This window comes from Hyperolius riggenbachi, chromosome 2, assembly GCF_040937935.1.
Source record: "Hyperolius riggenbachi isolate aHypRig1 chromosome 2, aHypRig1.pri, whole genome shotgun sequence".
Classification (NCBI taxonomy): Eukaryota; Metazoa; Chordata; class Amphibia; order Anura; family Hyperoliidae; genus Hyperolius; species Hyperolius riggenbachi.
Genome location: NC_090647.1, coordinates 281,692,552 through 281,761,145, shown reverse-complemented (window position 1 = coordinate 281,761,145; position 68,594 = coordinate 281,692,552). Strand labels below are relative to the sequence as shown.

The window sequence follows — 68,594 nt, the reverse complement described above, 5'->3', positions numbered from 1 at the left end:
AGTATAATGTGTTTTGTTTTGTGGTGTATTTTTACACATACCCATGCTGGGTGGTAGAAATATCTCTGTACATGACAATTGTTTGATTTTTTTTACACACAATTGTCCATTTACAGAGAGATTTCTCCCACCCAGCATGGGTATGTGTAAAAATACACCCCAAAACACATTATACTACTTCTCCTGAGTACGGCGATACCACATGTGTGACACTTTTTTTGCAGCCTAGGTGCGCTAAGGGGCCCAACGTCCTATTCACAGGTCATTTTGAGGCATTTGTTTTCTAGACTACTCCTCACGGTTTAGGGCCCCTAAAATGCCAGGGCAGTATAGGAACTCCACAAGTGACCCCATTTTAGAAAGAAGACACCCCAAGGTATTCCATTAGGTGTATGGCGAGGTCATCGAAGATTTTATTTTTAGTCACAAGTTAGTGAAAAATGACACTTTGTGAAAAAAACCCAATAAAAATCAATTTCCGCTAAATTTTGACAAAAAATAAAATCTTCTATGAACTCGTCATACACCTAACAGAATACCTTGGGGTGTCTTTTTTCTAAAATGGGGTCACTTGTGGGGTTCCTATACCGCCCTGGCATTTTACGGGCCCAAAACCGTGAGTAGTCTGGAAACCAAATGTCTCAAAATGACTGTTCAGGGGTATAAGCATCTGCAAATTTTGATGACAGGTGGTCTATGAGGGGCCGAATTTTGTGGAACCGGTCATAAGCAGGGTAGCCTTTTAGATGACAGGTTGTATTGGGCCTGATCTGATGGATAGGAGTGCTAGGGGGGTGACAGGAGGTGATTGATGGGTGTCTCAGGGGGTGATTAGAGGGGAAAATAGATGCACTCAATGCACTGGGGAGGTGATCGGAAGGGGGTCTGAGGGGGATCTGAGGGTTTGGCCGAGTGATCAGGAGCCCACACGGGGCAAATTAGGGCCTGATCTGATGGGTAGGTGTGCTAGGGGGTGACAGGTAGTGACAGGAGGTGATTGATGGGTGTCTCAAGGTGTGATTAGTGGGGGGAATAGATGCAAGTAATGCAATGGCGAGGTGATCAGGGCTGGGGTCTGAGGGTGTGGGCGGGTGATTGGGTGCCCTAGGGGCAGATGGGGGTCTAATCTGATGGGTAGCAGTGACAGGGGGTGATTGATGGGTAATTAGTGGGTGTTTAGAGGAGAGAACAGATGCAATTCACTTGGGAGGTGATCTGACTGCGGGTCTGCAGGCGATCGGATGGTGTGGGTGGGTGATCAGATTGCCCGCAAGGGGCAGGTTAGGGGCTGATTGATGGGTGGCAGTGACAGGGGGTGATTGATGGGTGATAGGTGATTGGCAGGTGATTGACAGGTGATCAGTGGGTTATTACAGGGAAGAACAGATGTAATTAATGCACTGGCGAATTGATAAGGGGGGGTCAGAGGGCAATCTGAGCGTGTTGGCGGGTGATTGGGTGCCCGCAAGGGGCAGATTAGGGTCTGATCTGATAGGTAAAAGTGACAGGTGGTGATAGGGGGTGATTGATGGGTAATTAGTGGGTGTTTAGAGGAGAGAATAGATGTAAACAATGGATTTGGGAGGTGATCTGATGTCGGATCTGCGGGCGATCTATTGGTGTGGGTGGGTGATCAAATTGCCCGCAAGGGGCAGGTTAGGGGCTGATTGATGGGTGGCAGTGACAGGGGGTGACAGGGGGTGATTGATGGGTGATAGGTGATTGGCAGGTGATTGACAGGTAATCAGTGGGTTATTACAGGGAAGAACAGATGTAATTAATGCACTGGCAAATTGATAAGGGGGGGTCAGAGGGCAATCTGAGCGTGTTGGCGGGTGATTGGGTGCCCGCAAGGGGCAGATTAGGGTCTGATCTGATAGGTAAAAGTGACAGGTGGTGATAGGGGGTGATTGATGGGTAATTAGTGGGTGTTTAGAGGAGAGAATAGATGTAAACAATGGATTTGGGAGGTGATCTGATGTCGGATCTGCGGGCGATCTATTGGTGTGGGTGGGTGATCAGATTGCCCGCAAGGGGCAGGTTAGGGGCTGATTGATGGGTGGCAGTGACAGGGGGTGATTGATGGGTGATAAGTGATTGGCAGGTGATTGACAGGTGATCAGTGGGTTATTACAGGGAAGAACAGATGTAATTAATGCACTGGCGAATTGATAAGGGGGGGTCAGAGGGCAATCTCAGCGTGTTGGCGGGTGATTGGGTGCCCGCGAGGGGCAGATTAGGGTCTGATCTGATAGGTAAAAGTGACAGGTGGTGATAGGGGGTGATTGATGGGTGATTGATGGGTAATTAGTGGGTGTTTAAAGGAGAGAATAGATGTAAACAATGGATTTGGGAGGTGATCTGATGTCAGATCTGCGGGCGATCTATTGGTGTGGGTGGGTGATCAGATTGCCCGCAAGGGGCAGGTTAGGGGCTGATTGTTGGGTGGCAGTGACAGGGGGTGATTGATGGGTGATTGACAGGTGATTGACAGGTTATCAGGGGGGATAGATGCATACAGTACACAGGGGGGGGGGTCTGGGGGGGGGGGGGGTCCTGGGGAGAATCTGAGGGGTGGGGGGGTGATCAGGAGGGGGCAGGGGGCAGGGGGGGAGATAAAAAAAAATAGCGTTGATAGATAGTGACAGGGAGTGATTGATGGGTTATTAGGGGGGTGATTGGGTGCAAACAGGGGTCTGGGGGGTGGGCAGGGGGGGGTCTGAGGGGTGCTGTGGGCGATCAGTGGGCGGGGGGGGGCAGATCAGTGTGTTTGGGTGCAGACTAGGGTGGCTGCAGCCTGCCCTGGTGGTCCCTCCGACACTGGGACCACCAGGGCAGGAGGCAGCCTGTATAATACACTTTGTATACATTACAAAGTGTATTATACACTTTGTAGCGGCGATCGCGGGGTTAACATCCCGCCGGCACTTCCGTATGGCCGGCGGGATGTTACGGCGGGTGGGCGGAGCCAGTTGCCGGGGGAAGCGCGCGTCATCAATGACGCGATCGCTCCCCCGGCATAGGAAAAGGACGCAACGCCCTAAGGCGTATTGCGGTCCTTAAAGAGAACCCGAGGTGTGTTTAAAGAATGTTATCTGCATACAGAGGCTGGATCTGCCTATACAGCCCAGCCTCTGTTGCTATCCCAAACCCCACTAAGGTCCCCCAGCACTGTGCAATCCCTCATAAATCACAGTCGTGCTGTGAGGCTCTGTTTACATCTGTAGTGTCAGTCTCAGCTGCTCCCCCGCCTCCTGAATAGCTCCGGTCCCTGCCCCCGTCCCTTCCCTCCAATCAGCAGGGAGGGAAGGGATGCAGGCGGGGACTGGAGTTCTGCAGGAGGCGGGGAGAGCAGCAGACTGACACTAAAGAGATAAACACAGCCAGCTCTGACAAGCTGTTTGTCAGCAGCATGGCTGTGATTTATGAGGGATTGCAGAGTGCAAGAGGTCCTTAGGGGGGTTTGGGATAGCAACAGAGGCTGGGCTGTATAGGCAGATCCAGCCTCTGTATGCAGATAATATTCTTCAAACCCACCTCGGGTTCTCTTTAAGGCATCCACTTTGCCGCCGCCCATGGGCTGTGGGCGGTCGGCAAGTGGTTAAGCTAAGATGAATATAGCTGTATGTACTATTCTTCCTGCGTAATGCTAATTGCAGATGTTATCAGGTGTTATGATATTTTATTGTGATGCCATATGAAAAACTTGGTTATATGAAGTGAACAGGGTGTTATTTTACCACTTAGCAAGTATATTAATATATGTTTGGGCGCCTCCACCAACGTGCTTCACTTGTATACTCCACACCTCCTTGAGGTGTCATCCCTATCCCTGGGCGACATCATCTACCAGGAAACAGGACTAAAGGAGGAGAGCGACCACCCAGATCCAGAGGGTCCGGGATACCGAGCGGAGACGGTTATCTTTCCGCAGGCATTTACGGTGGTTGCAGGACTGCAACCTTCCTTTGTGAGTATATCTTATTCACAAATTTACACCTTTAATTTATACTAACAATACTGCACCATAAGGGCTCCCGTTCTCACCTTTCCTATAGGTCAAGGTTAACCCTCTCCATTGTGAAGGGAGCACCCGAGACCCACACAGATACACTAATCATATGTATGCTGAGGTAGTAGGGCACATCTGGCTACCATACTGTTGTGCATACAATAAAACTGCTTGACTACCTATATTGGTGTGCCAGCCAAACTTGAATTGTTGGCTACCATACTGGTGTGGGCACATTATTTAAAGGGAAGGTTCAGGGAGGGGATTAAAAAAATAAAAATAAATTTCCACTTACCTGGGGCTTCCTCCAGCCCGTGGCAGGCAGGAGGTGCCCTCGCCGCCGCTCCGCAGGCTCCCGGTGGTCTCCGGTGCCCGACCCGACCTGGCCAGGCCGGCGGCCAGGTCGGGCTCTTCTGCGCTCCATTTCCTGGCACTTCTGCGTCCCACGCCGGCGCGCTGACGTCATCGGACGTCCGCCGGGCTGTACTGCGCAGGCGCAGTAGTTCTGCGCATGCGCAGTACAGCCCGGCGGACGTCCGATGACGTCAGCGCGCCGGCGTGGGACGCAGAAGTGCCAGGAAATGGAGCGCAGAAGAGCCCAACCTGGCCGCCGGCCTGGCCAGGTCGGGTCGGGCACCGGAGACCACCGGGAGCCTGCGGAGCGGCGGCGAGGGCACCTCCTGCCTGCCACGGGCTGGAGGAAGCCCCAGGTAAGTGGAAATTTATTTTTATTTTTTTAATCCCCTCCCTGAACCTTCCCTTTAAAGGAGTCATCAGGCAAAAAAAAAGCAGAGAGGAGGTTTTTTGCCTGAATACTCATTTAAGGGGTGGGGGGGCACATTATGTAATGAAGGGGGAGGCCCGGGTTCAAATAATTGTGTAATACCATCATATTTTTAAGACAATTATCATGCCATGAATATTTCATACCGTTGCAATCCTACTGCCCAGGTTCCATGTTGTACTATTCAGCTCAGAAGACAAAAGAGCTGATATAGGACCCAGACTTTTATTCAACAGCTGTCATTTTCCTGTTTAAATCTGAATTTTATCGGCTGCAGCTATTTTACAATTCTTCCTTTGAGAGCTTCATACCTGAGGCATGGAACATAAGAAAAATAAAAGTTGCTGGAATCACCAGCTGTTTGGCCTTTTGTACCATTACTCTTGCAAATGTTATTTTCATTTACAAAATACAGTATAAGCATTATGCAAAAAAAGAAAATGGAGCATAAAATGGAGAAAAGGAAGCTGTAGGGAAGTGTGGTATCACATTCTACTCTCTCCAATGCCTTCTTCCCAAAAGTATCCTCTCATATCCACCACAGCGTACGCCTGTCATATCCCTCCAATTGGTTAGCTGGAAAAAAAACAAAAACACTGGCCATACTCATCACATTCTTTGAGAGGGGATAAGCAGGTTGTTAATCTGCTGTGTAAAATAGTATGAAGAATATTACTGCAACGTAACTCTGTAGCACAGCACTCCAGTTACTGTTTGGTGGTGCTTGCTTAGATCTCCTCTTCCACCGACCTTCAGATACTATATAGGCAACCAGCAATACTTTATTAAAGAGACACCTACAGGCTTCATATGGCAGTGTGATATGCATGCCTGATGCAAGTACCACAAAGTCTTCCTTGCACCTTATATTCATTTGAAATGCATGCTTGTCCTACTAGGCATGCTACTTTCTATTGCAGAGAGAGTTACTAGTATTGTACCTTAACCCTTAGACTGCTGCGGACATCAACAGGTATTCCGTGTTTTCACTACTACTGTAGTTGCAAAACTACTTCTGGCAGGCAGACAAATAATAACGCTCAAGGCTGCAGCTGAAATGAAAACCAACAGAGACATACAGAGCCCCACTGGGGCTAAATATATGCCTTGAATGGAAAACACTTATGTTCAGTATGTACAGCGGGAGACATGGCAGCGCTTTCAGACAGTGGTTGTACCCGAATGATCTATCTGCATGGATGTGCAGAGCTCCAGAAACTGGACAACATTACACAACTAACACTCAAAGCAGGTATACCAAAGGAGGGTGTTAGCTTCAGTAAATAATTTGTGCACAGATTATTCCCTACTGGACTTCCCCACGGCGATGATGGACCCTCATGGAGAAGACCTAGCACTAGTCTAACAATAAAAAACATAATTTTACCTTGTGCTGCTGATCATAAATGGTCTTACCCAGGCTGGAGTCTGCGCCGATCGCTGGATCCAGCCTGGGTAATGTACAAACGGGGGAGCGGCGGGGATCAGGGGGTGCTGGACACTTGAACTAGCTAGCCTAGTGCTAGATAATGGTTTTACAGGAATGAGATCACATTAATTTTACATAGAGACACAAACTGGCAAAACCTCCTGAGCGGCGTAATGCTCAGGAGGTTAAAGTGTGATTCCCTCCAGTTTTCACTTAGTACTAGGGATCGTGTTAGGTTGTTTCCACCAATAATATCGGAACTAATCTCAAGCATGTCTATTTCTTTTCCCCATTTCCGGTATCTAAATTTTGTTTAGCCAGGTGCTCTACCTTCAAGCTTTGAAGGTCTGAGTGGAGTTCTGACAGTGCCTCCCTGTGGCTTTAAAAATCTATCAAAGGCGTTTGGCTCCATTAGGGATTTAATATTTGAAACTTGAGTGTGTACAAATGACTTTAGTTGTGCATAATAGAGAAAATGGTGCTTCTGGACTGTGTATAAGGCTTTAAGTTCCTGGAATGTATACAGTCTATTTCTTTTTGAAGTACCAGAGGTTACCTATTTTGGTGATTCCTCTACGTTCCCATTCCAGAAAGCGTGACCTTCTCCTTTCATGGATCCCAGCTCAGATACGAGCTGCTTTGTTGGTTCCCTCCCATCCTCTTATTCAACCAACGATATCAATTTTAGCTAAAATAATCGAGAAATGGTGGCATCTGGACGGAATATCTCCACTGATATCAATCACAAAAAATCCAGATTTTGGTCCCACTAAAGATAGGGCTTGGTGCAAGGCTAATAATCTTCCCACGGATATGAGACTTATAGACTTAGCGGGTAACAGCGAACTAGCTATTACTCCCTTACTTGATTCCCATAAAATCAACTCTTTTAAAGAGTTATTGGAAGAATGTGGAGAGAAAGGAGGGTATCATTAGAAATGAGAATAATTTTGAAAGATGGTTCCTACTAAAACAAAGGCCACCGGGGACTCTCTCAAATATCTATAAAGTGTTGGATGCCACCCTCCACAGGGTCCTCCCACGATTCTGTGATAGCTGGGAAAAAACTGAAGGAATTAAAATGAATGGAGAATTATGGGCTAGAGTCTTTAAAAAAATCTGGAGTATACCGGACACTTATATTCAGCTTGCCCAATATAAATTAGTAGCCAGATGGTACCTGTCACCAGTTCGTATGTCCAGATATGGCTTAGCTGTTAATGACACCTGCTGGAAGTGCAGACGGGATTCAGGTACCTTCTTGCATATAATGTGGAGTTGCCCTGTAGTGGAGGGTTTCTGGAAAGGGGTGGAGGAATTTTGCTCCGGTTACTTAACCAGCTGAGCGGTCTGGACGAGCTCAGCTCGTCCAACACCGCCAGCGGCTGCCGCTCAGGCCCTGCTGGGCCGATTTTAACGAAATAAAAAGCAGCACACGCAGCCGGCACTTTGCCAGCCGCGTGTGCTGCCTGATCGCCGCCGCTCTGCGGCGATTCGCCGCGAGCAGCGGCGAAAGAGGGCCCCCCTAGCCGCCTGAGCCCAGCGTAGCCGGAACAAAAAGTTCCGGCCAGCGCTAAGGGCTGGATCGGAGGCGGCTGACGTCAGGACGTCGGATGACGTCACTCCGCTCGTCGCTATGGCGACGATATAAGCGAAACAAGGAAGGCCGCTCATTGCGGCCTTCCTTGTTTATTCTGGGCGCCGGAGGCGATCGGAAGATCGCCTCCGGAGCGCCCTCTAGTGGGCTTTCATGCAGCCAACTTTCAGTTGGCTGCATGAAATAGTTTTTTTTTTATTTAAAAAAAACCCTCCCGCAGCCACCCTGACGATTTAATCAGAACGCCAGGGTGGTTAAAGAGACACTGCCGCGAAAAAACAATTATGATAGTATGATTTGTATTTGTAGTACAGCTAAGAAATAAAACATTAAGATCAGATACATCAGTGTAATTGTTTCCAGTACAGGAAGAGTTAAGAAACTCCAGTTGTTATCTCTATGCAAAAAAGCCATTAATCTCTACGACTTTCAAAGTCGTGGAGAGGGCTGTCTTCTGACTTTTATTATCTCAACTGTAAGTGAACAGTTTTCTTTTTATCTGCCAGAGGAGAGGTCATTAGTTCACAGACTGCTCTGAAAGAATCATTTTGAATGCAGAGTGTTGTGTAATCTGCACATATTATAGAATGATGCAATGTTAGAAAAAACACTATATACCTGAAAATAAAAATATGAGAATATTTTCTTTGCTGCTAATCTTCTAGTAATTATTCATAGTACACAACCAATTCATTATATCATATATTTTTTTTTTTGCTTCAGTGTCTCTTTAATCCCTGGGGTGGCATTAGATGTAAACTGGGCAATCTTTGGGATTCAAGATACAAAAGGAATAGAAGGTGGCCCTGAGCAACAATTATTGGTAGATTTGGGGGTTAGCCTAGCTAGGAAACTTATTATTAAAAAATGGAAAAATCTGGAACCATTTTCCCTTGGCGAATGGAAAAAGGATATTACAGCTCTTCTAAATAATAGAGTTTGGGTAGAAGAAGATGATGCGACTGAAAGGTCTGATGCAACTCGTTGGATTGTTATGAAGCGTATTTGGGAGGAGACTATTGATTGATTTTTGTACACCTCCTTTTTTTCTGTAAGGGGGAAGAGTGGTCCTAAAAGTGCCAGAGTTATTGGGGGGAAGTATATGGAGGATGTATGTGGGTATGTATGGTGTATGGTAGGTGGGACGTTTGAGTGAAATAGTAATCTGTTATTATCTTGGTTTATTATATTTCTAACATATATTTATAACATTTTTTAATTTTAATAAGACTACTAAATAAAAGATATGGCAAACCATGATGCAATTATTTACCCAACAAGGGGAAGGTGCTGATGAAGCCAATTTCTGGTTGGGATATGGCGTATCATAGCTGCTGAGGGTTTGCGGGGGGAAAAAAATGACTTTAGTTGTGCATAATAGAGAAAATGGTGCTTGTGGACTGTGTATAAGGCTCTAAGTTCCTGGAATGTATACAGTCTATTATTTTTGAAGTACCAGAGGTTACCTATTTTGGTGATTCCTCTACGTTCCCATTCCAGAAAGCCTCCATGTGCTATGCTAGGTGGGAAAGCCGGGTGGCCCCACAAGGGCATATATTTAGAAATGTGATAAGGCAACCCAAACTTTTTCCTAACCGCTTTCCATGTCGCCCAAGTGTCCATTACCATTTGGCTATCTTTTATTTGTTGTGGGAGGTATTTGAATGGTGAGTGTAATATAACGGAAAATTGTTACTTACCTATCGGTAATTTTCCTTTCCCGATGCTTACATGTCATAACAACTGGGTAGTTGCCCCGCCCTCACTACCCCATAGGACCATGTGATTATAAATTTTAGCAGCCTCCGCCCCCCCCCCAGTCTACGTCAGCCTCGAACTCACCGAAGCTAACCTAGAAGGGAGGGTCGTGTTATGACATGTAAGCATCGGGAAAGGAAAATTACCGATAGGTAAGTAACAATTTTCCGTTTTCCCTATGCTTCCATGTCATAACAACTGGGACTTAACTAGGAAAAAATAATGAAGGGAGGGTATATTGATGCTTAATCACACACTTTAATTATGAGTTTGCAAATAATACAGATTTCCCAAACACAATGGAACTTTGTGATGACAAGTCCACCCTGTAGTGGCGCATAAAGGTGTGTATGCTTGACCAATTTGCGGCCTGGCAGATCTTGTCTGCCGGTACTCTGTTATATGCTGCCCAAGACGTAGCCATGCTACGTGTTGAATGGGCTCTTATCTGTGTTGGTGGCTCCATGTTGAGAGTCCTGTAGGCAGTTTGGATCGTTTTAACCAGCCAGGATGCGATGGTTCTAGCTGTAGCTGCCTCTCCTCTCCTGTATCCTGAGGGTATGACCCATAGTCTCTCAGTCTTTCTAAACTGTGCAGTAACTTCAATGTAGTTTCTCAGGGCCTGTACCACATCTAATGGATGTGATTCCTGTGAATCCTCTATGGTGAAAGAGGGAAGTGTCCAGTCCTGATTCAGGTGAAACGTTGATGTGACCTTTGGAATAAATTCCTGGATTGGTCTTAGTACCACCTTGTCGGCAAAGAAAGAGAGGTATGGTTCCATTGAACCTAAGGCCTGCAGTTCCGACACTCTCCTGGCAGATGAGATGGGTACTAAAAATACAGTCCTCAGGGTTACATGCCACAAAGTACAGTCTTGTGCTGGGTAGAATGGCCTTTTTGTTAGGGACTCCAATACTAGTGGTAAATCCCACTTAGGAAAAACATTTTTTTTCGGAGGTTTTAATCTTAAAACTCCCTTTGTGAACTGTTTAATTAAAGGATGTGCTGCCCATGATATGCCTGTCAGGGCTGTTAAAGCCGATATGTGGCCCTTTATGGTATGATATCCTAGACCCTTTGTGAGTCCCCTCTGTAAAAAGTCTAGTATCATATGTGGTTCCGGTTTTGATGGGTTAAATTTCTTCTCAGTAGCAAACTGGAGAAAAACTTTCCATATTCTTGTATATGTGGCGTTAGTAGTAGGCTTCCTGGAACACAGTAGCGTTCCTATGACCTCCTCTGAACATCCCGCCTGTCTTAGCCTTTTCCCCTCAATGTCCATACCATCAGGTTCAGTCTCTCCGGGTTCTGGTGACGTATCAGTCCCTGAGTTAGTAAGTTCCTGTCGTACGGTATCGGTAGTGGATATTGTGACTTCAGCTCCCACAATAAGGGGAACCAGGGGCGTCTCGGCCAGTATGGAATAACCGCAATTATTGTCACCTTCTCCCGAAAGAGTCTGAGCAGCAACGGACGAATCATTGGTACTGGAGGGTATACATAGGCCAGGGAGAAGTTCCACTGGACGGACAGTGCATCCACTCCCTCCGTCTGTTCGTACCGGTATCTGGAGAAGAATCTCCTGCACTTTGTGTTCTGAGGAGTCGCCATCAAATCTATCTCCGGTTCTCCGCATTGTGTGCAGATCCATTGGAAGGTGCCCTGAGATAGGCTCCATTCGTTGTTGCTCAACTTTTTCCTGCTTAAGTGATCTGCCGTCTGATTCTCTTTCCCCGGTATATAAACCGCTCTGATATTCCATAGGTGTTCCTCTGCAAATTGAAAAATGGATGCAGCCTCCTGTAGTAACGACATGCTCCGTGTACCTCCCTGTCTCCTGATGTAGGACACTGCCGTCTTGTTGTCCATCTTCATCAAGATAGATTTTCCCTGAATGAGATGTTGGAAGTTGAATAAGGCGTGGAGTGCTGCCCGCATCTCCAATATATTTGCTGGAACGTGGATCGTTGACGAGGTCCATCTGCCCTGAGCAAAATGGCCCCTGCAGTGAGCTCCCCATCCTGTCCGACTGGCATCCGTGGTAATTATGGTCTCCACATTCTCCTGAATCAGGTGATATCTTTTGAGATTTTCCTCTATCGTCCACCACCTCAAGCTGTTTTTCATAAGTGATGACACCTGGATTCTCTGATTGAACGATCTCTTGTTCCATTGGCTCAAAAAACCCCATTGGAACGGCCTTATGTGCCAGTGAGCCCATCTTACCATCGGTATCGTAGAGTTCATCAGGCCTAATAGACTTAGGCATTGTCTTGCCTTCATTTCTGGTCTGTCTAATGCATTGTGTATGTTCTGCACTAAGCTCTCTATCTTCTGATCTGGAAGAGTGAGAGAATTCTGAACTGTGTTGAACATGGCTCCTAGAAAGATCATGGACTGTGTAGGCTCCAACTGGCTCTTGAGGTGGTTGATTTTCCATCCGAAGTATACTAGTGTTTTCAGAAGCATCTCCCTGTGGAGCAGTATCGTCTCTTTGTCTGCCGCTAGCAGAAGCAGATCGTCGAGGTAATGGTATAACCTCAATCCCCTCTCTCGTAACAGGGACACCACCGCCAAGAGTGTCTTGGAAAAGGTCCTCGGAGCGGTACATATTCCAAATGGCAGGCAAGTAAACTGGAAGTGCTCTTCCGCAAATGCAAACCTTAGGTATTTCTGGGACCTCGAGTGTACTGGGATATGCAAATAGGCGTCCTCGAGGTCCACCGAAAGCATCCAGTCTGATACTCTTATGGATTGACGGATCGATTCTAGAGACTCCATCTTGAATCCTTTTATGCGTATGTTCTTGTTCAGCCTTCTTAAATCCAGGACTGGACGCCAGTCCCCTGTTTTCTTTAACACTAAGAATAATGGGGAATACACCCCTCTGCCTCTCTGTTCCATCGGTACGGCTACTATAGCCTCCTTCTGCTTCAGTGTTTGGATATATTGTTGTAAGATCAGCCTTTTCCCCGGTTGTGTTGGGATTCTTGTCTCCTGAAAATGATCCCTGGGCGTTGTACGAAAACTCCAACGATGTCCTCGGGATATTGTGCGTACAACCCACCGATTCTTTATATTGTCCGCCCAGACCTGTCTGAAGTGGGTTAGTCTTCCCCCCACCGGGCAAGACTGAGCGGATTGCCCGTCAAAATGGCTTTTGCTGAGAAGGAGTGGATTGAGTCGATCTTTGTTTAGTCAGACGCTGCAGGTTCGATTGTGAACTCTGCCAGGTTCTCTTGAATTCTCTCCCGGGCTTATATGACTTTGCATTTCTGTATCTCGACTGTTGAAAACGGGCAGTCTGCTGTGGGAAAGAGCGCTTATTCTTCCTGTCCTGAGGCAGTAGACCAGACGCTCCTCCAGTCACTCTCTTGATGGCGTCGTCCATTTCCTTACCAAAGAGATTGGCTCCATCGTACGGTATTCTGCACCAATCTTGTTTTGATGCTGGATCCGCTGCCCATGTCTTTAGCCAGAGAGCCCTCTTAGCTACGACTGATGAGGCCATCGCTCTGGAGCTACACCTTATCACATCTACTGCTACTTCCCCGATAAAATCGGCTGTGAGGTTGTAGTCATCTAGTGCTGCTAGAATCGCTTCTTTATCTGTGTCAGCTTTCACCGCTTCCTCAATGTTCATCGTCCAGGCTCTGAGGGCCCTAGATATTGATGTCAGAGCTATTGCCGGTTTAACTGCATTACCCGAAAGTGTATATATCTTCTTTAATTCCGAGTCCAATTTTTTTTCTAGTACGTCTCTAAATGTTGTTGCGTTCTCTCTTGGTAAAGTCATGGGTCTCGCCAGACGTACCACCGAGGCGTCCACTATTGGAGGAGTGTCTAGACTCCTTGTCTGTTCCGTCTTTAGCGGATAGAGCTTTGAAATTCTATTATTTACTGGTGCTCTCTTGTCAAGCTTTTCCCACTCCTCCTTGATGATGTCCGATATTTCTGTCATCAGCGGAAACGTGGTAGTTTTTTTCTTCAAATGTGCAAAGTATTCCTTCTGTTTCGTACCAGTGGAGGATTCTCCTGTCTCATCCTCCTCCCATTCTATGGCCTCTCTGATCGCCTGAATGTATGGTTGGACGAGTGAGAAATCGAAACCAATTGCTAGGTCTTCCGTATCCATGACCGCCTGAGACTGATTTTGTTCCTTGGGTTGTGTCGGAATATTCGGCAGGGATGCTAGATATTCCTTCATGGAATCTTGTACCGCCTGGGTTATCATCTGAGAAACGTCAATTGGTGCTTGATCCTTTTCTCTTCCCAATTCATTAAAGCATTTCCTACACACAGCCTTGTCTGGGAGAGCTTCCCTGTCGCATGCCCAGCATCTTCTATATCGACGTGGTGATCTTGATCTGCTTCTCAGTCTGTAGGTCTGTCTGTAGGTGGGAGATTGGCTTCTTCTCCCGGATCTCGATCTTGACCTTGACCTTGATTTAGTCCTCTTCTTCTTTTTGTGTTTTTTTGGGCTGTAACAGAAGTGGGACAATGTTTCAGTCTCCTTCTACTAGCACCATGTAATGGGTAAGAACCTACCTTATTGCCCATACCTTTCTACCCGGTGCTGGTCTTTTTGGGGTGCAGTGGGAGTAATAGGAGCAGCTGAAGTGGCTGGCGCATGAAATAAAGGAAAAGAGAGTTACCCCCTGAGAAGAAACAACCAATAAACAGACTCACTGTTTCCCTCACTACTTACATTGCTGAGGGATCTCCGCAGGAGCTGGACCCAAAGCGTCTCCTGTCTCCATATTGCCTGCTCGCTGTCCTGTATAGCGTGGCCCGGCGACGCTGCTATGGACGCCGACCACTGCTCTCTGGAGTTTAAATTTCCCCCGAGATCCTGGGCGTCCCGCCCCGTTGTCCTGTTCCTCCAATTGAGGCGCGTAGCGGGGAGTGACAGCTAGAGTGGGTGCCTCCCCACCAATCCCTGAGGCCGAACAGCGCAGGAGGCGGAAGTACGTCATCGGAAGTGACGTCTGCGCTCCATTCCGCAACCCCGGAAGCGCCCGGCGTGCAGTCAGCGAGCTAGTACAGAGAAAAATGAGGTAAGAAGCTCCCACTGCACCATAACAGTCAACCGAAGGTTGACAGACATCTGTAATGGCGGCCATGTAACAGAAAACGAGCCCTTTAGGCTACCTCTGTCACTCCGCCTCCCTCCAAAACCAGCAAACTCGAGGGGGACCTTGCTAATTTATAGCCTATGCGGTCCATGAATACTTACAGGTCACTGTTTAAGCGACCAGGCAGGGCAAAATATATATAAAAAAAAAAAAAAATTGACAGGCAAATCATGCCCCCCTTGCGATGGTCCTACGAGGTGAGGTCGAGGAAAAAAGACTGGGGGGGGGGGCGGAGGCTGCTAAAATTTATAATCACATGGTCCTATGGGGTAGTGAGGGCGGGGCAACTACCCAGTTGTTATGACATGGAAGCATAGGGAAAGGTATTGTTGTCCATGGTTCCATGTAAGCCTCTTCAAGTGAAGCATTGGAATATGTACTCGTATGTGTTATCCAGTTTCTTATATGTCGAAATAGACATGCCAAATTATAGTCGTACGTCTGGGATACCCAATCCTGCCCATGTCTTGGGTAGCTTTAGCTTATTTAAGGCTATCCTTGGTTTTCTGCCTGCTCATGGATAGTTTGTGAATTGTCTATCTAGCTATTGTAAGTCTTTGTGTTTCATTAAGAGAGGTATAGTTTGCAGAGGATATAAAAGTCTACCAAAAACTACTGATTTCAATACAGCCGCTCGTCCCATCAAGTTCAAGGGTAGGTTTTTCCAACACTCAAGTTGCTGTTTGATGTCACCCAGGAGGGGACCATAATTTAAAATATAGAGGGAGTTTGGGTCTTTGCCCAATTTGATACCCAGGTAAGTGACCTGTGATTTAATCTGTATGCCAAAACTTTCTACTTCCCTGATTTAGTCTGTTCTATTCGTTAGATATAGCAGTTCACTCTTATGTTGAAGGTTCAGGGATGATCAAAAATAAAAAAAATTCCACATCCACTTACCTGGGGCTTCCTCCAGCCCGTGGAAGGCAGGAGGTGCCCTCGGCGCCGCTCCGCAGGCTCCCAGTGGTCTCCAGTGGCGCGCCCGACCTGGCCAGGCCGGCGGCTCAGTAGTTCTGAGCCTGCGCAGTACAGCCCGGAGGACGTCCGATGACGTCAGCACGCCCCAGTGAGACGCAGATTGGAGCGCAGAAGAGGCTCGACCTGGCCGCCGGCCTGGCCAGGTCGGGCGCACCACCGGAGACCATCGGGAGCTTGCGGAGCGGCGCCGAGGACACCTCCTGCCTGCCACGGGCTGGAGGAAGCCCCCGGTAAGTGGATGTGGATTTTTTTTATCGTCCCTGAACCTTCCCTTTAAAGCCACTACTCTGTCCTACAGTTTGTAATATACTAAAGCCCTTAGGTATATCTTCTTTTGGGTTAGCTATAAAAAGGAGAATATTGCCTGCGAAAGCAGCTTGGCTTACCACTTCGTTTCCAATTTCAATCCCTTTTATGTCGGTGTGCAAGGTTCTTAGAATTGGCTCCAGGGTGAGATCAAACAGCAACGGAAAAAGCGGGCACCCTTGTCTAGTGCCCTTGAATAATGGGAAGCCAGCCGAAAGAAAGTCTGGTGTGTAGATGTGTGCTGTCGGTTTTCTGTGTGATGCCTGTATGAGATTTAAGATTGCCCCTGTGAAACCTGTTTTTTGTAAGACTCTGGAAAGCCACATCCAATTCACATTATCAAATGCCTTTTCGGCGTTGAGTAGTAAGAGTGCTTGGTGTTCACATGTGATTGGATAAGCATTTGCAGCGTCAAGGACTGTAAGAACGGGGGATCCTGATCACAGCAATTAATAATGTTAAAACGAATTCTACTGAGTGGGAAAAAATTCATAAACTAGCGGTTAAAAATTCTGAAAAACGATATGTTATAAATCCCACGGATGCACATAAAAAAGAATGGCTTGCCACTCAGGATCAGTATCATAAAATGATGCTGAGCAAGGCAAACCATAAGAGATTCTTCATAAAGCAGGCGTTCTTCGACCAGGGGGATCAGACGGGGCATCTACTGGCTACTATTGTGCGGGCACAAAAGGGCTCTAACTTTATTACTTCACTAAAAACTCCTAGTGGTAGGATAGTTTGTCAACCTGATGAGGTTCTGCAGGAGCTAAAAAGATTCTATGCCAATTTGTATCTATCCAAGGCATCATGCACTGATGCTGAGAGAGTTAATTTTGTTGAGGCAATTCCCCTGGCCAGATTGAGTGAGGAAAATGTACAATTACTGGAGGCACCATTGTCTATAGACGAATTGGAGATTGCCATGGCATCTATGGCAAATAATAAAGCCCCAGGCACGGATGGGCTCCCCTCTGAGACATACAGGCATTATTCAGACATTCTACTTCCTAATTTGTTAAAAATGGCGAACAGTGCTCATGAAAAGGGATGTCTACCCCCTTCGCTAAACATGGCAACTATAGTGCTTATCCCCAAAGCAGGCAAGGACCCTTTACTGGCGGAATCTTACCGCCCAATTTCACTGCTGAATGCGGACGTTAAACTGATCGCTAAAGCCTTGGCTAATCGACTCTCTAAAGTAATCCTGTCAATTATCTCACCAGATCAAACAGGCTTTATGCCACAGAAAGCCACTGCCAATAACATCCGTAGGTTATACTTAAATTTACAGGCCCAGGCGGACAATGGGGGAAATAGGGCAATTTTATCCCTAGACATCGCTAAGGCATTTGATAGCGTAGAGTGGGAGTACCTGTACACAGTTTTGGGGTCTATGGGATTTGGGCCATATTTCATAGGGTGGGTAAAAACGTTATACCATTCTCCCTCAGCAGTGATTAGAGCCAACGGCTCGGTATCACCCTTATTTAGGCTTCAGAGAGGTACAAGACAGGGGTGCCCCTTATCCCCTTTACTGTTCGCTATAGCGATAGAACCCCTGGCAGAAAGTATTAGGCAATCCCAATACATTACAGGTTTTAAATACGTCAGTATAGAGGAAAAAGTCTCGCTCTACGCGGACGATACCCTACTATATTTGGCGGACACACAATCATCACTAGATTCCGCTATAAGTTTATTGAATACATTTGAGAGATTTTCGGGGTTATCAATAAACTGGGATAAGTACAGCTTAATGCCATTAGATCCCTTTGTAATACCTCAATCAGTGACAAACCTTGACTTAAAAGTAGTGGATTCCTTTAAATATTTGGGCATAATTATATCAAGGGATCCTCTACAATTCCAACAGTTAAATATTACCCCACTACTGGATAGGTCTAGAGCAAAGATTAAGGCTTGGCTTAAGCTTCCTCTATCAATAGTGGCCAGGGTGAATTTAATAAAAATGGTATTAATGCCTCAGATACTATACTACCTGCATAACTCTCCAGTTTGGTTGCCCCAAAAACTATTTAAAGTAATAGACAAGATGTTTAGAGATTTAATTTGGAATAAAAAGCAACCACGGATTAAATTAGAGCGGCTACAATATCCTAAAGATGAGGGCGGGCTGGCTGTTCCCAACCCATGGATATACTTCTTAGCCTCCCAGTTACAACATTTGGGTGGGTGGGAACAGAATGATTTAAAGGAATCCAGCAGGGATCTACTAAACTACTGGTTGGGTACTAACTCAATCTACGAAGCTTTGGAGGGTGGCAGGGCTAACATCACGGTTCCAAAAATGCCCACTATGGTTCTTATGCATAGGACATGGCATAAGATTCGTTACTTACAAAAGATAGAAGGATATACTAAATTTACACCAATCTGGCGGAATTCAAATCTCCCGGAACTTAACAATTTGGACTTTGGTTATAAGTGGGAGGGGGCAGGTGTAGACAAGCTAAGCCTAATCTTTCCTAACAATAAATTAATATCTTTAAACGCTTTATCGCAGCTAATGCCAAATACTCCTAAGGGAATACTTCAAGGCCTGTACTAAACAGGGTTTAATATCCTTATGCTATGGTATGCTATTAGATGACTTTCTTGGCAAATTTCCACTATTATGTAGAAGGGCCTGGGATAAGGATATTCCAACTTTATCAGATCAGGAATGGTTAGAGACACTACAGGCGGTTCCATTGCTCTCAATTAATGCCACTCAGAAATTAACGCAGCTGCAAATTATTCATAGGACGCACTACACACCTAGCCGTCTGTATCGTTTTGGCATGCTTCCTTCCCCGACCTGTACCAGATGTGCTAGAGACCATGGGGATCTCTTACACATGTTGTGGAACTGTCCCAAACTTAGGAGGTACTGGGGAGGTGTACTGGACGCCATAGATCAAGTATTCCAAACAAAAATCCCGCGCACAGCACTGGTATGTATTTTGGGAGCATATGAGGACGGGAATATATCTGAACATTCTAGAATAGCAGTGTTGAGATCATTATTTATAGCTAGAAAATTGATATTGCAACTTTGGAAGCAAGTTAACCCCCCGTCCCTGAATATGTGGGTTAAACAAGTTAATGACTCTTTAAAACTCGAGGAGATTGTATATGCACGTAGAAATGCTAATGAAAAATTTGAAAAAATATGGTGTAAATGGCTGAATGCGCAGGACTTTGTTGATCCAGAAATAGTGCGAGAACGAATATTGGCTACAATAGGATTATCTAGAAGCTCTGTAAGTAACATGTGATAACGAATCTTTGCCGTACAAAAAGCTCTTTTTTGACTGTCTGATGTATGCTTACTGAAGGATGCAATGTACACACTGTTTTTATTGGTGACCTCAATAAAGCTCTTTTGTTGAACAAAAAAAAAAAAAGGACTGTAAGAACCTTTCTAATGTACATGGTTGCTGATCTTTGTTTTATAAATCCTGACTGTGAGGGGCTGACCAATTTATGCATTAACTGTGACAGTCTATCTGCCATTATTTTATTTAGGATTTTAATATCCTGATTCATTAAGGAGATGGGTTGGTAGGACTCAGGTAATAGGCGATCGTTCCCTGGTTTTGGGAGTAGTTTTATATAGGCTATGTAAGCTGTATCTGGCAATACACTCTTTTTTAGTATGTGATTGTAAAGGATTTAGAGAGTTGGGGCTATAAGGACAAGTAAATCACAATCGATGCAATGGGCCCCCCCAGTACAGGCAATCTCTCACCATCTTAATCAGCAGGACAATAGCATAAATGTAGGCTATATCCAGGTCCTTTGATATGGCATATGCCGTCACATTCCACATGACATGTTTCACAGTACAAAGTCTGCTTCTTCAGCCGACTAAACAGTGTTTAATAAATACTGTATGTAGGGTAAGAATCATATTATTCCTTAAAAATAAATGAACCACAGAACTATAAAGATAAGCCCACACAAACAAATCGTTTAGCTTGGCTTTAAGGCTCATACACACGGGGCACAACTGTCGCCACAAACACGTGGGACACGCATGTTGCGGCGACAGTTACCCCGTGCGTATGAGGCGCGCACCCCGAAATGTCGCCGGACACAGCAGTTGCCGTGCGATTGAAAAGTTTAATCGCCGGCAACTTCTGTCTCCACAACTGTCGCTAGTCCGCCACGCGTACTGCGTGTGTATGTGCGGACTAGCGACAGCTACCCACAGCCAGAAGGGAGCTTTTAGCAGGGGCAGGAAACTTTCAGCGACAGCTTCCGCCGCATCTCTGTCCCTCTGTGCAAGGTGTGTACAGTTGCCGCACAGAAGGACCTGGCGACGAACTGTCGCTGCTTTTTTTTTTTTTGTCTCCAGCATTTGTGCCTTGTGTGTATGAGGCTTATGGCCCATACTCACGGGCTACAATTGTCGCCACAACACGCGGCGACATGTACTTTTACTCAGATTCTGAGCACAGTCTCTTCTTTTGTCTTGTTTCAGCCCGAGGAAACATCGCAAAAATAAGAGTACTCGTTCAAGATCCAGATCTCAGAGACGAAGTCCTTCTCCCCGATATAGAGACAGGGGAAGATCGAGATCTTGACCACGCTATAAGAGATGTTGGGCATGTAGTAGAGAGGCTCTACCAGATAAATCTGTCTGCAAGAAATGCTTCAACTAATTAGCTAAAAACAGTGACCAGACTGAGAAGAGCATGGTAAGCCAGCCTCAACTCTAACACATTCGCTGGAACTCGGTAGGCTGGGTAAGTCCATTTGCCCTGAGCAAACTGGCCCTCGCAGTAGGCCCCCCAACCCTGCTGGCTGGTATCTGTAGTAATGGTGGTCACTATGTTGTCTTGAATTAGATGATGCTTTGTGAGATTGTCCAGTGATGTCCACCATAATAGATTGTTTCTCATTAGTGCAGTTATTTGAATAGTTTGACTGAACGATTTGTTGTTCCATTGGTTTAGGAAACCCCACTGGAATGGTCTTATGTGCCAGTGTGCCCTGCGTAACATGGGGATCGTGGAGGTCATTAGGCCTATCAGGCTGAGGCACTGTCTCGCTCGAATAGTTGACATAGATAATGTCTGCTGAATTTTCTGAATTAGGTTGTGCGACTTCTTTAATGGCAGGCTCAATGAATTCTCCACTGTATGGAAAAGAGCCCCCAAGAATATAGTTGGCTGAGTGGGCTCCAGATGGCTCTTGGAATAGTTGATTTTCCAGCCGAAGTATAACAGTGTCTCTACCAGTATCTTTCTGTATTGTAAAAGTGTCTCTTTGTCTGATGCCAAGAGAAGTAGATCATCTAGATAGGTGTACAATCTTAGCCCCTTCTCCCGAAGTAGAGCCACCACTGCTAACAGTCTTGGTGAACGTTCTTGGAGCTGTGGAAATCCCAAAAGGAAGACAAGTGAACTGGAAGAGTTCTTCCGCAACTGCAAATCTTAGATACTTCTGGAACCTCAAGTGTATTGGGATATTTAATTTGTTTATTTGTTGTATTTATAAAGCGCCAACATATTATGCAGCGCTGGACATTAGTTTAGGTTACATACAATATTTAGGGGTGACATACAGCAATATGACAATACAGGAATACAAGAAAAACCAGATCACGCAGCACAGTATGAGTACAAGGTAATGCTTAGTCAGTCACATAGAGATTAGGCAAGTTAGGTTCACTCAAATGCATAGCATGGATGCACAGTAATGGAGGTGCATGATCAGGTAAGGACACAAAAGGAGGAGGACCCTGCCCAAAGGCTAAATAAGCGTCCTCGAGGTCCACAGAAAGCATCCAATCTGATGTCCTTATTGCTTGACTGATTGACTCCAGAGTCTCAATTTTGAATCTTTTTACTTTGATTTTCCTGTTCAACCTTCTTAGGTCCAAAACTGGGCGGCAGTCTCCTGTTTTCTTTAACACGAAAAACAATGGGGAATATACCCCTTTGCCTCTTTCCTTTGTAGGTACTGTCACTATGGCCTGTTTTTGTTTGAGAGTCTAAATATATTCTTCTAGAATTTGTTTCTTGTCTACTTGTGTCGGAATCTTTGTCACTTGGAAGTAATTTTTTAGGATTGATACAAAACCCCCGAGACACAGTCCGTATTACCTGCTGGTTCTCGATATTCTAGGTTGGGCAACAGCGGTAGGAAAGTTGGTATTTGAAGCTTCAGCCTCCACAGGAGAGGAAACCATGACCTCTTGGCCAATATGGTATCACAGCTATCAATATTGCCTCCTATTTGAGTAGTCTCAACAATAGACAAAGGATTAGCAGTACCGGAGGAAATACGTATGCAATCTTGAATTGCCACTTGGTCGACAGAGTGTCTGTTGCTACCGCATGTGGTGTCCACTGTCTTGAGATACATTTCCTGCATTTTGTATTTTTGTAAGTAGCCATCAAGTCTAATTGAGGATTGCCCATATCTCTGCCTATGGATTGGAAAAACCTCTTGGTGTAATGACCACTCGTCGTTGTTGAGTGTTGATCTGCTGAGATAATCTTCCTTCGTTTTCTCTACACCTGGAATGTATATCGCGGTCAGGCTGTGGAAGTTGTTCTCCGCTAGATTGAATATTGGCGATACTTCCTGTAACTGTCTGTTTGATTTGGTTCCTGTAACGATTGGTGTCAGCTAAACAGATTTTCTGATTATTGGTAATCTGCAGTATCACCAATAATACAGATGCTATACCTGGTTATGTGGTGATCTGCAGAATCACCAATAATGCTAGTATAGCCAGACACAGGACTACCAATGTGAGATAGTGTTTGGTGCAACAGTAATGAGGAATATGAAGTCTCCCGAGGAGCGGGTGATTCAGACAATACTGCAGCCTCTGATCACCTGAGGAGCAGGCGAGTCAGGCTGTACTGTAGTCAGTGGACACCTGTGGAGCAGGTATCACAAACTGAGCTACAGAGAATGATCACCTGAGGAGCGGGTGATTAAGACTATACTGCAGCCAGTGGACACCTGAGGAGCAGGTGTTACAGACAGTGCTGCAAAGGATATTCACCTGAGGAGCAGGTGATTAAGACTATACTGCAGCCAGTGGGCACCTGAGGAACAGGTATTACAAACAGTGCTGCAAAGGGTATTCACCTGAGGAGCAGGTGATTAAGACTACACTGCAGCCAAGGGACACCTGAGGAGCAGGTGTTTACAGACAGTGCTGCAGTTGAGCTTCACCTGAGGAGCAGGTGCAAAGCCACAGATCCCTCGCCAGTGGCTAGGCCCACTGGTGAGGCAAGAAGGTCAGACAACCAGAGTAGGCAACGTACGGGCAGATAAGGTACAAAGACAGAAGACTGATTCAGTGTTATGTTCAGGCAGGGTCGGCAACATGAATCAGATGAGCAGAGGTACAGACTGAGTCAGTAAGCAGGAGAATAGTCAACGGAAGAAGAGGGTCATAACAGATAATACAATAAACTAGTACTTTAATCTATCAACAGAATCTGGCTAAGTGTGGATCCCCAGCTCCGGCTGGTTCTAGCACACTTTGGGATCTGACTAGGTCTGAGCGCTCACACGTTAGCATTCGCAACAGCAGACACGGGACAACTGACAGACTACCACTATATATACATAGCAGCTCCGCCCCAGTCACTCAGCCAATCCGAGATAGTGTTTGGAGTCAGCTGACCTGGCAGATCAGCTGACTCCCCTTCTATTGGCATAAAGGTCTTGTCGCCTGCTTGTAGCCCTCAATCTATGTGCAATAGAAGGACCAGGCAGAGCACCAGCATGTAACTGCGCGGATACGCGGAGATAGCCGCCATGCCGCTTGTCTCCGCGGCGGCATCTCCGCTATCCATTACAGTTCCTCCCTGCTTGTTGATATAGGCCAGTGTTTCTCAACATTTTATTGGTATGCACCCCTTTTAAAATCCTGTACTTACCAAGTACCCCCAGCATAGTAAACATTATCACAAACACCCCTTGACAAATGTATATTTAATCGTAGTACATGATAATTGGTTCTAAACACTGTACAAGCACTTACTATTCCTTTTAATGAGCTAAAACACTAATTTGGTGTTGTTTAAATAAGATTTATCATTTTCTAAAACTCTAAATTTGTTGTTATTGGTTAAAGAGAGTCTGAAGCGAGAATAAATCTCGCTTCAGACCTCATAAATAGCAGGGGCATGTGTGCCCCTGCTAAACCGCCGCTTTCCCGCGGCTTAACGGGGGTCCCTGATCCCCCAAATCCCCTCGGTGCAGCGGGGGAGCGCTTCCTGATTGAGGCAGGGCTAACCGCCGCAGCCCTGCCCCACGCGCATCTGTCAGCGCATATCTCCGCCTCTCCCCCGCCCCTCTTAGTCTTCCTTCACCAAGAGGGGCGGGGTAGAGGCGGCGATGCGCCGCTGATAGACGCGACTGGAGGCAGGGCTGCGGCGGTTAGCCCTGCCTCCAGGAGCGACCAAGTCTGCGACCAAGTGTTGCAGTGGGGCGTTTGGGGATGAAGGGACCCCCGTTTAGCGGCGCGATAGCGGCGGTTTAGCAGGGGCACACGTGCCCCTGCTAACTTTGAGCTCTAAAGCGAGATTTATTCTAGTTTCAGAGTCTCTTTAAGTATATCAAGCCCGAGTACCCCGTGAGACAATCAGAAGTACCCCCTGAAGTACGCCTACCACACGTTGAGAACCTAGGATATAGGCTACCGCCGTACGGTTGTCTATCTGCAGGAGGATATCTTTTCCCAGCAACTCCTTTTTGAATCTGTTGAGGGCTAGATATGCAGCTCTGATTTCTAAAGTGTTTGCTGGTGTCTGTTTCTGTGACAATTTCCATGTAGGAGAGACATCGAAGCTATATTTGTTGCAAACTCAGACCATACGGAAAACTGAAAGATTATTCGTTGTTCCATCAGGCTATAGAAAGGGCCAGGCGGCCTCTTCAAGAACTATCACAAATTGGCAAGTTAAAGTAATTCAGGAAGCATATAAGATAAATAGTCTTATTCCACCAGAGCAAGTGAATGCTCACTCAACAAGAGGAATGGCAGCATCATGGGCCGCCTTTACTAAAGTGTCTCCAGAAAAGATATGCCAGGCGGCCAACTGGTCATCTATGAACACGTTTATGAGACATTATAGAGTAGACCCGGCAGCAAACTCAACACTACAGTTTGGTACTAATGTGCTAACAGTTAATATGATGTAAGTGTAAATAAATTGTTTGCCAGCATTGCACCTCATCCCTCCCTGTTTTGTTATTACTACTTAACTCCCGATCGTGCTGCCATGGAGACATGGAATACGGAAAATTGAAATACTTACCTGACGGTAATTTTCCTTTCCAGATGTATCCATGGCAGCACGAGGCTCCCTCCCTAGATTTGGTGATTACGAGAAGATTAGACTATGGGGGGGGAGTTACCGGGAGAAATGTATAAGTTTCAGGTCCTATGGGGGTTAAAGGGGCGAGGCTTAACCTGATCGTGCTGCCATGGATACATCTGGAAAGGAAAATTACCGTCAGGTAACTATTTCAATTTTCCGTATTCCTGATCAACAGGAAACTGTCCTCAAGCCAGCCGTAACTGCAGAAACCATTAGTTCCGCCTTCAAGACCGCCATCCCTCCAGTAACGAGCAGAAGATTCAAGGCGGAAGTGCGTCTACCGGAAGTGACGTCTGCGCTTCAACAGCCTGAAGAAGGAAGTATGGAGAGTGCCAGCGAAAGAAGAAGATAGGTAATAAACTCACCACTGCGCCAAACAAAGTCAGCATATTTAATGCTGCAACACGCATTAGGCTAAAAGCGGAGTGCAACGAGTCCTTTAGACTACAGCCACTCCAAAGCCTACCTCCGAGACCAGCAGATATGACGGGACCTTTACTAATTTATAGTTTACACGGTCAATGATAGGTAAAATAAGCTACTCTAAGCAGCCAGGTAGGGCATCAAAAATAAGTAAAAAATTGATAGGCAAATCGTGCCCCCAAAAGTGATGGTCCCACGAGGTGAGTTAGAGGACAAAAGACGGGGGCGGGAGCAACTAGAATTTATTACAAGGTCCTGTGGGGTAGAGTGGGCGGGGCATCTACCCAAGTGTTTTTTTGACATGGAAGCATAGGGGAATGGATGTGTTCATTATCAGCACAGTAGCAATGAAACGCCTTAAAGCAGTAGGATTAGCCATACTATGCCAGGGGAAAAAAAAAAACATACATAAGTAGATAAATATGTGATTGATCTACTTACATAACAGGTGTATTGCACTGTCCACATTTTTATTTCAGTGAATGTTATATAGTAAATGGAGAATTGTTCCTGTGGGAACCATGTCTTTTGCTCACAGTTTAGGCCAGTGATGGCTAACCTTAGCACTCCAGCTGTGGTGGAACTACAAGTCCCATGAGGCATTGCAGTACTCTGACAGCTCTAAGCATAACTCTGGGAGGCAGAGGCATGATGGGATTTGTAGTTTTGTCACAGCTGGAGTGCCAAGGTTAGCCATCACTGGTTTAGGCTAAATCCTGATGTCATTTCTGCCCTTTACTTTTTTCTTTTCTCCTCCAATCGCTGAGTCACCTCAGCCTTGCTTGTAAACATAAGTGAGCAAGGGATCATATTTCAGATAAGCAGCTGAGCAGGGAAATACATGGAGGAGGAGGAATATATAAAAAGAACCCCCAGCATGCAACTGTTTGACACTGACTACTAAAGGACCAGTGTTCAACTGTGATAACTCCAAATAACAGCAGAAAAAGTTTTGAAAGCTGTGAATGCAGGATTAGCATCTTAATCACCCAATACACAGACCAGTCGCTGTTGAAATTTGATTTTTATGGTGACAATCCTGCTTTAAGATAGCCATCATCTAGCAATGATGGGCAGATTTGACCAAGAGACATATCTAATTGTACCTGGTAAGAGAGATCTGTCAGCTGCCCATACTCCACAGGCCTATTCCCGATCAAATGTAGCATGAAATGGATGCGGAATTGGCCTTGTGACGCCACATTTGTCCACCTCGCTGCCCCTAATGATAAATATTCCCCCAGCGTACATTACCTGTCCGTGGTCTCCCCTTGTCCCCCTCCGCTTCTGGGATTCCTCTTGCATACATGCACGCCCCACGCGGTTTCCTAGCAAGGGCATGTGCGACATCTATGCACACTCTTACTAGGAAACCACATGAGGGACGCATGTATGGCGCAAACAGTACACCCACAGCCAGCAGAGGCCGCAGGCAGGTAATATATACCTTGCATGGGCCACAGCGTTGGGGGTTTTGTCACAATATTGCACACCCGATCAAGCAAGTCGGCCCAACATATTGCAGCATGCATGATAGACATTGCGACCAATTTTCATCCCAAAATTGGTCGCATTGTCAGTCAGGCATGCAATTGGTGGCACAATTTTCATCCAATTTGATAATCGGTCGATCTCCAATTCACCTGATTTATGGCCACCTTAAGATGGATGAAAGAGGGCCCCTAGTGAGCCACTGTGGTTCAGAGGCCCCATTGCAGTCAACATCTGCATCCCCTATTGCTATGCCACTGACTGCAGCAATATTGCAGTGATTCTAATGCAAGACAACGGAGGAGTTTTTTTTTTTCAAAATTTAGATGCAGCACAGATGGTTTGCAAGGATTCTCATATAGAACAGTTTTTCTGTGTCATAAGAGTTGAAATGTATTATAATCAGTTCATAACTGTAAGAAGTGTGAAGTTTTACATTTTTCCCCATGCTGAGAATTACATATGAGAAATATGCTTGCCAATATTTTTCAGCTAACTGGCAAGTGTATCCTAGTATGACTCAAAGTGAAACTGAAAGCAAATTCCAAAGGCAAACATTGGTGATTTAATTTGCTGTGAGACCTTAGTACTCCTTTTACACCAGTGCTCGCACCTGTGTACGGTGAAGCTGCATTTGTAATTAACCTCCCTGGCAGTCAATTAGAACCACTAGGGGTCAGCACAGCACTATTTTTTTTTTTTAAATCATGTAGCTAGCTACATGTTAGCCGCTGAGCAGCAACCTTCCCCCCCCCCCCCCCCCAATCAGCAGAAGCAGGAAATCCCATCCAGAACAGGATTTCCTGCTGGGCTTCCCCGGTAGCCATCAGGAGTCCCGATCCACCCCTTGTCTGCATGTTTTATTTATGTCAAACTGGGGTATGCTGAACCAAATATAGGCAAGCTTACAGTGGTTTCATAACACATGTAATTAATGTGGAGAAGATAGATATGCTGGCAAGCCTTAAGGGAAATGTTTTAAAGCATTTCTATACCGGATATACTACTGTGTTTCCCAATAAAGACACAGCAGAAATTCAGCAAGTCACGCTTAATACAAAGCCTGGATACAGTAGAGCAGCATTATAATGTGAGTTCTATATTCCTGTATGTGTCAGGCAATTTGTGTTTGTTGGAGCCATCCCCCTGATCTGCCGTAATAAGCATCAGCAACTCTTCGCCTTTCCATGGTACACAGCTTATCCCATCATAGCTCTGGGGCGCTTGACAAATCTCTGCCTGCAAGAACTAGACTGTTACCCAAATCAGCAGCAGAATCAGTTTCTTATAAGTGAGAACCAATATCTGCAAATCACAGGCTCTGTGCATGCTGCTTGTGTTTCAGCATGGCATGCAGTATATACATTTTGTATATGAAAACTTCCAGTGTTTCCCCCAAAACAAGACATCCTCTGAAAATAAGCCCTAGCACATCTTTTGGAGCAAAAATAAATACTCTTATTTTGGGGAAACCCTGTATTAAGTTTGTCATCTTAGGACTCATCTTTAAGAACCAGGCCAAATATTTCACCAAAATGTTACTGTCTTGTTCCTTTTGCCCAATTTTTCTAATGCAGTTTATAATAGTCTTGAGGAAGTGACTGGTTACAAGGCATGTAAAATTTCATCCCAAGAAAAACCATCAGTTCCAAGCTAGGTTATGGCATACACTGTATAGATCTTGAAGAATGCATCAAGTAGAGCCCTAAAAATCAAACTCATAGCCATGTTTAGAGTACATTATACAGTGATGGGAAAACCATTTGCCCCCCTCCTGATTTCTTATTCTTTTGCATGTTTGTCACACTTAATGTTTCGGCTCATCAAAACAAACTGTTAACTATTAGTTAAAGATAACATAATTGAACACAAAATGCAGTTTTAAATGTTTATTATTTAGTGAGAAAAAAAAAAAAAAAAACTCAACCTACATGGCCCTGTGTCAAAAGAAATTGCCCCCTGAACCTAATAACTGGTTGGGCCACCCTTAGCAGCAATAACTGCAATCAAGCATTTGCGATAACTTGCAACGAGTCTTTTACACTTTACAGCACTCGAGGAATTTTGGCCCACTTATCTTTGCAGAATTGTTATAATTCAGCTTTGAGGGTTTTCTAGCATGAACTGCCTTTTTAAGGTCATGCCACAACATCTCAATAGGATTCAGGTCAGGACTTTGACTAGGCCACTCCAAAGTCTTCATTTTGTTTTTCTTCAGCCATTCAGAGGTGGATTTGCTGGTGTGTTTTGGGTCATTGTCCTGCTGCAGCACCCAAGATCGCTTCAGCTTGAGTTGACGAACAGATGGCCGGACATTCTCCTTCAGGATTTTTTGGTAGACAGTAGAATTCATGGTTCCATCTATCACAGCAAGCCTTCCAGGTCCTGAAGCAGCAAAACCACAGACACACCATATTTTACTGTTGGTATGATCTTTTGCTGAAATGCTGTGTTACTTCTACGCTAGATGTAACGGGACACGCACCTTCCAAAAAGTTCAACTTTTGTCTCGTCGGTCTACAAGGTATTTTCCCAAAAGTCTTGGCAATCATTGAGATTTAGCAAAATTGAGACGAGCATTAATGTTCTTTTTCCTTAGAAGAAGTTTGCGCCTTGGATATCTGCCATGCAGACAGTTTTTGCCCAGTCTCCTATGTTGGAGTCGTGAACACTGACCTTAATTGAGGCAAGTGAGGCCTGCAGTTCTTTAGATGTTGTCCTGGGGTCTTTTGTGGCCTCGAATGAGTTCTCTGTGCTCTTGGGTTAATTTTGGTCGGCTGGCCACTCCTGGGAAGGTTCACCACTGTTCATGTTTTTGCCATTTTTTGATAATGGCTCTCACTGTGGTTCGCTGGAGTCCCAAAGCTTTAAAAATGGCTTTATAACCTTTACCAGACTGATAGATCTCAATTACTTTTGTTCCTGAATTTTTGAATCTTGGCATGATTTCTAGCTTTCGAGGTGCTTTTGGTCTACTTGTGTCAGATAGCTCCTATTTAAGTTATTTGATTGAAACAGGTGTAGCAGTAATCAGGCCTGGGGGGTGACTACAGAAATTAAACTCAGGTGTGATAAACCACAGTTAAGTTATTTTTTAACAAGGGGCAATCACTTTCACACAGGGACATGCAGATTGAGTTCTCCCTTCACTAAATAAAAATCATAATTTAAAACTGCATTTTGTGTTCAATTGTGTTCGACTTATAGTTAACGGTTTTTGATGAGCAGAAACATTTAAGTGACAAACATGCAAAAGAAAAATCAGGAAGGTGCAAATAGATTCACATCACTGTAGCTCTATACTCTGCATACACTAATCAAATTATCCACTTCTAATCAGTATTTGGTACCTGTCTGACTCCTTTGCACCAAGCAGATCGATAGCATAGCAATAGGGGGTGTGGATGTAACTGCACCAGGATCCTCCCTCACAGTATTAGCTCTGTATTGGTCCTGTGCTGGTAATGATCACTTCTATAGATTTTTAATAGTAGTGATCATTAACTGTTCCCCATCCCCTTCTTGCACCTCTGACACCATGGCTGTTCTTAGCAGGTTTGGTGCACATCAATTATGCTATAGAGTGCATGAGGGACCCAAATGTAAGACTTGTACTGGTGCCCACAGCTCTTAAGCTACACCACTGAAGCAGATGCCTGCTAGAGCTTGGCTAGTGGATTGCAGCCAGGAGGCCATACACTTCTAGATTTGATCAGATAGATTTCAGATATCTGATTTGTGCCACACTAGGAACATATTTCATTCTAAAAAATCTATTGGAAATGTATCTAAAAGCATTGGACCATCAGATCCAATGCAATTGTATGGGCCAGCGATTGCCCTAGATTTTTCATCCTTTCAGATCAAATTGGCCACAAAAAAAATAAAAATAAAAAATAATTTGATCAATTCCATAGAATTGCTGAAATTGACGAGTGTATGGGCCCCTTAAATGTATAGATCAGTGCAATAGGTGGTATAAAGTCATGCCGTAGCCGTTCTATATTGTTTGGAGGGGAAAGCCACCATAAATGTGCCCTCAAAGCCCACCAACAGCCAGTTTTGCAGAAAACTGCACCCAGTCACTGCCTTGATAGCAATGTTAACCAATCCTGGTCTTGTCAGGTGGGTTGTACCTAGGCTGTGCAGAGATCAAGGTATGATATGGATGAAGGTGGTGACAAGAAATTCAATGAGGTGGCATACATTGCAACTTAAATGCAGGTTGGAAGTGGTTCAGTCAAAAATGTAAACAATTGACTGACACCATTCCAAGCCATAGAGAGTTTATTACAAACAAGGCATTCTGACACCACCTACATGCTTTATTCTCTGGACTTCACAGCACTGTTTTCAACCTCTTAGCAGCATTGGACTGATATCCACACCAGAAAACAAAAGTAAGCTTGCCAAAAATGTCCATTCCCCTAATCACAACTGGTTAGCCACTAAAGATTACCAGAAGATCACCACGTCTACAAACGCCAAACTATAAACTACAGAGACTTAGACAAGGCCACCACATAACATTCTGCTTGTTTATTGAACAGTATACAATACAATAGAATAACTTATAATCTTGGGAATGATTTGAAGATCACTTCTTGCCAGCTTTTAAGGCAGATTTTGTTACTTTGCCAGCAGCTGCCGCCTTCTTGTCCACAGCTTTAATGACACCAACAGCCACCGTCTGCCTCATGTCACGGACTGCAAATCGACCTGTAAGACCAAGGTTAACGTGCTTGTTAGATAATCCAGAACAATACCGTATTTTTCGGAATATAAGATGCACCTAGGTTTAGAGGAAAAAAAAAAAAAAAAAAAAAAAAAAAGGTATACAGTATATACTAAACCTGGTGTGTCCATATTCCAGGAGCGTATTGTACAGTACATGTTCTCCCCATTGTCCTCTTGTGTCCCTTTCTGTCCCCGTGTGTGGCATCCCTTCCATCCACCTTGTGTGAGCCTCTTGCCCCATGTGTCCTCATGTCCTGTGTGTCTCCTCCAGCCCCCTCTGTGGTCCTCCAGGCCCCTTGTGTCCACTCCTGTCCCCCTGTGTGTCTGTCCCCCTTGTGTGTTTGTCCCCTTCACCCCCCCCCCCCCCCGTGTGGTCCTCCAGTCCCTGTATCCCCCTCACCCCCCCTGTGTGGTCCTCCAGTCCCTGTGTCCCCCTCCTGTCCTGTGTGTACCCCCTCCTGTGCATGTCCATGTGTGTGCCCCCAGTCCCTATCCTGTCCTGCCTCTCCCCCCTCCCCCCCCCATGTCAAGCTCTCCCCAGGTAACAATAACTGCAGAGCAACTCACCTTTCTATGGATTCCAGCGCTGTGTAGTCTGCTGTGTGGTCCTCTGCCTCCAGCATGTCAGCTACACCTGTAAATGAAAAGTTAGCGCAGAGACGCTCACCTACTCAGCGGCAGCAGCACGATCTGCAGACATCTAGTCCCGGGAGGCTTTCCCTAGTGACGGCTCCTGCTAATGACTCATTGAGTCATGGGGAATGACTCATTGAATCATTCACAGGAGTCGTCTAGGGGAAGCTGCGATTATTCAATGAGTCATTCCCCATGACTCAATGAGTCATTAGCAGGAGCCGTCACTAGGGGAAGCCTCCCGGGACCGAGATGTCTGCAGATCGTGCTGCCACTGCCGTGTAGGTGAGCGCCTCTGCGCTAACTTTTCATTTACAGGTGTAGCTGACATGCTGGAAGCAGAGGACCACACAGCAGACTACACAGCGCTGGAATCCATAGAAAGGTGAGTTGCTCTGCAGTTATTGTTACCAGGGGAGGGGGACCGGCAGACCACACAGGGGGACAAGGCAGGGAGTCCGACAATGCGGCGGTTGGCAACGGCAGGCGGTTCTGAAGTCGGGATTCCCTGCCTTTGGAATATAAGACGCAGGCACTTTTTCTTCCTATTTTTGGGGGGAGAAAAAGTGCGTCTTATTTTGCGAAAAATACGGTACACCTTTTACACATGACCAATGAATCTAGAACAATTGCAGTTCCGGCAAGTCATGGGCCAGTCAAGTCTGCTATTGAAAACACTACACACCTATTCAGGGATATGAATGTCATATTTTGACTAGAACTGTCAATGACACTTGATTAGTCCAGTTTATGAAGCTGCATGCAAAATACAATCCACTTGTTTCTATAGCATATAAACGCAAGCCTCCACTTTGCTGCAGAGAAAAACCATGGGAGAGCATGTATATATAAAAAAAAAAAAAAAAAAAAAAAAAAAAAGGCTGTAGGTTCATTTCTCAAGCAATAGCTTTGTCTTACATTTGTTTTAGAGTCAAGCAAGAGTCTGTCCACTGGAGAGCAATGTTTGACAGTCACATGGAACACCCTTCGCTACCTCTAAAGGAACTGGACACAAATTACTCACCTAGTGGAGGGTATTCTTGGAATGATTCTACACACATTGGCTTCCCAGGAATCATTTCAATAATGGCAGCATCTCCAGACTTCAGGCTTTTGGGATTGTCTTCCAGCTTCTTTCCTGACCTACGGTCAATCTTTTCTTTCAGCTCTGCAAACTTACAGGCTATGTGAGCTGTATGGCAATCCAACACTGGGGCATAACCAGGATTGATTGTTCCAGGGTGGTTGAGTATGATAACCTGAAAGTACAAAGATTGTTTGTGGTAAACCAATCTTCACATTAAAGCATTGCTGCGACAGAAAATTAACTCCCAAGTACATTTAACAGTAGGGCTAGGCAGGAGCATACCTAGAAATCACTTCCTCCCCAGTATAGCCATGTATGGTGCCCCACAATATAACCAGTTAGGTGGCCCAGGGGTGCATTGTATGAGGGGAGTGTAATAGCCACAGAGCAGCCTGGGGCACTCCTGCTGCGCCCCCCCCCCCCCCCCAGAGTCCCCTTCAGTGCCCTCCCCTCCAGCATTAAGCAGCAAGCAGGCAACAGTGAGTGTGGACATACCTCTTCCACACAGGTCTGGTCTCTGGGTCTCTGTAAGAGCACCTCACTACTGCCTGAAACAGAAAGTAGCATCAGACACTACAGACGACATCTCGTGTGGAACAAGGAAGATGTATGTCCATGTTCAACGCCCACTTGCTGCTCAATGCTGGAGGGGCGGATTAAAGCACTGAAGGTGTGCCTGAGGTGAGCAGGAGGTGTGGGCCTCTCCCTGCCACTGTAGTGCACATTATGCAGAGATTAAAGATGTAATGGGGCTCTAGGCAAGGTAGTAGATTTGGGCCCGTGGTCTTGGTAAACTGAAGTGGAGAGAGTTCAAAGAAGGTGGGCCCCTTGACACCAAGCACCTGCCTAGGTTGCCTGGTGGATGATCCTGCTGACATTATGGGTGCATACAGGTCAAAGTATACATCACTGTTCCATACTGCAACCCTATATAACAATGCTACTGCCACACTGAATGTCCCAAAGTGTAGTGTTACACCACTGAATGGGGCTAAGGCTCCATTCACTGTGCCCGAGTTGCATTGCACAATTCTGCAAGTTAACTGCCCTACAATTGTATGGGGTGGTTAACATCTCTGCATTGTATCAGCCATTCTTCTAACTCAATGCATGCAGGCTTTGAACATCTATGTTCAGTCTCCTGCAGTTCATACATTATGCAATGCACACATTGTTTTAATTGCCATAGTTTATTGCATGCAATGTTCCACAATTATCAGATTAAACCAGAGCATTATGTTTCCATTGCCAGTTAGAATTTAGTCACCACACACGGATAAAAGTTAGAGAAAAATTTTGTAAAAATACTGAAAGTTGCATGGAGTGTGGCATGGTTGGCATCAGGGCCTGTCTCCACTAGTCAGCTTTTCTGCACTAGGTGACGGTTTTGCATTACTGCGTGATTGTTTTTCTGCATGTGAAACTGCATTCAAGTGTTAGAGCACGCCAGTGAATATATGAAAGCGCTTCATTTTTACAATAAAATTGTTCCTCTCCCCGATTTACATTCTGACATTTATCACATGACATTTTTACTGCTGGCAGGTGATGTCAGTGGAAGGCGATTTTTTTTGGAAAAAAGTGTAAACAGCCATTTCCCACAATGCAGTGAGGTACAGACAGGAAACTGTCAGGACATCACTGTGGGAGGGGTTTCACCACAATATTAGCCATACTGAACCCCTGACCCATTTGAGAAAAGGAATATATTTCTCATGGTAAAAAGGGGGCATCAGCCACTGATTGGGATGAAGTTCAATTCTTGGTGTATGTTTCTCTTTAACTAGCCAATTAACATTGGTTGCAGTTTTCCTGTGCAGAAACCGCACAGAAAAATGCATGGAGACAGGCCCTTATTCACAAACAGCTGCACAGGCTAGTGATGCCCACCACAGTTCCCTTGTTTTAGGCACCTGTCATCTATGGTTTGTACAGAAGCATGGTTGTCAAATTTCAAGTTACCTGAGCAGTGAAAGAGCCAGCTTCCATTGGTGGGTCACTCTTGCTGTCTCCAGCCACATTGCCTCTTCTGATGTCTTTCACAGAGATATTCTTTACATTAAATCCTACATTGTCCCCTGGAAAAGCCTCTGTCAGAGCTTCATGATGCATTTCCACAGACTTCACTTCTGTAGATATATTGCCAGGAGCAAAGGTCACCACCATTCCAGGTTTCAGCAACCCAGTTTCTACTCTTCCAACTGGAACTGTGCCAATACCTGCAAAGGACACATGTTAGATACATAAAACAAAGATTTTTGTATGCGTATCTAAAAGTAGACAAACCCTATTCTCACTAGAACAAAAAAAGCCAAAGAAAGACGTTTCCTAGATGTGTGTCTGCTCATACAGAAGGTTTGAACAGCTAAGCAGGCACCTACCTCCAATTTTGTATACGTCTTGCAGAGGAAGGCGCAGTGGTTTGTCTGTGGGTCGTTGTGGGGGATTAATTGAATCCAAAGCCTCAAGTAAAGTAACTCCAGTAGCATTTCCCTCCTTCCTGGCAATCTTCCATCCTTTAAACCAAGGCATCTAAATATAAAATTAGACAGGGTCACTTGAGAAATCCAGTTTTGCTGCATAAAAACAGCTGTGGAGTCAAAAGTTATCCAACTCCTTTATGAAACCTCCCAACTCAAGGTACATAATTGCTCCAACTCCACAACCCTGTATCTAGTAGTCTACAGTGCAGCTATGTTTTCAGGAGACCTCTGCAATTCTGCATGGCGTTTAAACTACCTGCACAACACATGCATACTGAAATCAAGGACTACTGTAAAATGTGTGCATTAAAACACCCTAAAATTTACAAATGTGCAGCAAAATGCTTGCAGGGAATCTGCGATTACTGGAGATGCAAGTGTGATTCCTTTAACTCCACTAGCGTGGAAACCAGGCCGAATCAGAGTTTCCCCCACAGGCAAATTACTCGGGGAAACTGCCATAGGAAATAAGGCACCGCTGCCTGAATCGCTTGCCCTAGTGATTCGGCTGATATTGCCACAAGTTTGTGCAGGAGGCAGAGAATCCCATAGCTGTGCATGGCATCTGGGATTAGTCTGCATACCCGCAGACCTGGAAGTGCCACTGCGCATCTTGCAGCCGTGCACAGTAGCTAGTGGAAACGGGCCCTAAGACATTTGTTCCTTTTATAAGACAAAGACATTCTAGATCTTTCTACTTCAGCAGAAACTAAACTCCACATGTTCTATAAGTGACCCACAAGAGGCAGTGGAGGCACCAAGGGATTACAGAATAAGCCACCTAGGAGGATCAAGGAGATCCAAATGTCTAGCATACAAGTTATATGCAGATTGAAATTGGATCAAAATAACTTTTTGCCCATTTTTATTAGTCAATGGTTCTCTCACCCCCCCCCCCCCCCCCCCCCCCCCCTTACCCAGGGCTTCATCCAGCCCCTTGAAGCTGACATGTCCCACACTGTGCAGCTCTGCTTGCAGCCACCAGTGCAGAGGGGTACCTTGAGGTAGTCTACCGTGCCACTGTCAATCAAGCCCACATTTTTTGGTCTACTGCATTTGTATAGTACACCATGGACAATAGACTTTGACAGCAGCGCTCCCGCACTGCAGGTTGGCCTCTGCACTGGTGGAGACCCTGATGACTCCTTTAATTCCAAGGGGGGGGGGGGGGGGGGGGGGGGGGGGGAGGGTGAGGTTAAAGGATACAATCAGTCTAAATAAAAATCCACTTACCTGGGGCTTCCCCCACAGCCCCTGGCAGCCATCCTGTGCCCACCACAGCTCCTGGTCTCCACTGCAGAAGCAGATCTCACCAGGTTGGCTTATTCTGCACTCCAACATGCTACTTGTGTGGTTGCACTGTCAACAGGACTGTACTGCATAGTACTGTCCTGATGTTAGTTCGACCGCATGAGCTGCATGTTGGAGCGCAGAAGTGGACACAGAAGCCAACCTGGCGAGGTCGGCTTCTGCAGCAGAGAAGACAGGGAGCCACCGGAGCTGCGGCGAGGGCAAGGACAACTGCCAGAGGCTTGAGGAAGCCCCAGGTAAGTGGATTTTTATTTAGCCTGGACGTATCCTTTAAAGAGTAACTGTCAGGCTGCAGAAGCTAATTTAAACCTCTATTCTCCTGTGTTAAACAGTTAGAAGGAAGCTCAAAAGCCATTAGTGAAGATAAACATTTCAGTTACCTTTGATGTGTGCTTATCTTAACCTCTGTTATAGACCCATAAAGACGCAAGCCGCAGCTAAACTGCAAAGCATTCTGGGGCCCTCCCCTCGGCTGCTAATGAGACGGTACAGCAGCTTGTGTAATCAGTCCAGAGCGTAGCACTGATAAATCTCTGGGCAGACTACACTGCAGGAGTCAGCTATTGTTCCTAGCCACATGGCTCATTAATATTCACTGCACACCGTGTTGTTCAAGAACGAGTGTATCTGTGATCAGAAGCAGGCAGGACATGACGACACATTTGGCTTCACAAACATGGAGCCTGCCATGAGCTGTCAGGAGCATCTATCTCTGCATATACTATATACAAATTCTGTGAAATCCAAACGTGGACAGTGAAATGCATATGTAATGTAAGTACAGCCAATCTTTAGCTACTGATATATGTGTTTATTTTCTCTGAGACCCTATACCTAACAGCTCCTCTTTAACTTTAAGACTCAGTTCAGTGTTACGGATGGAACAAGCAAGACTGATCTGTGCATCAATTTTTAAATTCAGTTTTTTCATCTGATGCATTCCATTCTTGCAGTCAATGCAAGCATCAGTCGATCCAGAAAAGTTACTGCAGATCCAAACTTGTGGAATCATGCTGAATCGATCTGTTCAAACAGATCAGTGTGAATGGATCCATTAGCATCTTTTACAATCCACTAACAGACTTCAGTGGAAGTGTGGCCTGGGACTTACTGCACTACACCCACAAACCCTGCAATACACTCCAAAATATACTTGCCTTGCTGCTAGCCTCTAGCATGTTGTCTCCATGCCAGCCAGAAATTGGAACAAATGCCACTGTTGCTGGATTGTAGCCAATTTTCTTGATATAGGAGCTAACTTCTTTCGTTATTTCTTCAAACCTCTTCTGGCTGTAAGGTGGCTCTGTGGAGTCCATCTTGTTCACACCAATAATTAGTTGTTTGACTCCAACGTGAATGCTAGGAGAGCGTGCTCTCTGGTCTGTCCATTCTTTGAGATACCAGCTTCAAATTCACCAACACCCGCAGCCACAATAAGGACAGCACAATCAGCCTGGAGGATAGAGAAACAGTTAAACAGATTTTGTTAATGCGAGTTTTTTTTTTTTTAAAATGCATACAGCATTGGAACAAAAAAAAAAAAAAAAAACAAGGAAAAGACAGTGCACACCAAGAGTGCTTTAAAATGTGCTTAGCTAATGTCTGTATGGGATGGATCACACCAGAGCATTGTGATTTTTTTCAGCAAATTCAGGTCCTGCAGCATTGGAGGCAATTCAGTCTCAAAGTATAGGGGGGGGGGGGGGGGGGAATAAAAAAAAAAATGTATTTTTGAAAAAGCTGTTCACTTCCAGCTCAGACTACAAAAGACCACCACTAGGCTGGATTTTTTTGGTGTGCGCCGACTCAATCTCAGGCCTAAGACAGTGGAGGGAGTGTGATGTCTAGGCCTTGTTTCCATCTGTGCACTTCTGTCTGCTTTTCAGAAACATTTATCTCTAACATGGATGTGCTGATAAAAAGCAGACAAGTGCACAGGCATGCATGGCTGCCAGTGGCACAAAATGTTTGATACGACAGGACAGAAGCAGATGAATTCTGAAGTGCTAAGACTGTCTGCTCAAATTGATTGCTCAGTATTTCATGATACAATACCCAAAACATACAGCCAAAGAAACCCAGGTGTTAAAGCAAAGTTAAAAAAATTCTTGAATGGCCAAGTCAGTCACCTGATCTTAACAGGGTCGAGTGGGGCGTGTACGCGGGTGGACAACATCCACCTGCTTTTTTCAGAGGGTGGACACTGTCCACCCTGGTATGTGTGGAGGGGAGCAGCGCAGTGGAAGGAGAGTGGTGTGCAGCGTGAAGGGAGGGGGGGGGATGTCTCTCCCCCCCCCCCCCTGGGGCTCTCGATCCCTCTAGAACTAAAATGTGCGGTGGCTGGCAGGACTTACTGCTTCCTCAATCCAGGCACTGGGTAAGATCTGTGTGCCGCTGCTCAGCAGTGGAGTGCTCCCTTCACACCACTCCTTCCACTGCGCTGCTCCCCTCCTGCAGGGGGAACACACCCGACTACATATACCCCTGGCTACATATACTGGGGACTACATAAACTAGTTAACTATACCTCTGGCTACCTATACTGGGGATTACTATACTCATGCCTTATACTGGGGACACCTATAGACCTGGCTACCTATGCTGGGGGTACCCATTTTGGGGGAACTGCTGTCAGATTATCTACATTTTTGTGAAACCGCTGTTAACAGACTAAGGCCATCATTCATATATAAAAAAAAAAAAAAAAAAAAGTGTTTGGTAAAGATCAGTGCAGGAAAACACTGCATTCGGTATTTTAGACTTCTGTGTGCTCATTCATAAGAATGTACAGTTGCGATAGTGCAGTGATTTCCCGAACTAGGCTGGCATAACAGGAGAAGCTGCCCGAGTCCCTCCGTGCGCTGCTCTCACTGGTGCTGCTTGGGAGGTCTGTCTCCATTAACTTATTGCTACTTCCAAGGGAGCAATAATCCCTGCCCTCATACCGCTTGCTCTAATCTTTATGAATTGACAATTAACATTTGTTAAGATAATCACTGCACAAGGCGGTAATTTAGCGCTCTGCTTGGGAATGTCAGCTTTTTGTGCTGAAACAGCCTTTATGAATACACATTTTGCCATGTGCTCAGTAAAGTCAGCCGGCTTCAGCATTTCCACATGCAGGAATGCTTTATGAATGATAGCCTATGCGTATTTTGGGGGAACAGCTGCTAGATTATGGGCTCTACTCATAAAACATTTGCAGTAAAAAAAAAAAAAAAAAAAAATCTTTGAGGGAAAACACTGCATTGGTATTTTAGACTTGTGTGCCAATTCATAAAAATTTTTACACTTGCGATAATAGGTCAGGGAATTCCCGCGCTAAAGGTGCTGCTGAGTTACATTTTCTCCTGCAGAGACAGCTTTCGTATAAAAGGAGGCAGCCCCAGCATCCCTTTCCATGTGCATTTTTCTGCCTCTCCTGAATCTGTCTATTAGTCTTCCTAATCAATCTAATTGCTGCAGCTTATAAGAAGTTCCAGAAATGTTACACATGCAGGCTTTCTGATGTGAAATTTGAAAACAGGTACCCAAGAGGTTAACAGCTTTGGTATTCCGGAATGCCTTGTCTGCTCTCCTCTCACTGCAGCTGCCTGGGAGGTCTGTCTCTCCATTAGCTTGCCTGTTATGCTGGCTTATTGCCTTGCCTTATCTAAACAGCTGGGTTTCTCCCACATTTCGCCTGCTCTAATCTTTATGAATTAAGTGACACGTGTTGTGATAATCTCCACACAAGGTGGTAATTTCCCGCACTGCACAGGAATGGCAGATTTTCATGCAGAAACAGTCTTTATGAATGCCCACTTTACTAAATGGTCGGGAAAGTCAGCTGTTTTGAGCTGAAAACTTGCGGTAAAGTTTTATGAATAGAGCCCTTTGTGTATGTTAGGGGGAACGGCTGCTGTGAGATTATGTGCATTTTGGGGGACCTGCTGCCAGATTGTGTAGGTTTGGGGGACCACTGCTGCCAGATTATATGTATGAAAATGAAAGCCGCTGCAGTGAAGGCCTGGCAGAGCATTAAAGCTAATGGAAGTTGTATTAAGGGGAGGAAGGGGACAAAAGTGGCCACCAACGATCCAATTTCTAGCAAAAAAAAAAATCGTTCGATTAGAAATTCTGATCGGACAAAAAAAAAAAAAAAAAAAAAAAAAAAGTTCACTACACCATCAACTAACCAATCATTGCTTCCTAGCTATCACGACCACCAAGTAAATACAAATTTTCGTCGATGAAAATTCATGTCGGGCGACATTTTTCACTCGTTCATAATCGATTGTGTCCACCAATGGAGATTTACAACCAATCCGATCAGAATTTCTGATCGCTTGAACGATTTTTCTCTAGAAATTGGACCATTAGTGGCCAGCTTTAGTCAAATACTGCTCCTGGGGACAGCACTGCACCAAAGGCACTGGGAGGGGAGCAGGAAGGCTCTATAGGACCCAGAGCCTTCCCTCTCCATAGGAAAGTATCTGCCTTGTTTTATATAAACAGCTAGTGCAAGATAGATAGCAGTGCAGGCTATATACAGCCAGCTATGGTCAATGAAATACAAATAATTGAGCCGATGCAGTGCAACATAATTATGTATGCAGCTTGAAAATGGTCCATTTGAATTCTGCCACCATATAATTCAAACAGAGCATACATGCATAATTTGCATTAGATTACATCAACTCAGAATGTGCAGCTCATTAATCATCCAGTCCTGATTGATAACATACATATCTGATCACAATTAATCTCCCTGAAAACCTCTCAACCATAACTAGGTTGAACACCGGATCAACGAATTCTAAAGAGTCTGCACACCAATTCTAAAGAGAAAATTGCTAGCCAGCACCTGTGTAGTCAGAAGTTACACAGACAGCATACATGATTCACCAATATCTCCTGCTCAGGATGCAAAAAGTACAGCACCGGTAAGCTCTACAATAATTAGGCGATTTAGAAGGATAAGGTCCAAACAAAAATAAAACTTGGCAATGCAGACAAGACTTTTTATAGCTTTCAAATAAAACATCCCTGCCTCAGTTACGAGCAGAAAGTAGAGAAAGAAAGTTTGTTAAACTAAAAAGGTACCGGGACGGGAGTTTTACCTGAGAGGTGCCAGTGATCATGTTCTTGATAAAGTCACGATGGCCAGGAGCATCAATAATGGTGATGTAGTATTTCGCAGACTCGAACTTCCACAGAGATATGTCTATGGTGATTCCTCTTTCGCGCTCTGCTTTCAGCTTGTCCAACACCCAGGCGTACTTGAAGGAACCCTTGCCCATCTGAGACAGGAGAAAAGCAGAGATTCATCCACGGAAGGGGTAAAATCGAGGTCACATCAGCTGCGCACCACGGCTCGCACCACGCATTGCACACTTACCTCCGCCGCTTCTTTCTCAAACTTCTCGATGGTTCGCTTGTCAATGCCGCCGCATTTGTAGATCAGATGACCGGTGGTGGTGGATTTCCCGGAGTCGACATGGCCAATGACCACAATGTTAATGTGAATCTTTTCTTTTCCCATAATTCCAATTCACTGCACTAAAGCCACGAAGAGCGCTAAGAGCTTCCCAACGACAGAGGATGAAACAAATGCCTGACACGCAATTTAAATGCCCGTGGTGGGCGGGTAACAACTAGCAGCGAATCAGAAGTGGCGCATTCATAACGACTTCCAAATCAAATCAGTGTATAGATCCACTCCTGTCCAGTGTCCAGAGACTTTCAATTCCTCACAGTTTGTTGTCCTCAATAGGTGGGTTTCCTCCAGGTGCTCCAGCTTCCTCTCACAACCCAAAACATGGAAGGTTAAAGGGAACCTAAACTGAGAAGGATATGGATTTTTCTTTTTAAGATAATACCAGTTGCCTGGCTCTCCTGCTAATCCTGTGTCTCTAATACTTTCAGCCACAGCCCCTGAACAAGCATGCAGATCAGGTGCTCTGACTGAAGTTAGACTGGATTAGCTGCATGCTTCGTTCAGGTGTGTGATACAGTCACTACTGCAACCACAGAGATCAGCAGGACTGCCAGGCAACTGGTATTGTTTAAAAGGTTCCCTTTAAATGGTTATCTCTAAAAATTGTTTTTTTTTTCCCTGTGTAATAATAAGCTTCATAGAAACAGAACATTTTACATTTTTACACAGATATAACAGACTGTAAAACAAACCTCTTACATACAGGAAAAAGGTTACTGAAAACTCCACAGTTTTATCCATTATGCTGGATACACACCATGCGTTTCCGCGTCGAATGCGTCCGTCGATACGCGTCGATTCGATAATTTCCGAGCATTTCCGAACGCATTTCGATGATTTTTAGGTCGATTGCCATGTAAAGTATGGCAAATCGACCTAACGATCCATCGAAGCTTGAATCGGACATGTCGGAAATAATCGTATCGATGCGTATCGACGGACGCATCGAACGCGGAAATGCATGGTGTGTATCCAGCATAAGACGGGCCCTCAGCATGTAGGCCTGGCAGGTGCCATAATGGAAAATCCAGTATCAGATCCTTTGAACATACAGTAGATCCAGCAGCATGGGCATCCACACATAGGGGCAAAATGCCCCCCCCCCCCCCCCAGCAGTCAGGGCCCCCCTTCCCCCAGCAGCCAGTGTTAGACCTCAGAAACAGCCGACAACCAGTGAGTGCGGGCGCTAGGACCTCGCGGACACCGCACTGATATGCGGAAGTGACATCACTTCCGCAGCAGCCCCGTTTTCAGGGGTGTGCAGACCATGCGACTGCCCTGAGGAAGGGGCGGCGCGCCGTGATAGAGGGGGGAGCCACAGCTGCAGGGAGGGCGACCCAACGTCTCCCTCCCTTCCTCTCGCCGGGGCCACCCTCCATGCTCCCTCCTCCACTACAGAGTTAGCGCAGCGGGAAGCCTTGTATAGAGCAATTCACCTCCCTGCCATTCCAATTGGCGATCACTTGCCGCTGGTCTCTTTTGCATAACCGCTTATACACGCTCTACATCCTGCTAATCAGATAGTAAAGCATGTATAAGCGGCTATGCAGAGGAGACCAGCGGCAAGTGATCGGCGATTGGAACGGCAGCGAGGTGAGTTGCTCTATACAAGGCTTCCCGCTGCGCTAACTCTGCAGTAGAGGGAGGAGCACGGAGGGTGGCCCAAGGGAGAAAAAGGGAGGGAGAAGTCAGGCCGACCTCCCCGCGGCTGACTCCCCCCTCCATTATCGGGGGGCACCTATCTATATAAACTATATTGTGGGCACCTACCTATCTAACCTATACTGGGGCACCTACCTGTCTAACCTATACTCGGGGCACTTACCTATGTAACCTATACTGGGGGCTCCAACCTATCTATCCTAAACTGGGGGCACCTACCTATCTCATTTATACTGTGGGCACCTACCTATCTAACCTATACTGCGGGCACCTACCTATCTAATCTATACTAGGGACACCTATCTATCTAACCTATACTGGTGGCACCTACCTATCTAACTTATACTGTGGGCCCCTACCTATCTAACATACTGTGGGCACCTACCTATCTAACTTATATTGTGGGCACCTACCTATCTAACCTATACTGGGGGCACCTACCTATCTAACCTATACTGCGGGCACTTACCTAGCTAACTTATACTGGGGATGCCTACCTATCTAACCTATACTGGTGGTAACTATACGGGCTACCTATATTGGAGGCACCTACACAGCTAACCTATACTGGGGGCAGTTATACTGGCTACCTATACTGGGGCACCTATGCCTGGCTACCTTTACTGGGGGGGGACCTATTGCTGGGGCATCTATGCCTGGATACCTATACTGGGGGGATCTATAGCTGGCTACCTATACTGGGTGCAACTAGACCTGGCTAACCTATACTGCGGGCACCTATACCTGGCTCCACGGGGTGCAATTTAGCCTAAAAACTGCCCTGTCCAGCGCGGTGTCCACGGGGGTACCGTGCGCCCGCTCTCACTGGTTGCCGGCTGATTCTAAAGTCTGACACTAGCTCCTGGGATTCAGCAGGGATGGCCAGGTGGGGAAGACGACTTATGTTTTTTTTTAAGATTCTTTTTATTTAACATTTTTAACATGGACAACTGAAAAACATACCTGACGCACGCAGGTGAGTGACAAGAACAACAAAAAGAGAACGTATACATACACATGAATGTACATTGCTTCTACCCTTTCCCCCCGTCCTCCCCCCACCAACCCAAGACCCCCCCCCCCCCCCACACACACACACACACACACACACACACCGCCAAATTGATTCAAACTTTTGCAGTATTAACAAAGATTTCTTTAGTACAGTTTACATATTATAATTCACACAACATAATAATTCACACAACATGAATTGCCTTTATAATAGGACTCAGTAGCACTTATTTCCAGGGTCTTTTAAATTTTAACGAGTTTTTTTATGGTTGGTCGTGGGGAAGACGACTGACGGTGAGTGGGGTCCCTGTCACTAAACATGGGGGGGGGGGGGGGTCACCTGTCACAACTTAAACTGGGGGTCACCTGTCACTACCTAAACTGGGGGTCACTTGTCACTACCTAAACTAGGAAGCACCTGTCACTACATAAACTGGGGGCACCTGTCACTACCTACAGTGGGGGGCACCTGTCACTACCTAAACTGGGGGGGGATCTGTCACTGCCTACACTGGGGGACAGCTGTCACTACGTAAACTAGGGGGAACCTGTCACTACCTAAAGTGGGGGGCACCTGTCACTACCTAACTCGTGTGTTCACCTGTCACCACCTAAATGGGGGGGGGTCCCTGACACTGAACATGGGGGGGTCACTGTCACTAACTAAAACTGGGGCAACTGTCATCACCTAAGCTAGGGGGGTCCCTGTCACTAAACATGGGGGGTCCCTGTCACTACACATGGGGGATCCCTGTCACTACCTAAACTGGGGGGCACCTGTGTCAGAGGCGCTCCCAATCTAATCCCTATCACAGTCCTAGTCTAATGTCCCACCATTACTAAGTTCAAGTAAATTTGGCTCCACCCTTGACCACACCCATATCCTTGTCCACGGTCATGCCCATTTTTGGGGGTGGCTCGCGTTTCCCCCCCATTTTTCGCTGCATGGCTTGCCCCCTCCTGGAAAATTTTCTGCGGACGCCCATGTCCAACAGACAGGCCTCCAATGTGCAGGCCTAGCAGGTATCATATTAGATCATCCGAACATCCAGTAAACCCAACTGATAAATCATCAGCATGCAGGTCTGGCAGGTGCATAATGTGTCATAATGTGGAATCTAGTATCAGATCCTCTGAACATTCAGTATATCCAACGGATAGATCATCAGCATTCAGACCTGGCAGGTGCAATGACAACATCTGGAATAAGGAACGAATGTCTCAGCTCGTCACACCTTCTTGGGGATGTTGGTGATGATGGGCTTTGGCCTTGTCTTTAAGATGATCTTTTTCTTAATGAGGGCAGTCACGGTGTACTTTATCCCTGCCTCCTTGGGGGTGTGCTCTGGATCCTTGGGGGTGTACATAGTCTCCTCCTGGGAGACATTGATGTTCATCATAAGAACAGCGAAGGGCTTCTCTAGGCGTGAAATCTTCCCATACAGGATGTGATGTTCAATGATAAGGAGAGGGACTCCCTTTTTAGTATATTGATAATCTCCCACTCCATTGTTTGCCCCGGCCATCTCCGCACACCGTGAACTGCACCCTGAAAATTGGTCTTAAGTTGGCCACTAACAATACAATTTGCTGAATAATCGTTTAGGAACGATTTTTTGTAGGAACAATTGGGAATGTTCATTTGGGATCACTAATGGACAGAAATCTCCTAACCAATCCAATCAGATTGATGTGATCGATCTGAAAATCTGATCAATTTCATTAATCTGATCAGATTGGTTAGGACCCTTTTTCCATTAGTGGTCACAAACTATCATTTCTGATCATTCATATTAGGAATTGTTTGTAAACGATCATTCGGCAAATTGTATTGTTAGTGGCCACCTTTAGACTATATTAGCGATATAAGATTGACTACAGTAATGATGGTGAGCTCCTCTGAGGGACAGTTAGTTTTGCGGCTGGATAATGGATAATGTAGTGGCTGGATAGTGTACTGGTTAAAATAAATCTGAGATGGGCTTGAGAGAAAAAATTATACATCCTCCAGCCCCATCCAGGTTGATCGCTCCCTCGCTTTCCTGCTGCACATCTGGATTCTCCGCAATTCGTCCCGTAAAGTCCTCCAGTCTGGGGTATACTGCGCATGCGCAGCCCAGCCACGCACGTGCCACCATCTCCAAAAGCATTCTGCACCCACCGGGAGAGCGCGTGGCAGGACTGCGCCTGCGCTGACTGGCCCTGACTAGAGGACTTTCCAGGGCAAATTGTGGAAAATCCAGACAGCGCAGCAGGACGGCGAGGAAGCAATCAGCCTCGAGGGGGCTGGAGGAAGCACCAGGCATGTATAATTTTTTTCTCTTCAACCCATCTCAGGTACACATTAAGGGCTCTGCCTCTGACACAGGCGACCTGGGTGACAATCTTGGCTCTTTCTGTTCAATAAGCCAGTACCTATTCAGTAAGGAGTCCTTGGGTTAGACTCCCTAACACTGCTACTGCTTTCTGAGAGTGCCCTAGTGTCTGCAGCTAAGCATTGATTCTGCCAGGAGAAAATTGCAATATAAATGTTATCTGTCTTGTGACATAATAATGGACCACTATATAAATACATGACAATAACAGTAGTTCCCTCAGCTTATCAGAGACTCTAGCAATCTAACAGCCAACATTCATCTAGTAGCAGCTAGTTATTTCTGAGGCCCCATTTCCCCCCCCTCCCCCCCCCCCTTACAAAAAAAAATGGACACGTTCAAGAATCCTGTGTTATTTATATGATCCGTTCACGCTTGAATCGTTGGATCCATGGAGGTGGTTTACAGTATCAAATGACAAGGAAAGGTCAGGAGGAGCAGAATGGAATAACTGCCTTTGGCTCTGGCAAGGGTGAGGTCGCTGACCATCTTGAAGAAAGCTGTTTCTGTTGAGTGTGCAGATCAGAATCCAGACTGAAGAGGGTCAATGCAGTGGATCAGAAAAGCGGCTCTGCGCTTGTGGCCATTATGCTTCGCCTCAACACACCAATGTGAGCGTATCCTGGCTATAAGTAAGGCTTTTAGGTGGATTTGATGCTGTCTTCTAGAACAACTGCCTGTTCGACAGATGAATCGCATTTCCCATGATCCTCAGTCCCGGGCCCAGTAGAGCACTTCCTGCAGTGCTTTCTGCATTCTAAGAATCATCAGTGACTTTGAAATAACTGGAACAATACAAGGCTATAGTGGTAATTCTACAGGAGAGACTGTGATTTGGCAAAATGTCAGTTGTGGTGCCTGCAGCATTTTGGAGCGATTTCATTCAAGGAGCCCAAAATCGCATTTCTTGACATCGCTCTGGAAAGCACTAGTTGTTTAGTGTTAAAATCACCTTAAAAAGGATGTGATTTTTGGAGCAATTTGGGACTTGAAGTGGGCCCCAGCCCTTTAGGCTCGATTCTGTTTTGTAATGCGGCTTGCCACACTGCAATGCGCGACCTACAGCGGTGGGTGCAGTATAATGACATGGTAATGCACTGCATGCAGTGGATTACCACAAAACAAGTGCGGTAACAGTGACTGTGAAACATACTTTTTATTGGCAGATGTGCTGACAGTAATTCCTGAGATAGGTCTTGTGTAGCACTTCTTATGCTTCTCTACTGCATGGTGTTCAGTGAGATTGTTAAGACCCACTATTATTATTATTATTATTGATTTATAAAGCGCCAACATATTCCGTGGCGCTATGTTATTTGGTTGTATTTGGGCTCTTCTCTGTTGCCTTGGTCCTCATGTATATAATGGATCTTTTACAAAGTTGGTGAGAAATGAATGCCCTGTACAATATGTGAGTGAGTACGTCTGTCTGCATAACAAAAAGCACCGCAACCTATTCATTTGGAAAACACCTTGTACAAAATGTTCATTAGCATGTATTGGATTCAAAGTTTGTAGTCAAATGAAATGAGTACCAGTATGTTTTACATTTGAATTACCTCATTCATTTTGTGCACAGTATCTTTTTGTATTTCCTTTTTATATTTGTGTCAAAATGTGTAAGCTGAGTATTTGCTCACCCAAGTAACATATCTTTAGAAGATCCAACCATTGCACAGTTGTTTTTTGTAACTATTGTGGAAAAAAGTATGCTTACTTGTACTTGCTGATTGCCTTCAATTTTGATTGGCCAATTACTGACTAAATTTGGAGCATGAAATGCTCACCTACCACCAATTTTCCTTTCCTGGCACAAACGCATGGCGGCATACTAATGGGTGAAATCACCTGACCTCTGATTGGACAGCTAACTTTTAAATATGAATCCTGAAACATGCCCCTCCATTCTTTTTTTGTATACTTACCTCAAATGGAAGAGCAAGGGTGGTGCATATGCCGCCTTGTTTTGTGCCAGGAAAATGCTTTTTGAAAGTGTTTGCTGTAGACCAGCCTGCTGCCCTGCATATTTTGTCAATTGGCACTTTGGAGAACATTGCCCAGATGCAGCTGTTCTTTAGGTGGAATGTGCCATGTTCTGTAGAGGCAGCAGGCAACTGAGGATTGTGGGACATGCAGTCCTAGAGCCCTGTGGGACGCCTCAAGGCTCTTTCACACTGGGGCAGTTTTACTGCACCCCACTGCAGGGCAATGAAAGTCTATGGGATAGTTTATACCGACGCGGTGCAGCGTAATGTGACTCACGTTTTCTCCACACTCCCGACGGGCAAATCTGCACATCAGCGCTTCAGCCACAGGAAGTGAACGTCATTTCCTGCTTGGCCGGCTGCCAGACAGGGATTACCGCGTACTAATGCGGTAATCCCCAAAGGCCTGTTTTTGGCGGCACAGCCCATCCGCAGTTTGAAACCAGCCTAAACAGTTGCTGTTGATGGCAAGCATTTAGCTTTGTATAATAACGGCCAAAGAGACCAGCAGAGAGGCCACTGCCAGGAACTCTGTATTTAACAGAGATGTGGCAGTCTCCAAAAAATGGAGGGGCATGGTTCAGGATTCATATTTAAAAGGTAGCTGTCCAATCAGAGGTCAGGGGATTTAACCCATTAGTATGCCCCCATGCTTATGCCAGGAAATGAGCATTTCCCTACACAATCTGCTTTTAGTTTTCAAAATCTGTGGACCCTCATACTACATGGAGGCTGTAATATTGGCATGTCATTGGCCCATCACAACTGAAGGTGTAAAAGGCTTAAAGGACAACTGAAGTTATAAGAATATGTAGGCTGCCATATTTACTTCCTTTTAAACAATACCAGATACCTGGCATCCCTGCTGATCCATTTAGCTCAGTAGTGTCTGAATAACACCAGAAACAAACATGCAGCTAATCTTGTGAGATCTGACAATCATGTCAGGATCAGGAAAATTGTATACTCACCTTTGGTAATTTTCCTTTCCTGATGTTTCTCCATGTAAGCATACTAATAGGCAAAGGGCTCCGCCTCCTTTGCCCCAGTAGGATGTCCAAAGATGTTAAAAGGTCATCCCTACCCCATACTGCCATTCTAGTAACAAGTACGAGCTGACAGTACAGGGTGGGAAACGTATGCTGACATGGAGAAACACCAGGAAAGGAAAATTACCGAAGGTGAGTATACAATTTTCCTGATTCCCTGGTGTCTCCATGTCAGCATACTAATAGGCCATTAACTAGGCAAAACACGGGTGGGAGATGCAATAAAGTAAATTTTAATAAACAAAAATAAGATTAAACAAAATATTCCAACAAATCATATTGCAGAGCTAACAGTGGAGGAAATTACTTTTTCCCAAATTCCACATAAGACAAAATTGCTGGATCTACCTTATAATGTTTCAAAAATGTGTGGCCAGAAGCCCAGTTAGCAGCTCTGCATACTGTGGTCAACTCGACCTTTCCCAGTGAAGCCCAGGAAGTAGACAAACTTCTAGTTGAATGGGCTAATATTTCCTGCGGGAGCACAAGACCATTGGTTTTGTAAGCCTTTTGGATTAATTTGACAATCCATCTTGCTATCGTTCTTGACGTAGCAGGATTACCTTTTCTGTAACCATTTGGTATAATAAATAGACAATCCGATTTTCGAATTGAATTGGCTGCTTCTAGGCAGTGGCGTTCCTACCATAGGGCGGCATGGGGCGCCCCGCACCGGGTGTCGGGCGCCCCAGGGGGTGTCATCAAGGCCCCCCACAGAGGCCTGTGCCGGCCGGACAGGAGGGGGAAAGCAACCCGGAAAGGAGGGGTGGCGGGGAAAGCGGCGGGGAGGGGGGCCGGACCCCCCACCTCCCTCACCTGGGTCCCCTCCTTCTGGCGCTTCACCCTCCTAATTAGCAGCAGCTTGATGAGCGGGCAGGAGCGGGCGGAGAAGACTTACTCACCTACTTCCTGCGTTCCAGGCGATGGCAAATAGCGTCATCGTCACCTGACGCTGGTCTCCACCTTCTCCACCGCCCACTGTGCTTCCTGATTTGCGGACCAGCGTCACGTGAGGATGACGTTATGCGCCATCGCCTGGAGCAGGTGAGTAAGTCCTCCCCGCCCGCTTCGCTAAGCTGCTGGCTGCTGCTAATTAGGAGGGGGAAGCGCCGGAAGGAGGGGACCCCGCCACCCCACCTTCCAAGCTTCCCTCATACCGGGGGCCACTATGCTACACTGGGGGCCACTATGCTACACTGGGGGCCACTATGCTACACTGGGGGCACCTATGCTACACTGGGGGCCACTATGCTACACTGGGGGCCACTATGCTACACTGGGGGCCACTATGCTACACTGGGGGCCACTATGCTACACTGGGGGCACCTATGCTACACTGGGGGCCACTATGCTACACTGGGGGCACCTATGCTACACTGGGGGCACCTATGCTACACTGGGGGCACCTATGCTACACTGGGGGCCACTATGCTACACTGGGGGCCCCTATGCTACACTGGGGGCCCCTATGCTACACTGGGGGCCACTATGCTACACTGGGGGCACCTATGCTACACTGGGGGCACCTATGCTACACTGGGGGCACCTATGCTACACTGGGGGCCACTATGCTACACTGGGGGCCACTATGCTACACTGGGGGCACCTATGCTACACTGGGGGCCACTATGCTACACTGGGGGCCACTATGCTACACTGGGGGCCACTATGCTACACTGGGGGCCACTATGCTACACTGGGGGCCACTATGCTACACTGGGGGCCACTATGCTACACTGGGGGCCACTATGCTACACTGGGGGCCACTATGCTACACTGGGGGCCACTATGCTACACTGGGGGCCACTATGCTACACTGGGGGCCACTATGCTACACTGGGGGCCACTATGCTACACTGGGGGCACCTATGCTACACTGGCGGCCACTATGCTACACTGGGGGCCACTATGCTACACTGGGGGCCACTATGCTACACTGGGGGCCACTATGCTACACTGGGGGCACCTATGCTACACTGGGACCACTATGCTACACTATGCTACACTGGGGCCACTATGCTACACTAAACTATACTGGGGCCACTATGCTATACTGGGGCAACTATACTAGCTATACTGGGGCAGTGGCGGTGCCAGGGGGGTGGTTTGGGTGCTGAAGCACCCCCTAATATTGTCCAAGCACCCCCAGCGTGAACTGATTTTCGGCGTCTAATAGACGCTGTGTCAGTTCACTGACAGCAGCAGCCCGCAGCTCCAACAGCGGCAGAGCAGGGCTACAGTAAAATGGCGTCCGAAGCCCTGCTCTGGAGACTGAGTCTGCAATGCAGGGCTTCGGGCGCCATTTTCCCGTAGCCCTGCTCTCAGCGCGGGAGTTTCAGTTGCTGGCTGCAGAGGATCGTGAGAGCTGCGCGCCGGACGGAGGCCGGGACAGGAGGTCTGCTGCTGCTTCAGGTGAGTAAATTTTTATTTAATTTATATTAGCAGGTGTATCGACTGTTCTGGCCAGGTCTGCTACATGATTGAAGTGTTTTCTGGCCAGGTTGCCACATGATTGCATATATTTTCTGGGCAAATCTGCCGACATGATTGCATATATTTTCTGGGCAAATCTGCCGACATGATTGCATGTATTTTCTGGGCAAATCTGCCGACATGATTGCATGTATTTTCTGGGCAAATCTGCCGACATGATTGCATGTATTTTCTGGGCAAATCTGCCGACATGATTGCATGTATTTTCTGGGCAAATCTGCCGACATGATTGCATGTATTTTCTGGGCAAATCTGCCGACATGATTGCATGTATTTTCTGGGCAAATCTGCCGACATGATTGCATGTATTTTCTGGGCAAATCTGCCGACATGATTACATGTATTTTCTGGGCAAATCTGCCGACATGATTGAACGTGTTTTTTGGGCAAATCTGCCGACATGATTGAACGTGTTTTTTGGGCAAATCTGCCGACATGATTGAACTATTTTCTGGTCAAATCTGTTCACATTACGTGTATTTTCTTGAGAAAACCTGAACAATTATGTGAATTTTCTGGGGAAAGGCCCACTGTCTTTGTGTTGCACTTTTAAGGGGAACCCGAGGTGAGAATAATATTGGGCTGCAATATTTATCTCCTTTTAAGCAATACCAGCTGCCTGGCTGCTGTGCTGGTCCTCTGCATCTAATTCTTTAAACCATAGACCCTGAATAAGCAAGCAGCAGGTCAGGGGCTTCTGACAATATTGTCAGAACTGACAAGATTAGCTGCATGCTTGTTTCTGGTGTAATTCAGTTCACTACTGCAGCCAAATAGATCAGCAGGGCTGCCTATTGTTTAAAAGAAAATGAATATGGCAGCCTCCATATCACTCTTATCCCGGGTTCACTTTAAATTAGTTAGCTCTGCCCTCATCCGGTCATGGCCACGCCCATTTTTCGCCGCGGCGCGCAATGCGCGCCGCATGTTATAACCGCACCCATTTTTTGTTAGCTATACTGGTGCCACTATACTATACTAAGGACAACTTTAGGGGGGGGAGCGAGCCTACACCTGGCATTACCCGCCGTGTCACGTTTAGCATGCCACATTTGCTGTTTTTTTTTTTTTTAATGGGGGGGGGGGGGTGTCTTTTTAATACCCAGCACCGGGTGTCAAATGCCCTAGGTACGCCACTGCTTCTAGGTATCATTTGACTGTGGAAGGAAGGTCCAGCGGATGAGGTTTTGATAAATCATCTTGAGATCTGAAACTTGGAAGTGTCCACTCTTGATTAAGATGAAACACTGATATGAATTTTGTCAAGAACGCTTGAACAGGATGAAGTACCAACCTATTGTCAGGGCTGTGGGTCTCACCGGCGCTGCAGCGGCCAGCAGCGTGTCAACGTCTTCCGGGTCTGGGCAGGATGACGTCAGCTGCGCTCCGGCTGGGCTTCCTAGGCTTGGAGTGAAAGAGGGCGGACGCACACGCTGTCAGCGTCGCTCCTCTTATTCACTCAGGAAGTGTGTCAGCTAACAGCCGGTCAGCTGACACGCAGGGATCCACCTCTCCATTCTGATTGCAGGGCATGTGGGGGCGTGCCTATCTGTCACCCCGGGCTTCTTAAGGCCTTCTCTGTCAGTGTCAGTACCACATTGTCTGTTCTAGCTAACACTTCGCAGTGAAGGCTTCAGACCTTAGTCAGATACGTGTGTGCTTGAACCGGCAGGACCCTGGGGATTTGCACTAGCTTAGGAATATATTATTACTGTTTATTATTATACTGTGTTTGACCTTCTGCCTTGCTCTTACTACTCTTTTGCCAAACGATTCTGTACCTTTGCCTATCTGATCTGTTGCCGACCTCTGCCTGAATATTCACTCTGATTTTGCCTAACGATTCCGTACCTCTGCCTATCTGATCTGTTGCCGACCTCTGCCTGAATAAATACTCTGATCTTGCCTGCCGATTTTGTACCTTATATGTCAGATCTGTTACCGACCCTGCCTGTTGACCATTCTTAATTAGTGATGGGCCGAACCTCCGATTTTAGGTTCGCAGAAAAGTTTGCGAACCGCAATAGACTGCAATGGGGAGGCGAACTTTGAAAAATAGAAAAAATTATGCTGGCCACAAAAGTGATGGAAAAGATGTTTCAAGGGGTCTAACACCTGGAGGGGGGCATGGCGGAGTGGTATACACGCCAAAAGTCCCGGGGAAAAATCTGGATGTGACGCAAAACAGCGTTTTAAGGGCAGAAATCACATTGAATGCTAAATTGCAGGCCTAACGTGCTTTAAAACATCTTGCATGTGTATACATCAATCAGGTAGTGTAATTAGAGTACTGCTTCACACTGACGCACCAAACTAACTGTGTAACGCACTGCAAGTTACCAGCTAATTGTGTAGTGACGGCCATGCTGGACTACTGCGCAACATGGCGAGATTGCTCTTCCTCACTCAGTGATGTCAGGTAATGTGTGACTGCCTTCTCAACTTTCCATGGCATTGTTAAAAATCTTACGTTTTGTTTTTAAATTACATTTTCTACTTGCTGTGTACTTGTTCAGTACCGCTACAATGAGAATCCTATAGAGGCGGGTGAGTCTGGCATTGTGACCCCGGGTAATGGCCGGGGAATGAGGGATGGAATCCGGTGTGGAGCCTGAGCAACGGCTACCACTACACATTCAAGGAGGGCAGCAGGCAGGCATGCACGCCAGCCCCGAGGTAGTGACCAAAAATAACAATACAGGAGGAGGACTTTCGAGGCCCTGCTGTGTATTTGAATGAATGTACTTTAAATCCTTTAACGAGAACCAGTTATGGTGGGCAAAGATGACACCACATTCCTTTCAAGAGAATCATATGAAGGCGGGCAAGTCTGCCATTTGTGACCCCGGGTATTAGCCGGGGAATGAGGGGTGGAATCCGCTGTGGAGCCTGAGCAACGGCTACCACTACACAGGCAAGCAGGCAGCAGGCAGGCATGCACGCCCGCCCCGAGGTAGTGACCAAAAATAACAATACAGGACTCAGGAGGACTTTTGAGGCCCTAATTGTAATGAATCAACTTTAAATCCTTTAACGGGAATCCGTTATGGAGGGCAAGTCTGCCATTGTCACCACGGGTAATGGGCGGGGAATGAAGGTTGGATTCCGGCCCGAAGTGGGAGCCTGCTGAGACCCATGCTGTAGCTGCCCTGACCGTGCTTTGCAGACCAGGCATCTGTGGTCAGATGGACCCTTGACCCAGCGGAAGACAAACCAAGTCGAAAGCATTTGCCAAGAATGTTTTACGGAGGGCAAGTTTTTTGCCATTTTTTTCAATTGTTTGAAACTGTAGATGGTTGTATTTTTCAATTGTTTGAAACTGTAGATGGTTGTATTTTTAAATTGTTTGAAACTGTAGATGGTTGTATTTTTAAATTGTTTTAAAATGTAGATGGTTGTATTTTTAAATTGCTTGAAACTGTAGATGGCTGTATTGCGTTCCGGAGTTGGAGCCTAAGAAACGGCTACCACCACACATCCAGGCAAGGAGGGCAGCAGGCAGGCATGCACGCCCACCCCGAGGTAGTGACCAAAAATAACAATACAGGACTCAGGAGGACTTTTTAAGGCCCTAATTGTAATGAATCAACTTTGAATCCTTTAACGGGAATCCGTTATGGAGGGCAAGTCTGCCATCCATTGAAGTGCAAGTTCTGCACTGACTGCCAGATATAATACAATGTGCAGTCACAGATGCAGTGAAAGGTATGCAGTGACTGCAAACAGCCGTTTGTGTAGTGACGGCCATGCTGGACTGGTGCGCACCATGACAAGAGTGCAGGTAATGGTGGCTTTTCAGCCCATATGGTCGCCCGGCTGATGTAGCTGAATGACAGAACAGTGACTGTCCAGCTGATCAAATTTGGTCTGACCACAATGAAACAACGACCTTATTATCTTTGGTGTGCCACCCCCACCCGAGACACTCACATAGCCGGCGGTCATTGCTTCATTGTGATACGCAAGCCCCTTCACCGCGGCAAGGTAATGATCACGAAGGGGGATGGGCACATGTACATGCCTTTTGTTTTTTTGTTGCAGCCGCCTGCAGTTCAGCCAGAAAAATTAGGCAGGCATGTGCACGCCCCAGAAAAATTAGTATAGCGGCCGCTGCTAGCAGCGGCCTTAAAAATTCTGGAATCCGCCTAGAGTCCTGGACCCTGGTGGTGGTGGCGGAGAAGGCAGTCAAGCGGCCTGCAGGCAGAGATGCTGTGTGTGGGGAATGACTTAGTCTTCGGTCGTGCAATAGCCCTCAGGGATCCATGCCTCATTCATTTTGATAAAGGTCAGGTACTGAACACTGTCATGACTTAGGCGACTTCTCTTCTCAGTGACAATGCCTCCAGCTGCACTTAAGGTCCTTTCTGACAGGACGCTTGCGGCAGGGCAAGAGAGAAGTTGTATGGCAAATTGGTACAGCTCTGGCCACAGGTCAAGCATGCGCAACCAGTAGAGCAAGGGTTCATCCTCGCTGTTCGCAGTCGCAGTGTGTACATCCACACTTAAGGCCAGGTAGTCGGCTACCTGCCGTTCCAGGCGTTGGTGGAGGGTGAATCCCGAAGGGCTACTGCGAGGTGTTGGACTAAAGAATGTCCGCATGTCCGACATCACCCCCGAGATCGCTGGAGCGCCCTGTCCTTGCCTGTGTGGACTGGTGAGGAGGAGGAGGATTACTGCCAGTGGTACCTTTATTGCGTTGTACTGTCACATTACCCTTAAATGCATTGTAAAGCATCATTGACAGCTTGTTCTGCAAGTGCTGCATCCTTTCCGCCTTGTGTTGAGTTGGTAACAGGTCTGCCACTTTGTGCCTGTACCGAGGGTCTAGTAGCGTGGCCACCCAGTACAGGTCATTCCCCTTGAGTTTTTTTGATACGGGGGTCCCTCAACAGGCTGGACAACATAAAAAAGGCCATCTGCACAAAGTCAGATCCAGACGTACTCTCCATCTCCTCTTGCTCTTCCACAGTGACGTCACGCAACTCCTCTTCCTTACCCCAGCCACGAACAATACCAAGGGAACGTGGAGCAGCAGAAGCCCCCTGTGATGGCTGCTGCGGTTGTTCTTCTGCTGCCGCCGCCGCCTCTTCCTCCTCCACAGAAACACCTTCCTCATAATCGTCATCCGAGTCTGACTCCTCTCCTTCCCCACACGACTCCTCTTCTTCCTCCTCCTCCCCCCTCTGTGGTGCCGCAGGTGTCGAGGAAACATGTGGTTCGGGTGTAAATCGCTCCCACGAATCCTCCTGCCGTAGCTGTTCCTGTTCCCGCTCCTCCACAGCTTCATCCACCACTCTACGCACGGCACGCTCCAGGAAGTAAGCGTAGGGGATCAAGTCGCTGATGGTGCCTTCAGCGCGACTCACCAGGTTGGTCACCTCCTCAAATGGCCGCATGGTCCTGCATGCATTTCGCATCAATGTCCAGCTGTTGGGCCACAACATCCCCATCTTCCCAGATTGTGTCCTTCTACTGTAGTTGTACAGGTACTGGGGTGACGGCTTTCTCCTGGTCTAGCAGGCGAGAGAACATGAGCAGGGTGGAATTCCAGCGAGTTGGGCTATCGCATATCAAGCGTCTCACCGGCAAGTTGTTTTTCCGCTGAATGTCCGCAAAGCGTGCCATGGCCGTATAAGACCGCCTGAAATGCCCACACAACTTCCTGGTCTGCTTCAGGACGTCCTCTAAGCCTGGGTACTTTGAGACAAATCTTTGCACGACCAGATTCAGCACATGTGCCATGCAGGGTACATGTGCCAGCTTTCCCAAATTCAAAGCGGAAAGGAGATTGCTGCCGTTGTCACACACCACGTTGCCGATCTCCAGCTGGTGCGGGGTCAGCCATTGCTCCATCTGTTTGTTAAGAGCAGCCAGGAGAGCTGCTCCAGTGTGACTCTCCGCTTTGAGGCAAGACATGTCTAAAATTGCGTGACACCATCGTACCTGGCATGCAGCGTAGGCTCTGGGGAGATGGGGCTGTGTTGCTGGAGAGGAAGAGGAGATGGCAGCACCGCTAGAGTTCAACTGCCACTCAGCCAAGGAGGAGGAGGAGGTTGACAGCGAAGAGGATGTAGCTGGAGGAGAAGGAGAGGAGGTGGCAGGAGGCCTGCCTGCAAGCCTTGGAGGTGTGACAAGTCGGTCCGCTGCGTAGCCACATACTCCCTGCTTGCTGCCATCGGTCACCAGGTTGACCCAATGGGCTGTGTACGTAATGTAGCGGCCCTGCCCGTGCTTGGCAGACCAGGCATCCGTGGTCAGGTGGACCCTTGACCCAACGCTCTTCGCAATAGATGACACCACTTGCCTCTGAACTGCACGGTACAGTTTGGGTATGGCCTTTTGTGAAAAATAAGTGCGGCCTGGTATCTTCAACTGCGGTGTCCCAATGGCCACAAATTTATGGAAAGCCTCTGACTCCACCAGCTTGTATGGTAATAGCTGGCGAGCTAATAGTTCCGCCACACCAGCTGTCAGACGCCGGGCAAGAGGGTTACTGGCCGAAATTGGCTTCTTCCGCTCAAAGACTTCCTTCACGGACACCTGGCTACTGCTGTGGGCAGAGGAGCAGGAACCGCTCAAGGGCAGAGGCGGTGTGAAGGAGGGTGGCTGTGAAGGTTCAAGGGAGAAAGCGGATGAAGACGATGCACCTGATGGAGGAAGAGGAGAAGGAGGGTGGCTTGTCTTTTGAGGGGTGCTGCTTTTCCTCAGGTGTTCTTCCCATAGCTGTTTGTGCCTTTTCTCCAGGTGCCTTAGTAAGGCACTTGTCCCTACGTGAGTGTTGGCCTTTCCACGGCTCAATTTTTGGAGGCAGAGAGAACAGATGGCTTTGCTCCTATCTGAGGCACACACGTTAAAATATTTCCAAACTGCTGAGCCCCCCTGGGGTGATGGCACTACGGTGGCATCAACAGCTGACCTTGAAGGGCATGTTGGCTGGCTGGCCATAGCTGGCGATACATGGCGCCGGACACTGCCCCCAGCTGTTTCTGAGGACAAGCTCCCTCTGCTTCTATCATGGAGTCGTCTCCTTCTACTCCTCTCTGGCTCCCCCTCTGAACTGTCCCCCTGGTCATCTCCTCTATTGGGAACATATGTGACATCCGTATAATCGTCATCATAATCCTCCTGCCCAGCTTCGCTTTCCTCAGACAACTCCACAACTGCACCAACTTCAGGTTGTTCATCATGCCCCTCCTCACACGTTACGTCCATACTATGGCCACCTAACTCAGAGGTATGAGGTGGTGTACCTGCGCCTTCTTCTTGTTGTTGCAGTAGTGGCTGTGAATCAGTGATTTCACCACCACCACCAAATAACTCCTGCGAAGTGTCAAATGCAGCATATGTGGTGCTTGTTGTAGCGCTGGTGGCTGCAGGAGATGAGGTGTTCTGTGTTAAATACTCAAGCACGTCCTCACAATTTTGGGAAGTGATGGCACGTGCCTTCTTCTGAGCACTGTACTTTGGGCCAGGTCCGCACGAAATCACAGCAACACCACCTCGCACAGACCTGCCAGTGCCAGGTGGCCTTCCTCTGGGTCTGCCTCTACCTCTTCCTCTACCTGGTTTGTCCATTTTGTCCATCTCGGGGGGAAGCTAGGTATATGCAGTGAGGTGAGTTCCCTCAGCAGAAAAGGTAGATATGCAGTGAGGTGAGTTCACCCAACCCAAAGGTAGTTATATATGCAGTGAGGTGAGTTCACTGAACACAAAAGGTAGCTATGTGCAGTGAGGTGAGTTCACTCAACCCAAAGCCTAAGGTAGTTATATATGCAGTGAGGTGAGTTCACTGAACACAACAGGTAGTTAGATGCAGTCAGCTGAGTTCACTCAACACAAAGGTAGTTATATGCAGTGAGGTGAGTTCACTCTACAGAAAAGGTAGATATGCAGTGAGGTGAGTGCACTCAACTTAAAAGGTAATTATATGCAGTGAGGCAAGTTCACTCAACACAAAAGGTAGTTATGTGCAGCGAGGTGGGTTCACTCAACACAAACGTAGGTGTATGCAGTGATGAGGTGGGTTAACTAAACACAACAGGTACTAGTAGTAGGTAAATGCAGTATTGGGTGGGTAGTACAATGTGCAGCTCCCTGTCACACACACAAGTAGTCACTGAATGTGCTGCTGAATGCTGGTGGGCTGCTGGCAGTGGGACACACACATTATGAATTAGCAATGCCGTCTAAGCAACACAAGTGTCTCACACACACAGGTAGTCACTGAATGTGCTGCTGCTGCTGCTGGCAGTGGGACACACAGTATGAATTAGCAATGCTGTCTAAACAACACAAGTGTCAGTTTCAAACACAGCAGGATGAGCTCTGAAAAGAGCTGTTTTTGGGCGCTATTATAGCAATAAGATTCAGCTAGGAGCAAGCTAAGAAGGCAGGAGCCTGACTAATCTGTCCCTAGGAGAACAAGTCTGCAGCAGCTGTCCCTAGTCTGTCTCTAGCAGGCACACCAGTGAGGCTAATGGCCGCCGGAGCCTGCCTTATATAAAGGGGGGGTGGGGCTCCAGGGCTTAGTATAGCCGGATTGGCTACAATGCGCCTGCTGACTGTGATGCAGAGGGTCAAAGTTGACCCTCATAGAGCATTATGGGGCGAATCGAACTTCCTGGAAAGTTCGCCTTCGCCGGCGAACCACCCGAGGTTCGCCTGGAACCGTTCGCCAGCGAACCTTTCGGCCCACCTCTATTCTTAATATCTTTATCAGTGACAGTATTGCCTTCTACTGTCACTGTTTGTAAGACATCTCCCCTGTTGGGATTGTCTGATAACTGTCTGTCTGCTAGTGCCCTCATACACTCATACTCATACAAATTAAATAGGGCTCAGAGTGTCCCAGAGCCTGCAGTTCTGAAACGGTTATTAAAGTCCGATCATAAAGGCTCAGTTCCGTTTGCAAAGATAGTGTTCTTTCAATGTACTCTAGAACTAAGGGAAGATCCCATTTAGGGTATCTTGGCTTTAAAGGTGGCCTGAGTTTTATTGTTGTCTTGAAGAATTGTTTTATGAGCGAATTGGAAGACCAAGAGACTCCAGATATCAAGGATATGGCCGAGACATGTCTTTTTAGTGTGAAGTAGGCCAAACCCATATTTAGACCTTCTTGAAGAAAAGCTAACAGATTAGCCACCGTAAAGTCCTTCGTAGTAAATCCAGATTTACATGCAAAGGCTCCAAAGGCCTTCCAAACCCTATTATAAGACAGTATTGTGTTTGGTTTTCTTGCCTGAACCAAAGTCTCTGCTACCTCTTCCGAACAGCCTATATCTAATAGCCTAAGCCTTTTAAATTCCAGGCCATTAATCGAAGACGTTGGGAATTTTGATGAGACACTGATCCCTGTACAAGTAGGTTCGGCAAGTTCGGCAGAGAAAGAGGCTCCTGAGTGCTCAACTCTACAAGTAGGGGAAACCATGGCCTCCTTGGCCAATATGGCAATACTGCCAGAACTGTCAATTTCTGAGTCATCAGTTTTCTGAGAAACCTGAAGATGAGCGTAATCGGCGGAAAGGCATATGCCAGGCCGAAATTCCAGGCTTTGAAGACAGCATCCATCGCTAGAGCTTTGGGATCCTTGTATCTCAATAAGTACTTCTTCACTTCAGTGGCGTTCCTACTGTAGTGCGCAGGGGAGCGGGGCGCACCGGGTGACAGACACCCAGGGGGGTGTCGCCACGGCCCCCCACAGCACAGAGCAGGAGGGGGAAGCAGCGCTAGAAGGAGGGGCAGTGGGGGCAGCGGTGGGGAGGGGGGAAATATCCCCCCCTCCCTCACCTGGGACCCCTCCTTCTGCCTCTCTCCCCCTCCATTCAGCGTGGCAAGTGCGGGCTTGACGGCGGGGAGATGTGCGGAGAATTACTCACCAGTTCCGCGTTCCAAGCGCCGGCAGCGTCATGTCGTCACAGATCTCCGCCTTCATTAAAGGCGGAGATCTGTGACGAAATGACGCTGCCGGCGCTTGGAACGTGGACGTGGTGAGTAATTCTGCGCATGTGCCCCCGCCGCCGAGCCCGCACGCACTTGCCACGCTGAATGGAGGGGGAGAGAGGCAGAAGGAGGGGTCCCAGGTGAGGGAGGGGGGGGATATTTCCCCCCTCCCCACCGCTGCCCCCACTGCCCCTCCTTCTAGCGCTGCTTCCCCCCTCCAGGGACATCTATACTGGGGGCAACTATACCAGCTATACTGGGGGCAGCTATACTGGGGGCAACTATTCTAGCTATACTGGGGGCATCTATACTGGGGGGCAACTAAACTAGCTATACTGGGGGCAACTATACTAGCTATACTGGGGGCAACTATACTAGCTATACTGGGGGCAACTATACTAGCTATACTGGGGGCAACTATACTAGCTATACTGGGGGGCAACTATACCAGCTATACTGGGGGCAACTATACCAGCTATACTGGGGGCAGCTATACTGGGGGCAGCTATACTAGCTATACTGGGGGCAGCTATACTAGCTATACTGGGGGCAACTATACCAGCTATACTGGGGGCAACTATACCAGCTATACTGGGGGCAACTATACCAGCTATACTGGGGGCAGCTATACTAGCTACACTGGGGGCAGCTATACTAGCTATACTGGGGGCAGCTATACTAGCTATACTGGGGGCAGCTATACTAGCTATACTGGGGGCAGCTATACTGGGGGCAACTAAACTAGCTATACTGGGGGGCAGCTATACTGGGGGCAGCTCTACTAGCTATACTGGGGGCAACTATACCAGCTATACTGGGGGCAACTATACTAGCTATACTGGGGGCAGCTATACTAGCTATACTGGGGGCAACTATACCAGCTATACTGGGGGCAACTATACCAGCTATACTGGGGGCAACTATACTAGCTATACTGGGGCAACTATACTAGCTATATACTGGGGGCAACTAAACTAGCTATACTGGGGGTAACTATACTAACTTCATTGGGGGCAACTATACTAGCTACACTGGGGGCAGCTATTCTGGGGGAAACTACTAGCTATACTGGGGCAACTATACTAGCTAATATTTTAAATTACAGTTAGCTCCGCCCTCATCCAGTCATGACCACGCCAATTTTTGCCACGAAGCACGCCGCAGGTTGTGGTCACGCCCATTTTTTTTAGGGGGGGGGGGGTCTTTCAATACCCAGCACCGGGTGCCAAATGCCCTAGGTACGCCACTGTTTCACTTTGTAGTTGGAATGGGAGGCAAAGAGATCGATCTCTGGCCAACCCTACTTCTTGATCACTGTCCAAAATGCCATAGGATGGAGCGACCACTCGTTGTTGCTGAGAACATTCCTCGACAAATAGTCCGCTGTTATATTTAGAGTCCCCGGAATATATAGAGCAGATAGATTCAACAGATTTTCCTAAGCTAACTGCATTATCGGGCAGATTTCCTTCATTAATGATCTGCTGTGTGTCCCGCCCTGATTTTTTATGTACGAGACTGCTGAAACATTGTCGACTCTGCTGAATTCCTTAAGACTGGAAGAAAATGATGCAGGGCTCGGAGGACAGCTCTTATCTCTAAGACGTTTGAAACTAAGTCTTGCGTTGGAAACTCCCAACTGCCTTGAGCCACCTGGTTCTGGAATACTGCCCCCCAACCTAATGCACTGGCGTCCGTTGTCAGAATGTTCCATTCCTGCGGAAAAAGAGCTTGACAATTCCTGAGGTTTCCCTTGTTTGTCCACCATAATATAATTTGTCCACCATAATAGAGACTTTTTGACCTTTGCATATATTCGAATTTGCTGATTCAGGGATACTTTGTCCCACTGTGTCAAAAAATAAAGCTGCAGAGGCCGAAGATGCCAATGGGCCCACTTTACCATCGGAATCACCGAAGACATGAGAACTATAATCTGCATGCACCTCCTTGCTGTGGTGCCCGATAACAGACAATAGTGTGCACAGGGGTGTCTGCGGGCTTCAGGCAAAGGTGAATGTTGTGGGGAGTTCCTATGGCTGGAAGAGTCACCAATCCTCCAAAAATCCAGTCAATCCACACAATTCCCATAATTCCCACGAGTATACACAGCATATCACTTCCAGCACAACGTTTCGTGCACTTGACAAAGGGCACTTCGCCCGAAACGTTGTGCTGGAAGTGATATGCTGTGTATACTCGTGTAACACTTTAATAAATGATCATCGTTGGATAAGTATCCGCTGAGGGTTGAGTTCCTTATGGGAATTGTGTGGAGTGCCCGATAACAGACTCAGCCTGAGGACAGATTGTTGAACTTTGTAAATTTTTTCTTCTGGAAGCGAGACCGGGACTGTGTCCAACAGTGCTCCCAAGAACACTATCTGACGTGTAGGACGAAGTTGACTTTTGGGAAAATGTATTACCCAACCAAACGTCTGAAGGGTTTGGATTAGAATAGTTCTGTGCCGAAGTAGAATCTCTTCTGAAGGTGCTAACAGGAGAATATCGTCTAAGTAGTGAAGGACGCGTATTCCCTGTACCCTTACAAAAGCAACCACTGACAATAGGATTTTTGAAAAAGTTCTCGGAGACGTCGACAGGCCGAACGGAAAGGCAAACAAAGATGTAATTCCCCTACCTCAAACCGTAGAAATCTGTGGAATTCTTGATGTATGGGTACATGGAAATACACGTCCCTCAGGTCTATCGAACACATCCAGTCGCTCGGCTGTATGGACAAGTGTATAGTCTGAAGACTTTCCATCTTGAAACTTGGAGTGAAGATGTACTTGTTTAAACTTTTCAGGTCTAATACTGGTCTTAATTTTCCAGACTTTTTCTTTATTAGAAACAGAGGGGAATAGTAGCCTGTACCTCGTTCTGAAGGCGGCACTTGCATAACCGCTTTTTGTTTCATCAATTCCGTGACAGTCTATTAGCACTAACAACTTCTCTCGATTGTTGGGAACTCTCGTTGAAATAAATCGATTTTGAGGAGGAGTTTTTTTGACTGTCCATTTGTGACCTTTTGTGACTGTATTTACGACCCAAGTGTCTTGAATAGTCCCAGTCCAGATCTCCCTGAAGGTTAAAAGTCTCGCCCCTACTGGAAAATCTAGGACGGGCGTCCCATCAAAAGTGTTTAACTGCGTCTCCTGTAGCAGAAGATGTTCTAGACTTGTTAGACTTTTGAAAGGCATTCTGAGGGTGTTGCCAATTTTTCCTGTATACTTTACCAGGGCGATAAGACTTTGATTGCGTAAATCTATTTGACAACTGTCTCTTATATTGAGAAAATCTCTGTCTATTGAATCTTCGGTCTTGGGGCAAAAGACCCGATTTGCCCCCTGTAACCCTCGAGATGGCAGCATCTATTTTTGGTCCGAATAAGTTTTACCCATCAAAAGGAATTGTGGCCCAGGCCTGTTTGGATGTAGGATCCGCCGACCAGGGTTTCAACCATAATGATCTTTTCGCCATAATGGCATATAGCATTGAGCGACTTGCTGAACGGACAATGTCCACACTTGCTTCACCCAAGAAGTCTGCAGATAATCTAAGCTCATTTAACCCAAAGGTAATTTCCTCTATCAGTGCACCTCTAAAAATATCTCTCTGTACTTTTTCAATCCATACTCTATTAGCCTTTGCTACAGAAGTTAATGAAATTGCTGCTCAAGATGTTTCCCCTGACGACAGATAAGATCTTCTCAGGACCTGATCACGATCCAATACATCTTTAGGGCCCTTTTCCACTAGCGGCGTTTGCGATGCTGAATCGCAAAAACGCAAACCGCTAGCGATTTTACAATCGCTACGGTTTGCTTTTTAACATGGGAATCGCGGTAGGTCATTTCCACTACCGCGATTCGTTTTTGCGGGGAACGCGAACGCGCGGCGGAGCGATAATTGCCGCGATTTTGCTATGCAGTGCATAGCATAGCAAAATCGCGGCCGCAAACGTCGGGGGAATCGCCGGTTTTGCGATTCAGCAATCGCTAGCGTTCAGCGTGAACGCTAGCGATTGCAGGTGGAAAAGGGCCCTTAAAGGCTACTGAATCTTCTAATGGCAGAGTCATGGTCTTAACTATTCTCATCAATGATGCATCCACTATCGGAGAAGTTTGGATAAGGGCTTCATCTTCATCATTCAGAGGGTACATCTTCTGAAACTTATTTTTGAGAGATGGCTTCTTTACCGTCTTTGCCCATTCATCTAGGATCACTTCCTTGATCTCCTCCATCAAAGGAAATGCTATTTTACTTTTGGTAAGATGCTTGTAATAGCGCCTTCTTTTATTCTTTGGCGATGATGGTTCCTCCTGCCATTCAATTGCCGACCTCACACTAGAGGCAAATGACAGTATAAGTGAAAAATCAAAACACTCGATTCATTATTAGATTCTTCATCTGAACTGTCTTCATCTGAAGAATGCCTAGAGGAACGGGTCTCTGGAGAATGACGTCTGTGATCTTGTGACATTTCTGCCACTGTATCTTTTACCACTTGTCTAATTAAAGTGGAGACTTCCCTATCTTCCCAGCTATGTCTAGGTGCTACATCTCACAGACTTTTTTGTGGGGTAACTCTGGTCTTCCACAAATCCAACATTGATTTTTATCCAGGGCAGCAGGTGCGTAAGAAGTTGAAGCAATAACTCGTGGTTCTGAATGTTCTGCTGAAGACTGAGAATTTTTGCTTTCAGTCTGATCTAGCTGCTTAGAAGCTGAATAGTTAGTAGAAGATCTTGAGGAAGTTAATGTCCGCGTAATATCCTGCACAGCCTGACTTTGATAAGAATGATGAGCAGGGCTGGGTTTGTACTCTTTACCGCCCAAGGCCACTGTCACCAGCCGCCCCCTTCAGTATAGGTGGCGAGATGACTCCTCCCCCTTCCCTCTAGTATAGGTAGCCTGATGACCCCCCAGTATAGGTAGCTAGATGACCCCTCCCCTTTCCCTCCAGTGCAGTATAGGTAGCCAGATGACCCCTTCCCTCCAGTATAGGTGGCAAGATGACCCCTCCCCCTTCCCTCTAGTATAGGTAGCCTGATGACCCCCCA

General features: G+C 46.6%; 1 protein-coding gene across 1 annotated transcript; it reads right to left on the bottom strand.

Annotated features, from left to right (window-relative positions):
* Positions 1-31,805: 31,805 nt before the first annotated feature.
* On the bottom strand, positions 31,806-43,245 carry LOC137544325 (elongation factor 1-alpha, oocyte form-like). The gene is given in 8 exon segments (XM_068265386.1): positions 31,806-32,000; positions 33,676-33,910; positions 35,701-35,957; positions 36,120-36,270; positions 38,690-38,883; positions 38,886-38,985; positions 42,635-42,814; positions 42,913-43,245. Coding segments are annotated over 8 exon segments (1,383 nt in total). The 5' UTR covers positions 43,057-43,245; the 3' UTR covers positions 31,806-31,878.
* Positions 43,246-68,594: the final 25,349 nt, after the last annotated feature.